The 72089-nt window shown below is 41.2% G+C and overlaps 4 protein-coding genes across 6 annotated transcripts in view; 2 read left to right on the forward strand and 2 right to left on the reverse strand.

The window, feature by feature from the left end:
• Window positions 1–10812, reverse strand: part of ehbp1 (EH domain binding protein 1) — an 81372-nt gene extending 70560 nt beyond the window's left edge. The window contains exons 1-2 of the mRNA XM_047029374.1: window positions 10371–10812; window positions 9096–9543 (exon numbers count right to left, since the gene is read on the reverse strand). Coding sequence (XP_046885330.1) covers window positions 9096–9199 — 104 coding nt within the window. The 5' untranslated portion in view covers window positions 9200–9543; window positions 10371–10812. The remainder of the gene's footprint in view (window positions 1–9095; window positions 9544–10370) is intronic.
• An 11573-nt stretch (window positions 10813–22385) lies between these two features.
• b3gnt2b (UDP-GlcNAc:betaGal beta-1,3-N-acetylglucosaminyltransferase 2b) lies at window positions 22386–38567 on the reverse strand. The gene is made up of 3 exons (XM_047029500.1): window positions 38225–38567; window positions 32491–32597; window positions 22386–26511 (listed from the first exon to the last, which is right to left on the reverse strand). Exon 3 carries the CDS (start codon window positions 26484–26486, stop codon window positions 25287–25289), a length of 1200 nt encoding a protein of 399 aa, XP_046885456.1. The 5' UTR covers window positions 26487–26511; window positions 32491–32597; window positions 38225–38567; the 3' UTR covers window positions 22386–25286.
• A 14096-nt stretch (window positions 38568–52663) lies between these two features.
• LOC124474053 (protein FAM161A-like) lies at window positions 52664–54157 on the forward strand. The gene is made up of 2 exons (XM_047029907.1): window positions 52664–52761; window positions 52986–54157. Exons 1-2 carry the CDS (start codon window positions 52754–52756, stop codon window positions 53956–53958), a joined length of 981 nt encoding a protein of 326 aa, XP_046885863.1. The 5' UTR covers window positions 52664–52753; the 3' UTR covers window positions 53959–54157.
• A 13431-nt stretch (window positions 54158–67588) lies between these two features.
• Window positions 67589–72089, forward strand: part of papolg (poly(A) polymerase gamma) — a 9571-nt gene continuing 5070 nt past the window's right edge. The window contains exons 1-14 of one of the 3 annotated variants that reach the window (XM_047029694.1): window positions 67590–67754; window positions 68382–68540; window positions 68718–68784; window positions 68979–69060; window positions 69183–69292; window positions 69395–69448; window positions 69570–69681; window positions 69778–69867; window positions 70074–70212; window positions 70480–70552; window positions 70718–70838; window positions 70919–71003; window positions 71124–71177; window positions 71860–71979. In XM_047029694.1, the coding sequence (XP_046885650.1) occupies window positions 67738–67754; window positions 68382–68540; window positions 68718–68784; window positions 68979–69060; window positions 69183–69292; window positions 69395–69448; window positions 69570–69681; window positions 69778–69867; window positions 70074–70212; window positions 70480–70552; window positions 70718–70838; window positions 70919–71003; window positions 71124–71177; window positions 71860–71979 (1283 nt within the window). In that variant the 5' untranslated portion in view covers window positions 67590–67737. Of the gene's footprint in view, window positions 67755–67884; window positions 67979–68381; window positions 68541–68717; window positions 68785–68978; window positions 69061–69182; window positions 69293–69394; window positions 69449–69569; window positions 69682–69777; window positions 69868–70073; window positions 70217–70479; window positions 70553–70717; window positions 70839–70918; window positions 71004–71123; window positions 71178–71859; window positions 71980–72089 lie in introns of those variants that run through there. The other 2 variants (XM_047029695.1, XM_047029696.1) reach the window with 2 other exon arrangements.

Consider the following 72089-nt stretch of genomic DNA (forward strand, 5'->3'; position numbering starts at 1 on the left):
CCCTACAGTTTGTAGGTGTTAAAACCGAAGCTAGCAGAAAAGCTTTGGTTAAAAGCTAATCAAGGTTTGTCATTACTGTCATTTGTGTGTATGGTGTAGGTTGTGTAGTGTGTGACAGAGAAAGATGAAGAAACGTAAGATACATGTGTGAGGAAAATAAAGTGATAGGAGTTGGGTAAGGGCATATGACTCCTCTCCAGTGCTGTTACAATGTGTCCCGATACCCTGAAGCTATTGTAGATTCGCCAAATGTGCCAATGGATCAGTTGAAGACAACTCAGACATTGCACAAACAGGAGAGAGAAGAGAGAGAAAGAGAGAGAGTGTGTGTGTCTTGGGATCTTGGGAGTTATGTGTCTTGGAGGAGGGCCTTGGGGTTGAAAGGACACAAATGAGTATGTCTGTTAAACAGAGAGACAGAAAGAAAGCAGAGAGAGTGAAGAAGAAAGAGGGAAGATAATATCAAGAGGACTGACAGGGTAAGGCAGACAGGCAAAAATGGAGGGGCGGGGGGGGGGGGGGGGGGGTTAGGGAGCGACAGAAGAGAGACACAACTGAACACTCACTGTCAGCCTGCAAGGAAAGGCCCCACACAGGGAATCTATTGTCCCAGAGCACAGAACGCATGTCATATCACACACAGTCCCCCAGGCTCTGTGCAACACACATTGTGCTATGACAAAAATGCAACCCCCCCCCCCCCCCCCCCCATCCCCATCCCTCCCAGTAGTCCAACCAAAACGCCTTGATTGCTAAATCAGTCTCAGACACATCTGTGTAGCCGCTCAGTCCCCCATTGTCAAAGTTCTGCACACGCGCACATATCTCTGTCACACACACACAAATCTCTCCCTTCCCTCTCCTGTCCCTCATCTTTCCCCCCCCCCCCCAGTCTTTTCCTCTCCTCTCACATTCCTCCCTGACGGCTCGGAGGCTGCCGTTTGACACAGGAGACACGTGGGAGTCGTAGGAAGAAACAGCAAAAGCTCCTCTTACCGAGAGGGGTGGGGACGACGAGTGTAACGTAGTACACGAGACAGATCAGACACTCAAACCGCAGAATGCGGAGAACGGGATGAAGAGGAGCAGAAAGAAAGGACAGTCCAGTGTTTCCCACAGATTAGAAAACTATATGTGGCGGGGGGGGGGGGGGGGGGGGGGGGGGTCGAAATAATTCACAAAATCAACAACAACAAACAAATAATTTCTGCATATGCAGGTAGCGACGCTGCATACAGGGTGCTAAATAACTATTTAACTGGTCGGCTCCATGACGCCGGGTAAGTAGCTAGCTCTTGAAACTTCTCACCAAAAGAACGAAGGGGAACCTTCGATTAAGACATGTCCGTCGGTACCTAGCGAAAAGTAGCCTCAACTTTCCTAGACCTTTAGCTACGGCACTAATGCTGAAGGCTCGCTGATGTAGCTGTCGGTCTCACTAGAACGGCGTATGCATTGTTGCTAACGTGTGCTGACGTAGTGACTGTGTGTGTATGTGAGAAAGACGCGTGCGTGAAAGAGACGGAGGGAGAGCAGGGAAAGGAAATGCAGCTGAACGAATACGCTGCGTGTTTTTACCTAAATAGCGATAAAAAAAATGTTTTACGTAACGCAATGTGTGGCGGCCGGTGTTGATTCTGTGGCGCACCGCCACAAATTAGTCTATGTGTGGGAAACACTGCAGTCCCATGAAAGAGAAGCCAGGCATGGCCGAACCAATTCGCAAATGCGTCCGTCTAGAACTTCTCTGTTTATTTATGATGATTTACAAAGAGCATTTTAACGGGGTTCACACCAAAAGGCCTCTCTTGGAAAGGATTGGATAGATGCAATCAATCAGAGCAACAACACATCTTGCCTGTTTACGAAAAAATGCCTCAACGTCGCTTCTCTGTATAGCATCGTATCAAACCCTTCCCATATTCGATAAACAGTTGTGATTGGCCCAGCAGTTTTAAAGACGGGTGGAAATCAGTTTGAATGGGAGGGTGGCCAGACTCATCGGCCAGAGCAAGTAAAACCATGAACTAGCAGACTTGTCTGGTTACCAGGCTACAGAAAGAGCATAGAGGATACTGATCAGAAGAGGAGCCGTGTGAATGGAACAGCAGTCTGGAGATGCAGACACGAGGAAGGAGTCGAGGGAGAGATGTTCACCCTAACTACAGAAGAGGGAGTGTGGAAGTGGGTCAGACACGGAAGGGACAGAGATGGGACCTCTCCCTGGAGCTGATCAGCAGCACCGGAGTAGTCCGTCACACACCTCGACACTGTAGTTACACATTTACACACATCCAGACCAAATGAGCGCATGCACACACACACACACACCTCCAGTGGAATCCAATAAGTCCTGCAAAGCTAAACGTGTTGGTTGTGTATCTATGTGTATCTGACCTGTTTGTGTGTGTGTGTGGGTGAGTCGAGAGAGACTGGAAGTGGAGGGCGTTTCAGGATACTGCAGCTCTCTGTTCTCACAGGAATCACTTCTGATATTATCCTACGGTATGGAGTGCCCCTGCGCAAACCACTTCCTAGAGCCTGTGACCTCGAGCTGTTATCCAGCCCTCCTCCCTGCTCTGCAGGTCTGGGATGGCCAGAAAAGTACTTTACATTAACTTATGAATGAAGTATTTTTATTTTCTCTATAGTATGTGCATATAATATATGGTGTGTGTGTGCCAAGCACCACGGAAAGGGAGGCTCAGGAAAGGGTCTGGGGTAGAGAGGGGACAAAGGAAACGGACACGGCATCAACCTGGTGAAACGTTCATGAGTCAAAAAAGGAAAAAGAGCTTCCCTCTCCACCACCACGACTGCCAGCACTCAGTCAGCATGTCTGTGCTTTCAGAACGGGAAAAACGAAAAATCGGTCTATATGGTGCCACTTGTGTTTGTGTCTTGTGACCCAAAACAAAGTCTGTGCTGTTACACTGCAGATTGGCCTTTGAACAGCGCCAGACAGTTACCAACACACAGTATGCTAGTAGGCACAGTACAATCTGTGTCTGTCATACCTCGCCTGGTGGTTTCACTGGCGAAACAATGACATAGTCGTAAGCCAAGCCCTTACTGGCATGTCCAATTTAAAGAGCTACATCCCTTAAAACGTTTTTGCGAGAACAGGGACAGTGTTTGTGTGTGCACGCGCGCTTGTATGCGTGTTGTGAGTTGAACTAACAAACCCTTGACCAGATGATCCAGTGTGTGAACAGACAGTCCCCAGAGAGGGTGAGTGACACAAAGCCAACATTGAGTGCTCCGATAAAACTGAAGAGTCTTGAGAGAGGAGTTAAGCACCTCTCTGATGAGCCTGTGTGTGAGAGTGTGCCCGCGCGCGCACATTCTTGCATGGTTAGTCTGCCGAATGGAAGTTGTCTGTGCCATTTTCTGCTGTGAATGAAACCTTCAACTTCATCTTCCATCACCCCTTAGACCACTCAGGTGTGTGTTCTCCACAACATAACAGTGTATGAGTCAAATGAACACTACACGCTGGTGTCAGTAAGATGTTTGGCTCCTGTCTCCTGAGCCTGTTCCTCCCCATTCTCTCCACGACCCAAAAGAGGCTGCGGTAATGGAAACGTTCTTTTTATTGAGTTGCTGCGATAAAACCACAGCACTTTATTGCCCCTATTATGACACAGCAGACTACTAGCTAGTCATAAGACTGCAGAGATAGGGGGGGAGGAGAGACAAGGGAAGAAAGACACTAAGAAAGCTACATGCCGTGCAGCTATACAAGTCTATACTATACAAGTCTATAGAATGTGTATTGTATTTGTGCATCATTCAATTATTTAGGAGCTGTGACAATATCAGTAATAGTAAGTATGCATCAGATGTACTAACTGTATCAAAATACTGTGACAGATAGATTGCTGGGAATGTGATGCTTAGCCTGTGGCAGAGTTAGTCAACACAGTCCATTTGTGAATAAGGACAGTATTAGTTAAGTAAATTCCCCATTTAAGCTGGCAGATCAACATTGAATACAATGTATTCATTTAAAATATGTTCCATTTCTACTAAAATTCCTCTAACAAAAGCTGTAACTGACAGTCAATCTAAAGAGTGCTAAAATAGGCAAACATGTACTTGAATGTGTACCGAAGCAACGTGACACACTGGGGAAACGCTCTGAATGTCTCCTCAAGAGTTCTGAAATTCCACCCTTATCGTTTGTGTGTAGGGGTGGTGGTCGCGGCGATTCATGATCTGAATGTGGACTGTGCCGCATAGAAAAATACTTGTGGTCAGGCAGCATCAAAGGGATGTTTTCTGCCTCAAAGCTGGTGATTATCTCATAGCATTGCTTCAGTACAGATCTACAGCTTCATCTCACTTTGTGTTGCCAAACATCACATGGGGCAGGGTGGGCAATCCGGGCCTGTTCACTGTGTTTAGAAGGCTATCCCTTTGTATCATTGGGTTTCAATATTAGGTTGTTTTCAGTTGGTTATTCCATCAAAAAACATTTACCCCAGCCCTTCCACATTGAGTAACTGCTACCTAATGTTGGCCAAAATCCAATGAAAAGACCACAAACTGAAATATTCATCCTCCAGCAAGATTCCAAATCTGTCAAGCCTTGTTGGTGCTTGTACAAACACACACACACACACACATTACAGCCAATACATTCCAGCTCTATACATGACAACACACACACCATCACCAGAACCCACATGGGGACAGAGCCTATTGCCAACGCCCCAACCTGCATTTGTAAGTTAGTGAGTCAGATAGAGGAGGGAGAGGAGGAGGGAGGGAGGGATGGTGAAGGGATACACTGAGGTAAAAGCAGCACTCAGCATACAGCCGGCAGCTAACAGTCACTAAACAATAGGATCACAGGCAGAGGAGCTGTTCCGAGAAAGACCTCACTTAAGTGTCAGAGGCCTGAGTGAGTGAGTAAGTGACTGAGACAGAGAGAGAGAGAGAGAGAGAGACAGAGAGACAGAGAGAGAGAGACAGAGAGAGAGAGACAGAGAGAGAGCTTGAGGCTCTGTGTCTAAGATTTGAGCTATAGGATGGATGGAGAGACTGCTAAATGATCAGTACTGCGTCTCCAGAGAGGGGTGGACGAGTCTACTCTCTTACAGCAGCATACAGAGACCCAGAGAAACACCACTAGCTGCTGGACTCCCCTGACATCCCCTCCAACTCACAAACATCTGAAGAAAAACTGTGATAGATGGATGGAGGAGAAAGAGGAGGCAGAGACAGGAGGTGTTCAGTACAACTGTCAGAATCTGAAAGGCTTGGGTTTTATATAACCAGAGAGTGAGGGGAACGGAATAAGAGAAGGGGAAGGAGAAAAAGGGGGGAGAGAGAGACACACACAGAGAGAGAGAGAGACACAGAGATAATGATATAGTGCCAGGAAGCTCTCTCCAGGACTACAGCAGCAGGCAAAGTGCGGGGAAACAATTACAGGATCGGAGAGAAGGAGGCATGGCATGGAAACGATGAGAGAAGGAAAGAGAGAGAGGAGACCACCACTGCACAGCAACAGCATTGGTGAAGAATCTTCCGGTAGGTGACTCCACCACGACCAGGCCTTAGAGCGAGGAACAGGGCATGAGCTGAGAGGAACAGGCCATGAGCTGAGAGGAACAGGCCGTGAGCTGAGAAGAACAGGCCATGAGCTGAGAGGAACAGGGCATGAGCTGAGAGGAACAGGGCATGAGCTGGGAGGAACAGGCCGTGAGCTGAGAGGAACAGGGCATGAGCTGAGAGGAACAGGGCATGAGCTGAGAGGAACAGGGCATGAGCTGAAAGGAACAGGCCGTGAGCTGAGAGGAACAGGGCGTGAAGGCCGAAATATGCTTCTGCGTCTCCGTTTACGGATAAGCAAGGCGCACGGATACGGTCGGATAGACTGCGTTTATGGTTCTCCGTAGGCTGTGGGTGCTGAAAACAATTAATCGCCAGAAGAGTTGGTGGCGCAACGGTTTTTTGTTTAGACGTTACAAAAAGGGCGTTCCCATGTGTCAGTTTTTCGAAAAACGCATAAGCATATATCGGCCTTAAGCTGAGAGGAACAGGGCATTAGCTGAGAGAGGTTAACAGCCCAGGGACAAACTCTGTGACACAGGATGTAACAGTGAATGATCCACTTGGCACATGGGTAAGTTAACTTCCACTCAATAGCCATCAGAAAGGGTTTAAGTTCAAACGGTAACATCTGGAAGGTGAGCAAAGGGTCAGAGGTTGACTTCGGTCAGATTGATGAAGACCAGCCCAGTAAGAACACGCACGCAAAAAACACACGTGTAAACACTTTCAAGTACACACACAAAATAGCTGCACAAATTCAAAAATGTTATCTGCCATTCAATCATGGCCAAATAACTTACACTTGCCCACACTTACACTTGTTATTTGCCCATGATTGAACAAATACCATGTTCACCTTTCCCCTATGGCTTTGAAAGAATAAGACAAGAATGGAGAGAGGGACTAGAAAACTAACTGACTGCACAATAAGCTGCTGTGTTGAGTCATGTCACAGTGCAAAATGTCAGAGCGTCGCTCCCACCTCCAGACATTCCTAGCCTGAAGATGGAGTGAGGGAAAGACAAAGGCGTGGATGATCAAGTCAAGGATGTGAGATCCACATCCAAAGACAACAGACATGTAACACAGCACACACAAACGGTGAGTGGGGGAGTGAGACGGCCTTGTCAAAGTTTCTGATTTGCGAGCTCCAAAAAAAAGATTGGGACAGCGGCCACGTGAAACACATGTTTGCCATAAGATTCATTTCAGCAAAAGCCTGAAGAAAGCCAGAGTGAATGAGTATGTGTTTATATGTGAGAAAAGGTGTGTGTGCAAGAGGCCGAAAGCTCCTAGTCATCAAGAGGTCTAAATAACTTAGTGATAATGCTCCTATCGAGACTGACCTTGTGTTTCCCAAGAGTACGTAAGTGTAACTGGAAGTGCACACAGATCTGTGATTTACCAGTTAACAATTAGGGCACTTTTTACTGATGTACATATGTGACTTGTGCAACTAGCTGTCAAAATACTGATGCTCTGCACCAGAAACAGAATGATATGGAACCAGCATTGGAGCTATTAACTATTGCTTAAGCACTATATATGTGTAACAAAAGGTTAAGAACTCATCTGGTGGTGAAAAACTGACTAATATGAATTAGTGAATCACTCAATTTGAGAAATATCATGTCAATTGGCAATTATATTATGAGGATAACCCTTGAAGGCTTACAACTTAATTGCTTTTAACAGGCACACGGCTAGAAAATCAGCATTTGTTCAAAGATCAGACGTCTCAAGAAAGTGTTGAGCTCTTGAAGTTGAGGTCAGCTAAGGTAAATAACCTTTCTTCCGGTGAGTCAGAAGATTCGGGGATTGATGGTTGAAGCCCTTTCAGGCCCATCAACGTCATCTCTGAGAAAACATTTTTGCCATAATGACGAGACTATGGCCTGGAGGTCATTTAGGAACCAGTGCAAAAAAGATGCAAAACAGTGTGCATAGTAGTAAATATATGCCCAATGGTGCTGAACTTGGTAGCTTGATCCTCTTACTGCTTTCCCCTCTATGTTACCAAATAATGTTCATGCTCACCATGTTTCTTTTTAAGGTGCCCATTTGGCAGTCAGACCATGAAAAGAGATGAAATCAATGTGTGTGTGTGTGCACTTGTCTACTTTATCACATGCAGACACTGCAGAATTAAGATGCTCTAAAGGTTTGGCACCTCTCACTTAGCTGAGGCAAGGACTTTCCAAGAATAGTCAGAAGAGGAAAAACGGATTTAAAAATTAAATAATAATAATGTCTTGATCATTCAAATCCAATTGAGATACTAAAGCTATTCATGTTCCTACAGTCCGTCGCATGACAACAGTGGAGGGTCTATAGTTCTATCAGAAGGCTGTGTGCAAACAGCAGCAGTGTTAAGTGAAAACTCACATTAATAAAGTATTATTTATAAACCTATATATGACTAAGACTCAAATCTGTACATGTTGATTAAAATGTTGAATGAGGCCCAACTATGTGCTACTGTCTCATCAGATTTGCCCAGGAAAGACAAGCATTGTATCTGAGGGCATTATTGATATTTCTGAAGTCCTCAAAGGACTGGTATACACTGAATAATTACTCCCACCAGCTTAGCCTATAGCCTGCCATCCCCACATGATTCTGGGTGTTAATATACTGATCCTACCCTACAGTAGGCATGGGAATCGCATGTGAAAAATCACACCCACGTTTTTGCTTTTTTTTTTATAAGAGGTGATCCATTTGAACACTCAAGATGAGAAGACTTCTTTGTGGTAAAGCGCAAAACAAAGAGATAAACAGCTCTTTCAAGGCAAACGTTTGCAAGTAACTCTGGCTCATATATCCACCTGGAGACATTCCTTCATCTGCCTGAGGTCGATGTGGTTTACTTGACTTTGGCCCATCTTTACAGTCCATTCACAAGCATTGGATAGCTAACATGCCTTTCTTGCGCTGTGAAGACGTACATTTTTCTCATGCCATTCCCCAACACGTTAACATCTGTCCAGTACCGCACCGCACAGTAGATGTGTTAGTCATGTCCATGTCACGCAACTCCATGGAAGCAGTATTCACTCTCCTCCTACATACTGTACAGCCATAATGCACTAGTGGACACATACCTGCAGGTCACTTTTCAAATAGCCATTCTTCTCACACATACTCACTATATACCTGTAAGCTACTCACTCATCCAATACACCCTGACACACACCCACACACACTTCTAGAAAATGATGACTGGCCTTACAGTGACACAGCTCCATAATTGTGAAACATTCTATTTAAAATATAATTCTTTCATGCTGAATATTAACAATAACAGAACATGCAATATTTGTTGCAAATAAGACATTTCTGTAGTCAGTAGTCGGCCTCTCCCAATACGCAGACATGCCCGCACACTTACGGGGATTGTAAATTATGTCCACCAAAAACGTCAGCGACCAACTCAGCATTCCAGCACAAGACAAGGAGCAAGGTGTTCAAAGCTTGTTCTATCATTAAATGCTAGTGTTAACACAACTGTTTTCGTATGTGTCTTAACTCACCATTTCTTTGTGCATTCCACCATGAGTTCTTGATAGGAAGCCACGAATTGGAATTTGGACGCATGCTTCCCCACACGTTGTAATCTTTTCCAAACCGAGGCCATGTTTCTTTAGGAGCGGATAGTTTTTTATGTAAAGCTACCTATGCCGTCCTGGATTTATGCTTTCTTTGGCTGAGTCCCCACTTAACGTTGATATTCAAATATATCCACACGGATTCAGACTGCTTACAAACACTGTTAACATTTCACCAATAGATTACAAAAGGCAGTTCGTAGCAGTTCCACACGGTTTGGCATGCCTTTAAAAACATCCCGACAAAACCAGAAGAAGGTTCATGGAATTTTAGCCGCGGTGGCTGTCAGAATGACAGCGTGCATGGTTGAGAAAGTCAGGGAAAACGACTCCACCTTAATCCCGTCTTCTATTGCGTTATAAACCAAAACACCTAAGAAAGATATAAAATAGTTTAGTAACAAAGCTGCTAAGAGGGTTACAACTGTGAGAACACGTTATTCCATAATCCACAAACATTCAACACAATTCCATAACAGGATGCTTTAAATGTCACTATGAAAAATGTCTACCCCACAAAGAACATGTTACAAGATGTAGTCAATCAGCTTCACTAACCGTATCCAGACCATTTAAATTACAAATGCTAGTTTTATGTTTCAACAGGAGAAAGACAAGGGGAGACTTAACTATATTGCTATCTTGCGAACCCAGATTGGCACAGGCTGCGTGCCAGTCCAATTAACTAGCTAGCGGGTTAGCTAACGTTAAAACCTTGCAGGGACTAGTATCCCATTGAAAGTATCAAGATTTACAGTGAGTTAGTGCTAGCAAATTTCGCTGGCATATTGGTGTGACTATTATATGGTTGTAATAATTCTTTAAATATCCGTTAAAACGCAACAGAATATGCAGAATGCAGACTTGCTGCAAACCTATCCGTCTCGAGCCAACGTTACTATGGTTGGTTCAATGTTACCACGCACGACGTCAATTACTATTCTGATCTAGTTTACGTTAACTCTGCACGTAGGTTCCAAGAATTGAACGTAAATATAACATGTCAACATGATTTCCTCCTTACCAACTAAAACGAGACTCGCTAAGGTTCTACTACAACCACGCACCCCGGCTGTTCCAATTTTGCCGCTTAGTTCTAGCCAGCGGTGCTGATACTTTCTAGCTCAGTCGCTAGCTGTCTTGCTAGCTAAATGTTTCCACACTGGTCAGAATGACACGTTGAATGAAAGAGATACTCACCATTAAAAACACATTAAACTTTCGTTTAAAAAGCGTGCTGTTGTTGATGCGATGGCTAGTCACTGGATAGGTAGTTAAGTTAGACAGCGAGCTGTCCGGTTCCTTCCATTCCCATTTTGGCTAGACTGGCTAGCTAGCAAATGATCACCTCAGCAATGCAAGCCCTACTAGTAGCCATTCGGCAAGAGCTAGCAAATGCTAGTTAGCCAGCTAAATTCGAGCAAGCTATCAAAACATTGAAGCAACGGAAATAGTTTCTCGCTGGCAAACAGTTTTTCGGCGCTATGTGAGGAATCTAACGAAATAAGATTAAGCTCGAATATCAACGATATATTTCCTTGGGACAAAAAGTACTGGCTTATTACAGTCTTTCGAATTCCGACAAGGTACGTACGTACTCTCCACCCTCATTTACCCCTCCATCATTTATCCCTACACTGGTGACTAGCTTCTGTTACGCCTGGAAGAAACGCCTTTGGGAATCTACCATTGGTCAAATCCATGTGTAATACCTGGAATGCTTACAAGCTTTTTGTAAAGCTCTCTTTTGCAAGTCTGGATAAAAGCGTCTGCTAAATGACTAAATGTAAACCTATACATCAGTCAAAATCTGTCCATCAAATTAATCAATATACGCCCAGAGACAGTAGGCTACTAGAGCTACAAATGTATTGATGCCTCATTCATTAAGGCATAAAATATAATCGGTATGGTGTGGAAGTTCAATGTAGTGGACGTGCAGTGTTTAAGTCAAAGCTGAAAAACACTGCCACTCCTGCGATTGTTAATAATATAAAGATAAACAAACATATGAATTTAATGATCACCAGATTAAATATGCTGCAAAACAGAACCCAGTGCATCACATCAGCATTAGTATATTCTCTTGAGTCTGAATCTTGTTCTGCCAAACAGAGGTTCCACTTCACATGTTAAAGGGGACATACAAACTCTGAAATCGCATGTCTGCCTCATGGCCCAAGGCTTACACCACACCACAGGGTTTAGATGTAATAAGCTTGGAAGTGCAGAGAGAGACAGACAAGAAGGCAGCCACGGTGAGAGAAAAAAACTAAAAAGGGAGGCAAGAACATTTAGACAGTTTGTTTTATTATTGTCTCACTTCTCTTTATTATCAATAATAAATAAATATATGAATGAATGAATAAATCAGTCAGATGATGGTGTCAGGCTGGGTGTCATCCTGCCCCCACCTCTCATATGCTAAAATCTGGAGTTGCTGGATGGGGTCTCAACTTGATGGCTCTCACACCCCATTCAAGATTTGGTCTGATTGGTTGTTCTTGTGGAGAAAAGGAATTGCGATGCATTGTTCTGTGGATTCTTGATCTGAGACCTTCTCCTCAGCTCTGGCTTGTCCTACTGTCCTACTCCTTCACATCTTGCTTTCTATCTCTGGTTTACAATAGTCATGGTAGCGTAGGCATGAGTTTACCTTCATTTTGTAACATGTTTGCCTTGTAATTGATTTCATTAATTTGCAATGTTTTTAAATGTTTATTTCATTTAACCTGACTTTGACCATTCTTGCTATGATTTAACCCATAGAGTCAAATAACTGTAATTCCATTGGTATTGGCATTATTTGGTTCATGCTAATACACTGTTCAGTTTCCCATCTTCCTTTAAACCATGGGGAAATTTGTTTTGGTTATTTGGCCAATATTTAACTCCCTACAATGGTCTATTGTAATATTGGTAAACGGCAATCAAAATGGCACCATGATTTGACAGCAGTGAGGCTGACAATTTAACCGCTCCATGCCCGCTGTTTTAGTATTTGTCTTGAGAGCTTACAGGCAGCTTCCCCGATGTGTCAAGGAATGCTTTGATGTGACAAACGATATGGCTCTAAACACCTCCTTGAGTCTGAAAGGGAGGGTGGTGGGGGGTGCAGGTGGAGTCTTCCTGTCTGCAGGCTCACTGTGGGTTCCCCCAGTCACCCTTATAGAGGAGATCATCCCTACTGAATGTTGTTGAGATAAGTGTCAAATTTACTTTGAACAGCTGAGAGGAATTGCTAACAAAGTGGAACCCTTAATATTAAAGCCTGTGAGTTTAAACCAATGATAGGACACAGTTAGTCAATATTATAGCAAATTACAATGTTTGCTTTTCAATTTTGGTGCTCTTACAATAGGTATATATACTGTATGTTGACTTTGGATAGTTTTAATAACCACAAGTAAGTATTTAGATCATATTTGTCCAATGACTTGTCACTTCATCATAGTTCGACTGTAGTCCTAATGTTAATCTTGACCAACTTCCCTCCTCAGTCAAACTGCCTGGAAGCCAAGGGGCATTATATTTTCCCCTTTTCACCACTTTGTTACTGTGTGTCCCCCCGTGAAAACAGAAGCCGGGGACTTGCCCCATAGATAAGAATCTTTGGACCCATGCACTGCTAAATTATTGTGACGTGGCAGAGCATCTGGCAGGCGTTGGTGTGGTACTTTAACCCTGAGTCAGACTGGTTTTCCTGATGTTTGATCTGACTAAGCTATCAGGTTGGATGAAGAGAGTAGTGTGAAGGTTTCTGCCATTATGGCAAAACCTTAGTAGAATTAGTCAACCCAATGGGAAATTTTAGGGACTACGTTGTGAATAAATAATTGTATCCAGAACTGAATATTGAATATGAGGAAAAGTTTACACCAACCAAACAGAATCTGCAAAGTAAACAATGACCAAGTGTTACTTTTCCCCAAATCAATCAATCACATGTATTTGTATAGCCCTTTTTACAGGCAAGCATGTCACAGAGGGCCCAAATAATCTTGACACATCTATGGTCATTCTGGCTGTAGTTTTAAGTTATACAGATGCTTCCTAGTCCAGTTTGAGATAAATCTCTACTGGTGAACATCACTGTTTTGCATGTATGTCTCGAGACATCTATAGGGGATCAATGTTGGAAGTCCTTTAGACTGCAGTGTGCCTGTTCACAGCACAACACAGGGTATTTGATGTTCTTCTTGATCCAATTTTCTGATTGACAATTTAGTAAGTGCTTAGGTCTTAATGTCTCATGTACTTGAATAGAGTATCTAAATTGACAAACAATGGTGAGGTTATTAGTAAGTCAGAGTGTAGTGGTACTTTGGAAGTGTTAGACCTCTTCATTGAATGATGTCTGTCAGCTACAGATACTCTGTCCCTCTCTTACCTCGGATCACAGTATCCGTATGCAGACTTAATTAGTCCCTCTGGCATGATCTCTGTAATCCATTCATGGCGACAGAGAATACGTCTGGAAACTGTCTTCTCCCTTGAGCTCCCCTGAAACACTTCCACCGTTTTTATTAGCTTATTAATTAATTTCAGGTTGTCTGAACAAGATCAGAGTAGGACGTAATTACAGGAAAGGGACCTCACACATATGTTTGCAACTTCTTCTTAGCCATCTGATCATATAAGTTCCTTTTTCTCTACCCACAATACCAATTGCCCAGCATAGACAGTCTTGTAGGACAGAAGACGGCTAAGGTCCTAAATGATGCACTCTGGGCTAAATTTTTAAGTGCTTTTCTTTTTCTGCCCAAATCTATTAGCAGGAAAGAAGGGTTTAGAGACTTGAATTTTTCAGAATTTCTACATTGACTACGTGCCATGGCTACATGTGAAAAAAACAGGGAGAGAAAGACAAAAGAGAAAAGACAGAAGGTAAAGGGAGTTTGTGAGAGTATAGAGGGCAAAAAGGAAAAGAAGGGGGATTGAAGGAAAGGGGGAAATGGACAGAACGGAAGATATAAGGAAGAGGGGCAGGCAAAATGGGGACGGGGAAAAGAAATACAGAGGGGAAGAAAGAGAAAGAAAATCTGTGTTGTGCTAAGGAAAAAAGAGGTGGAGGGTGGGCTTCTGTTTCCCTTTGCTGATCTCCAGTTTGTTGAGGACTTCATTGGCTCTCTCATTGCCTGCAGGTGTGATAACATTGATGACTCCTCCCCCCTGGAGGGGCTGTAACCAGACTCACACCTTCTTGTAGATGGGGCCCAGCTTAACCCCTTAGGTCAAAAGTACATTAAATTGACCTTTAAAGCTTAAGATTATTGTCAATGAATGATTAGCAAAAATGGCATCACATCAAGCACATCAACACAACCAAGCACAATGAACAGCAACACAACTGATTTCTCTTTCTGTCTCTGCACTAAGAGGAAAGCCTTAAACACAGGTCTAGCCTGAGGGTACAAATACTCAAAGGATCATTCTCTGTTTGTCCTTCGGTGTTGAAATGCATAGCCTGGAGGTGCTGGTATTACCCAACATATTCATCCCTGACTCATTGTCTGTCTGTGGATACATTCCACACAGTTGTCCCACCACACAACTGCTGTCCCAACACATTAAAAAGAGAAGCATGTGAATGATAAGGGAAATATCAGCACTGAGCTCAAATATATATTCAAAGTAAACACTTGACACTGTAGGCTACAGTGTTTTAATTCTGACCTAACCATGTAATATGGTACAGGACAGGTTATAATTGATCTGGTTACATTTGAAAGTGGCTGAGCTGTCAGTGAACTTTATTCCTCTTCCTGCAACCCCAGGATAGGTGTCAGCTTTTGAAAGAGATAAAATAATCTCTCCATGAAACATGTTATCGCGGTCCCTCTGAAATCTGGCGAAGCATGAAGATATGGTAGTATTATTGACTTTACAGAGATAACTGCTGTGCTTGTGATCTGTGCTAAAAAGTTAAGAATTGTGGACAAAGCAAAATAACAAGCTATCCATTACTCTGTAGGCAAGACACAGTTGGGGAGGAAAGCGAAGAGGGGAGTCAAATGGAGAGAGAGAGCCAAGGGAGGCAAGGGGGTGAAGAAAAAGTGGAGGAAGAGAAGTGTGTGGGGGGGGTTAAGGAAAAAAAAAGAAACTATTCTGTCTTGAAAATGAGCTGCTTTACGATCAAATCACAACCCTGTTTTGCTCCTTGAATACGCTTGTTACGTTTGTTATCAGTGGCTGGCCTTACTGAAGTGGTTGCCTCCCAGGCTGTGGTTCTTCCTGAACATGCATTAGACAAGGTGTTACTAATGCATGGTTGCTATTGCTAATATGAGCATGGTCACCAATCATAAATATTTACATCTACCTTTGACCTCCCCCTTCATTCCATCAGCCCACGAGGAATGTATAGAGATACATTTGACATTCTAACATGTTATGTGTAAATTCTCTATGGTAGTCAGATAAAACCTGCACTCTTAAAAAGTCCAATAAAAAGAATAACTTGGATGAAAATGGCAGGCCACTAAACCAGAAGTATTCTGTCCTGCTTGGAAAGATAACTTTGGAGTATAAGCATTACTTCACCAGACCCGATCATAATGCCTCTACGAACTGATTAGAGATAACCATAAATTCTTATTTAACACTAGTTCTAATCTCACAAAAAAGTACACTCTGTGTCAGGACAGATCTCTCCCCTGATGATTACCTGGAATTCTTAAACCACAAAATATACACAATCATGGACCAACTTCAGACTGGCCCTGGAAATGCCAAGACTAACACAGAATCTGCCCCCATACCAAGCGCTCTGCACGTTAAGGATCTAACTCAATCCTTTATCTATGGAATCATAAATCTACTAGCTGCCTTCTCGACTCCCTTGCTGCCAAACTTTGTAAAAAAAACTCCTCCCTATAATTGATCAATATTTTTTATGAATCTTGTATCTGGCCAATCTCTACTGCCTTTCGAATAAAATAGAATAAACAAACATATAGTAAGCCACTACCTAAAAAACAAAACCTGAATCCTAAAGTTCTCAGCAAGCACAGGCCCATTTCAAATCTTCTCTTTCTCTCAAAAATTGCCCAACAGCTCACTGGACATCTCAAAACAATTGTATAAACCCTTCAAACTGAATTTTGTTTTCACCAGTGCTGAACCAGCACATGCCAAGGTAGTCAATGACTTACAGATGGCCTCTGATGCTAGCTCTGTTTCTGTTCTGGTTCCCCTGGACCTGAGAGCAGCTTTTGACATAGTTGATCACCTCTAGCATATTGAGAACTATGTTGGGATCTCTGTCACGGCATTCCAATTGTTTATATTTATCGGACAAATCCCAGTTTGCATTGCGGGGCTCTGTCCTAGTCAGTTTTCTTTTTTTCTCTAAATGCTGCCTCTAGGAAACGTAATTCAACGCTTTTGAGTAAACTTTTACTACTACACAGATGACACCCAGCTATATATTTCCCTGAAGTTAGGAGAACTACCACATATCTACCAACGTGTGTCTGCGATAAGGACATGAATGACAACCAATTTCTTTCTTCGTAAATCTGATAAAACTGAGGGACCAAAGAATTATAAGCTATCCGACCCCACCTTGGAATTTGACAGCATAAAAGTCTTCCCAAGCCAACTTGTCAAAAATCTTGGAGTCACAATGGATTTGGACCTCTCATTTGAATGCCATTCTAAGAACATAACCAAAATTGCATTTTTCCATCTACTTAACATTGCCAAATTAAGATTATTTCTCTGACAGAATGATGCTGGAAAATTAATACATGCATTTGTTACTGTATATTACCGGACTATTGTAATGTACTATTTTCTGGCCTCCGGAATGCTCACATAAAAAGTCTGTAACTGGTGCAAAATGCTGTAGCAAGATTACTGACTAGAACCAGAAAATTACAACCACATTTCACCTATTCTCACTCTCTGGCTTCCAATTCAAGCCAGAGCCGAATTCAAAGTCCCACTTCTAACATACAAATTCCTCCATCTCCTTGCTTCCTATAAGGACACTATGATCCCAAGACAACAGATATCTGGTGATTCCCAACGTCAAGAAGAAAACATCAGGGGGCAGTGTTCTCATATAGAGCTCCTCTTCTCTGGAACAGACTTCCTGTCTCAATCAGGGAGGCTGACAATGTCTCTGTTTTTAAGGCTACATTAAAAACCTTTCCTTCTAGTCAGTATTATGGCTGTGGAAGTGTGTGACGGTTGTGTAGTCCGAGGGCCAGTGTGACATGACATACACTGCACTACACTTACCTACACTGTTTGTCTGTTTTGTATTGTGAAATGACAAAAAAAGTTCACTGAAACTTGTGAGTTACCGGTGTGTACTGGTGTGTTACACTGTGTCTGCATTGTACTGGGGATGGTGAAATAATGAATAAAGCAAGCTTGTGTGTGTAGAATGGTAGCTGACATGTGGAACTGTGTTTAACATGGTTGTTAAGGTGAGTTACTATGTGTGTAGTGTGGTCGTTAAGGTGTGTTACTGTGTGTTTCCAGATGAAAACGGGGGGGGGGGGGGGGGGGGGGGGGGGGTGCTTGGCAGGGTGTTATGATGTAGAGCTCCTCTCCACTGGAACAGACTTCCTGTTTCATTCCTTTATTCTATTTTCTTCTCTCTCTTCATTCCACTCCAACTCCCTGGTGTGGGGGGTTGAAATGTCAACATCTCTGAGGTCTGTGTTCTGTCAACATTTGCCCTTGATGCCAACGTGGACATGGTTCTCCTATAATGTATGACCAATATATCTTACCAACACCAACTTTTGGACCTATACAACAATGCAGACTTTGGTCTCTAATGCCCTCTAATGGACCACACAGAACCTGTGGTTCCTATCTGACACTCCAGTGATGTCATGCTAATCCTGTACTTCTCAGTCCAAACTGACACATTTTACTTTGATTTGGGGTTCAGTTTTATGGGCATCTGTGAATCCTTCTGTGACATTGTTTGTAAAAAATACTTTATGACCCAAAATATACTCAGTTATTTGACTTACAAGTTGTGATGGCGTTTGATAGAATTTATTTCTGCGATGCTGTTAACCTGGGTAGGGCAGCAGCAGGTCCAATATGTGACAGACTTGCAGGTCTTCAACCAATTAATTAAAGGACTCGACATTCTAAAAAGAAATCAGTGTTTGGGTAGTTACTCAAAAAAGTTATAGATTACACAATACTAGTTACTTTTTTTTTTTAAGTAATGCTTTACTTAAATAGATTACTCACTGCTGAAAGTAACTAGGCCTAGTTACACTACTAGTTACATTACTTTTGGATTACTCCATAACATCACCTGAGATGCACTTGCCAAATAACAATATATTTACCATATGCCCAAATCAACTCAAATTCTTCTTATAATGAGGACATAAACAAGATCTCTTTTATGCTTTTTAATACCACAAAGCTGACAAAAACATCAACCTAAAAGTTTTCAAGCATATCAAGGCTGCAAAATAAAATAATGCTTAAAACTTTAAATGGCAACATTTCCTCTACTATGTATGCTGCTACAACATAGCTGTCAACATTGAACACTGAAAATAAGGGAGTTTTCCCGGAATCCATCCCCAAAATAAGGGATTTTTCTTACACGATTATTACCCACAAAAAAAGCACTAATCATTAACAGTCTAAAGAGTTTATAACTAGACAATATATATTAAAGAATGACAGACCAATGGCCCGTTTACAAATTACAACAACACATTTTGCAGAAGGCATAATTTGGAACTACTTGCTGCTTGTCAGGTATGGAAGGTGGTCTCCCATTTAGTCAAATATCGGCATAATGTCGTCGGTTTTGGTTGGTGGGTAATTCTGTGATTTTGATTGGGCTGGAGCCCCCCCAAAAGTTTTTATTCATTTATATATTTTAAATCTAAATGTATGAATGTATCTTCCTAAAACCCACTAGAGGACACTATTTAAAATGATATATTTTTTTAATTCTTCTGGGGAAACTAAGGGGGAACCCTAGTTTTGCTGGGTCACAGGAAGAATAGGTTTTATCTAGGGGCTTAGCCCCCCCAAAAGTGTGAACCTAGATTCGCACCTGCGTCAATGTACAATGTACATTGTATAGTTCGATTCCCGGCCGGGCCAAAGGACGTTGTGTCGTTGGGCAAGGCACTTCACCCTACTTGCCTCGGGGGGAATGTCCCTGTACTTACTGTAAGTCGCTCTGGATAAGAGCGACTGCTAAATGACTAAATGTAAATGTAAATGTATAGTTACGCTTTTGTCCTTTCGCGCAAATAATACGAATTAATGTGCATACCTCCATCCCTCAAAAGATGTTCTAAGCGGCGCTGCCAAGGCCGTGATCATAATATATTTGGGGGGACACACATCCCCCCCCAATATTCAAATCTGGTAAAAATGTCCCCCCCCCCCCCCCAATATATTGATATAAAAATAGAAATTAAATATAAATGTGCTACGCTACAACAGGCAACCACGCACGCTGTCCGAAATTATCATAAGACATGTAATAACTAGCTAAACTTAAAAAAAAGAAAAGGAAATTAATTTCCCCAGCAGATTTCGTCTCCCTTAAGGAGACGAAAAAAATGTTGACTCCATGGCTACGGCCTTGGGCGCTGCCATTCTTGTTTCGCCTCTTGAACTCTGGGGCTAAGTCAAGTGACGAGTGTTACTCAAACACGCGTACTGTAAAGGGAGGTTTGATTTGTTTGTTTTTTCTCTTTCCGATATGCAGATCGCAGTAATGCAAGTAACGCAAGACATTTTTGTATCAGTAACTGTAATGCGATTACATAAGGTATCAACAAGAATAAGCGTTACATTACTGCATGCATTATAGAAAATTTTAATCTGATTACAGTAACGCGGCCTACTTTGTAACGTGTTACCCCCAACACAGAAATAAATATACCCACCTACCAAACATAAGATTTCTCCTCCTTAAACTTTCAAACCAATGAATGTAACACAAAAAAAAGAAATGCAATTTGACAGCAATATATTCTCTTCCACCACCACTCTGTGTGCATTCTCTGTGACATAGTGTTTCCTCCGCTTAGTGAATTCCAGTTGGAAAAACGGCAGCATTCCAAGGTCCTCATCTGTTCTGAGAGGCCGGGGGCAGGAAAAGCGGTGAAAGAGCAAGGAATAGGTTTGGGTTGCTCCCCTCCTGTCTCACAATACATGTCACTATACTTTGCTGGCACAGACAGGCTGCCTAACCATGGCTTCAAAGTAGGATAGTCCAAACGAATTAATCTAAAAAACTGAAATCTCTGTGGGTGCCACCGTTTGGCTTCGTATACCTTTCTATGTATGAGGCTCTTGATTCTGTGAATTGTGATACTGAGATGTGTTGTCTAATAACATATTGTTTTTAAGATTACTGTCTTTTGGAACTGAAGAAGCTAAATGCTCAGTCTCTCAAGAAATTGTGTGTTGTTGGACAACTTGTCATTCTTCTGTATAACTAACTTGTTACAGCTTGTTTGAGGTCAGAGTAGGAGTGATGATGAGGTATGGTGTGAGGGAGAGTGTGTGTGTGCTCACAGGGATGAGGCATGGCCAATGCACCAATGCTAACAATTACATGCCAACTTTGATAGATGAGCAGCACGTTTTCCTCCTGGACCATGAGTCTGTGTAAAGTAACAAGCAGCTTTGTGTGTGTGTGTGTGTATGTGTGTGTGAGAGAGAGAGAGAAAGAGAAAGAGAGAGAAAAAAATACAAAATGGGAGGAGGAAAATGTACCAAAAGAGAGAGAGAGGAGTCCATGTAACTGCAGAACTGCATCTGGACAACCTGAGAAGCTGCTTTTTTTAAACATTGCATGTTGAATCTCCTGGAAAAAAAAGATTAGCAAAAGAAGAAAATGACGAACTAGAATGACTAGTTACGCCCCTTCTCCAATTTGATGAAACAGTCCAATCTGGATCAAGTCTTTCTGCTTTCTGAAATACTCGGCGAAGTCACTGCGACTTCTAATTAAGGAGGGACATAGACATCATTGTTGATGCTCTCCTGTTTCTTTCAGATCTACCGGGCTAGGGACATGCACACACACAGTGAGGCCTATTGACGTCCTTTCTACTGAGCCAAGAGGTGTCCTTTGAGAATCTGTAGCCATGGTAACTACACTCCCTCATCACTCAGCATCACTTGATGATGAGGGTAAGGGCAGAAGAGGTAAATGAGTTTGTGTTTACAGTATGTCTGTGAAGCTTGTGTTACTATGAAGACTTTTGTTCAGCACTGCTGCCCTCTGCTGCCCTAGTCTGCTAATCACATGCAGAAGGATGAACCTGTCCAGAACAGAAGTTTGTGTACTGAGAGATGAAACCTAAGAACAATTGATATATTGTACACACAATGATGTCAGGGCACTAAAGCTATATCCCTTACACATAAATTAAGCAGAACTGCTAAATATGAAAGTCAGAAAAACTTTATATGACAGACATCACCATGCTCCCAGGTTACTTTACTCACATCTACTGTATGTAATTACCCTGGTTCAACACAACTTTTATATTTAAAAATTCTCTCTGAAGTGTGGCTGATAAGAGTTACTGATTATCAATTACAGACCTGGTTTATCATGCCATGCTGTAAACCACTCTGACTAAGACGTTTTCAATGGAGCTCTTGGTAGAATCTTTCTTACTTTAGGACTAGGTTTAATACATTTCTGGTAAACTGGGCCTAAATCAATAATGTCAAAATTGTTATTTTTATCAGTATCCCCCAAAAAACTGAAAATGTCACCTTGACCTTTGACCTTCTTGCTCAAACATCCATCACATTTTGTAGTACAAAATTTGAATATTGCTATCTTATGTTATTATTGTTTAATTGAAATGTTACTTTGGAGATAAGCCCGGAGAGCAAGACTATACCCCGGTGCTTCTGCCGGTCCAACATTTTTGATGATGCTTTACTTAACACCTTGTCATTGATGATGCTTTACTTAACACCTCGTCATTGATGATGCTTTACTTAACACCTCGTCAGTGATGATGCTTTTGATGATACTTTACTCATCAGAGACCTGTCCACAATGTAGTTCTCTGTTGCCCCATTGGCTGCTTAGGGATGGTTTTGAAAAACCCCTTCTCTATGTAACATTGTAAGGCCAAAAATAACTGTTCTTTGATGGTAGTCTGGCTCTAATAAACAAAAGAGGGAACAATTGTTCACACCATTTGGAATAAAAACAACAATTACCCAATATTTACAAAAGAAAACATTCAATTATACTTTAATGAAATGATCAAAACCATAAAATAAGAATCACCGTATTTCTTGGGATAGCCATATAAACAGAAATTGACAGAACAATGGATGTATGACTCAATTTAACTCAATTAACAACAGACACATTTTGGTATACATGTCTTTATAGTGCAGAAGAAGTCCAGGTCCAACCATACACAATTAGAACATGCTTCAAAAAGGTTTGGGCTGACTTAAGAATACAATGCAGGAGCAGTTGATGAACAGAGACCTGATACAGTAAAATTGTATCTAATGTCATCATGAGTTTTTTTTACAGAAGCAATACAGACAACAAGAGTAAACAAATGATTTAACGCAGAAAATAAAAGTATTTTTCTCACAGTGAATATGTTATGCATATCATATGTCAGTGATGCTAAAACTTGCAATTCCAATTGATAGGTTAGATATCGTGATATTGTGTTTCTCAAAGCAGCAACAACAAAAAAGAGCATTTATCTTGGAGAACTTGAGAAATCAGTTGTCACCTAAACATAATGACCTCTGAAATGTAGATACTGATACTGGAACCGTGACAGACACAAATTATTTGCATCAAACTATAATGAGCTTTGGAAAATGTTACCAGTTATACCAACTGACTCCCATTATGTATGAATGGAGATGCCCATCAGTAACTAAATGGACAGTACTTTGAACACCAAGACCTTGTCACTTCCATCTGCATGACTGAGACGTCAGTTGTGTAGCAGATACTTAAGTAATGGTTAAATAATAATGGCTAAATGGATAACAGAACATATGACAATGTATTTACACTTGTAAACATTCTCCTAGCTTCTGACCTGACAGCACCGAGTGCAACCTGCAAGGAAATGGACCGAACTGTTTGAAAACGTGTCAATGAATAGATCCCCTGCTCAGCAGATCCAGTGAGATGTGGGTAGACTCAACTGCATTACGCTGCATGTTCTAGGTACCACTATAATACTTTTCAGATGTGTCCTTTTTCTCTTCCTACTGTATCAAAGTCTTCCTCATTCCCATGAGAAGACTTCCCTCATGAAATGAGGGGTGAAGTGGAATATGGGTGAGAGAATCCTATTCACACAAGGAGGAGAGGAAGCGTTTGAACAAGACCTTTTGGGTCATTGGGGCCACTTAAAACACCAGCTCCCGTATCTAAAATGGAACTGTAGACACCTGTCCAGCAGGTGGCGCTCTAACAACATTATTAAGAAGCAGAAACACTGCATCTACTTCTTGGTAGTGTGAATGATTTTGCTCAGGCCCCCATATGAATACAAAAAAATTATTCCTTCCTTTCTCTCAAATGAGAAGTCATTTGAATCGTTAAAAGGTTTAAAGGAGAAAAGGAGGGGGGAGGACAGACCACTTTGTAAAGTGTTTCAGATCACTGACGGCAGGCCGGATATTGGTTTCATCCTCACGGCGGAAGGAGGATTTGTGGAGTTGATCTCCATTGTTGCATTTCAGAACCGTATCTTTCTTCTCTGACTTCCTCAATCAGTGTTTACAGCAGATGCGTATTTGCATGTTAAACTATATCACCATTGAAAGCTATTCATTGACTTCTTTGGTACAGCAAAAGAACAGTTCTTGTCATCATTCATTTTCAAGTCTTACGTTTTAAAAGGAACCAGAGCGCACATCGGAAGATGCACAAGAACCAACAAATTGGACTAAAATTGTGCATCATCACTCCCATACATAGCTAGCATGAGATACGTCTTTGCAATGTCACAGAACAGAGAATTTATAACAAACACAACACCCAAAACATTATAACTGTAAATCCAGCAAAGCATTATGCAGAGAATAAATACATTTAACTTAAAATAAACCCACAAATCAGTGAACAAAATGCATTTCAATAATAGGACAAGTTCCAAACAAACAAAACACATTATTAAAGGCTCATGCTTTTAACAAGGTATGGGGAAATGGAAAGCTTTGGATCGTACGCATAGGACCAATATTTTGATTCCGATGATTTTTCAAAAACGGTTTTCAGACGGCAATAAGAGCAATAACTTACAGGCATAGCTAAATGGCCAAGGAAGATGATCAAACATAACTTTTTCTCTGGGCTTTGGTCTCGATGAAAAAATATTTTTTACAATTCTGACCAGCCAAAGAGACAGAAGAAGTAAAGAGGACAGCATTTGGATTTATTTGAACACTTTTCACCTATAGAACAGAACAGCCAAACAATAGTGTCTTCAGGCTCTTTACTCAATTCCCTGAAGTGTGCACTCTCGATTCCCTTCATGAATATAAAAATATGGGATTGCTTTGAAAACAGTCTCATTCAGCTTCATTTGAAATTAGAGAGGTAGGGATGCTTTTTTTTTGTTAATCATTATATACACTTCAGGGAACAGGGTAGAGTAACTGGAACACGCCACTAGTTGAACACCTATTTGTTTCTTAATACAGTCCCTTCAGGGGACAGACACACAATCTTAAAAGCATCTTAACGGCCATTTACATACTTGGGATATAAATATGTGCACGCAAAAACTGGATAGGTTAATGTGGGGGAGGGAAGTAAAGAGGACTTTTGGTCAAAACACTGTGCACCGTTAAAGTTACACTTACACTATCGTGCCATTATGCCCTCGATCAGTGAGTTGTTAAAATGACAATGACAATCTTCGGTTCTACTTTAAGAAAGTTCCAAGAATCATCATAGTGATAAACACCAAGCTGCCGATGTCCAAAGCTTACAGGCATGGCCCCAGAAAAATAAAAACAACAGTGGACACTTAAACCCTTTATAAAAAATGAAAAAAAGTGACGACTCCTACACATTAGCCACTGAGTGGCCACTACCAGTTCACACCGAGAAAACGCCCTTGCCCACAAAGAAGGTCACTGGCAGTTCAAGTCAGGGTTGTTGAGCCAAGACCAGATCTGAATCATCTCCTGCGGTGTCCTGCTGTGCACCAACATCAGACTCTTGTAGGCGCAGGGGTTGGCCCTGTACTTCTCATCAATGTCAAAAGTCCTAAAGCCCTTATGCTTTTCGGGAGCAAGGCCCATCTTCCTGAGGCACATGCCAGTGTAGACATCGTCGATGGGGTAAAGTGCCACACGCTGGGAGACGTTGTGCAGACGGTGTGCCAGGTCCCCAGAATACAAGTACCCCCCACCCCCAGCATAAGGCGGGTAGGTCCCCACAAACATGCTCTCCGGGATGAAGTACTTCACCTTCTTGTCACGATGCGGCCCAGCGTTGGTGATCACGTCGCCCACAAACAGGTTGCGAGCCTTGGGCCCCGTCAAACCCTTGAGGAACTCCAAGATGCGGAGGGTGTTGACGAAAACGTCATCATCACCTTTGAAGATGAACTTGGCATCGGGGCACTGGGTCCGCATCCAGTCGAGGAACAGTACCTCCTTCACGGTCAGGTTGAAGAAAGAGTCCCGGTAGTCCCACTGGAGGATGTCGTGGTGCTGAGCGCTCTCGTAGCGTAGCATCCCGGAGAGGTCCGGATGGTGGTCGACTGCTGTGGCGTTGCCAAGCAGGAAGACCGTGGCGACTGTCTGATTGGCCATAAGGCCCGCACGACCCCAAGACTCGCGGATGGCCTGCCGCCGGTCAAAGTGCGGTGCGAGGGATTTGACGGCCAACAGCAAAAAAGGCTTCTCTTTGCAGATGTGTGGCTGGTCCACCACTAAGGGATAGGTACGACAGCGCATGTACAGGAGGAAGTCTTTATAGCGCTCTGGTAGGGAGTTGAAGTCTTTGACCCGAGTGGGGACTCGGAAGTCTGGCTGACAGGGGTTGAGTTTCAGGCCTGTGTCGTTGAGCCAATCTACAACCTTGACATCTAGAGCACTGTTATTGGCTGCAAAGATGGGATTGTGCTGGAGGTCCAGGATCTGCTGTTGGTGGTTCCAGTAGGCCTGGTGAGGAGTCTGTTTGGCCCAAAAGGGTTTGGATGGCACAAGTACCTTTTGCCGCTCGTTCTTGTCCTGCCCGCTGTTGCGGGACACGAGGATGAAGATAAAGAGGTTGACCATCATTACCGTCCCCAGGACCTTGAGGTTCCTCCGCAGCAAGCCCATCTCTCAGTCCTCTCCCTCTCACACCCTTTACACAACAGAGAGAAAAGAGGGATGTGAAAAAGGAACAAATTGTAGACAACACAATCACATGAACAAACACATTGTGGGGGAAACGTCTACATTTAACATTTAATTTCCACTCAGTTCAGTCGCAATGGCATTTGACGACATCGAAAAATATAAAAGAGAGCTTGGAAATGCCCAAAGAGCCTGATTTGAAGTTATTTAGGGAATAGATGTTTTTAGGCAAGACTACAGCAGTCATGTGCCACATTCCAAAGCCCCCATGATACCAATCACTACATTAATAGAAGCAAAATTATTTTTTGGTTTAGTGAAACAACATAATGTATAAAGAATAATTATAATAATTATCACCGACTAAACATCTTAAGTTTTATGATTGAGTTTATTTTAATTTTATTTTTTTGACAGCTTTCAACAGATAAAACTTCAGTCATTAGTTCTACCAGAAGGGATACAATATCGTAGGTTAAACCTGTGCCATATCTGCAACAGGTTTAACTCTCAGCATGAATTAAAATGTGATTATTTCACCATGTAACTTGTCCTTGTGTGTGTGTGTGCTACCATTCATCAGGGGCCAAGCTGCATATGGCTGTTTCTAGACAGGTTTAGATGAGACGTGAGAATCTGTGTACTTCTGCACAATTTAGTTAAGACACGATGCGTGTGGTTTTAGTCAGTGTGATATGACGTCTCTGTGGCCAAAAGGCAAAGAGAGATAGTATGCATAAATAATAACAGTTTAGTTGGTCTACAATGGTTTTTTGTTAACATATCAATTAAGCAATTGATGACAAAAATATGAACAGCTTAAGCATGGTTATTTGATTTGTTAATTTGGACCACTATGCGTAATTTACGACCAATTTGTTTAAATTGTGCTCATTATCGAAGTGCACCCAGGGAAGCTTCTAAGTTCTTGCTCTCCAGAGATAAAATTAACTCCCCGTTCAACTACGCAACTCTCAGTCACTGCTGACTTCTCGATGAGGTCTGAATATAGTAGTCTGGACTAATGACCTCAGAGCACTGTATGCAAACACTTATATATACACACAATACTTCTCGTGGTATAGGCAAAACTGGCCCTTTGTGTATAATGAATTTGTTGCATCATCGTTGTATCTTAACCATGGTAGAACTGTTCCTGTCCTGATTATCAACTGAACCATGTAGGGTAATATTCGCCACTTTTGACAATAGGTGTCTGCTAGAACTCAATACATGTCATAAATTATTAAATTGTGCAGTAAAGACAGTGTGCGAAGGTGCGATATGAACTGTCCCACTCAGGGGCGGAGCTAAACTCTCAGTACAATGGGGGCGGAGCTTCATCACGGCACGGAATCCTTAAAATTAAAACCGTCAAAAAAAACATGAATGCATGTTATAATGTGTCAATTGTTGAGCCAAGCAAGCCTATATGTAAAATAAAATAAATTATTTCATTTTTTGACAAGTTTGTATTGACGAACAAAGAAAACAGTTTGCCAGTCAAGTCAAAATGTTTCAACACCACAGACAGCGATAGCTGACCCTGCGTGTCCACACGAGCGTCAAGGCCCGGTTTAATTGAAAATGTATTGGAAGCCGACGCGCCGCCCGTTCCGCTGTAGTGGACACGCAGCCTGGTTGACAGCGATGGTACTAAACAGGCCAAATGCGCTCAATCAGATAATGAGAAGTACGATGTGAGAGGAGCACATGATGCTACCATACTTCTCTTACTATCTCGTTCTTTTCTTTTTAATGCGCCCAATTTATATATTTCTATTCTTTTTACTATTCACTTATGTAAGTGCTATATCTATGGCGCTGCCACTGTCTAAATGTACTCCCTGGATAAATATTGTCAAAATATTTGAAAAAACTACAAAGCTATTTGAGAAAGAAGCAGACAGAAGGGTTGCATAGTTGAAGGTTATACTGTCAAACTGAATGAAGAACGAAATAACGACGTGAAAAAATTGAGATAACGTGGCTAATTGGCAATTCCCGTGATGCAAGGTGGTAAATAGAGTGCAACTTCATTAATTTCGTTTTTTTATGTGTCTGCTTAGAATGTAAAGTTGTGTAGCCTGGCAATTGTTATTATTGTGCTGGTTTACCATTGTAACCATGAGTTAAGTGACTGTTCCGTTTGATAAGAAGAGCTGGATTCACAAAATGTGGTAGCGCGAGATCAGTAGCACAGTAGGCTTCTTTCAGCTGATTAGCTGCATTTTGTCAATTAGAGAGGGCTTGTGTCTCTTCAAGGTCACATAACATGAAAAATAACTTCCTAAAGTGAAGTTAACATTAATATCAGTTCCCCTAGCCTGCCTTTGGTCCCCCAGTGGCTCGAATTTTTGATAGGTGTAAACCAAGCCCTGGGTGTTCTTCTCCGCCTTTGAGAAAATGAAGGCTCAATTGCTCTGTTTAAAAATCTCCTCCGTGTGACGTCACAAAGAGGAAGGTTACCTCCCCTCACTTTGCCCGCCCTGATAATCTGGTCCGCCAACAAGAAACTGAGCTATGACCGTGCAAGGGCGAGTGCGATATCGGTTTTTCCTGGAGAGACATTATGGCGAGCAAACGAACAAAGCATAACAGTTGCTCAGTGCTTGGATGTACAAATTAAACAAAAGTATTTTTTTTTATTCCTTCATCCGAGCCTCTGCACAACCAGTATCTTAATTTTATTTTCGCTGGAAATGTGCCGACACAACCTCTCAAAGTTTTGCATGTCTGCGCCAAACATTTCAGCCACCACTGTTTCCTTAACTTGAGCCAATACAAAGTTGGCCTTGCTGACCGTCTGAAATAAAATTCTGGATCAGTACTCCTTGGTCCAGCTACAAACCTCGGACAAGTAAGTCAACTAACGCTATACCATTTTGTTGCTTACTATATGGTTACCTAGCTTGCTACCCTTAGGATCTGGCTTTAACATTAGCTCTGCAGCTATCGGCTGAGGTACTGTCGCTAATGTTAAGGTAGATAGCATCAAGTATGTGTGAATACACATTCTGTAACGCAGTGTTGTACAATCGTTGTTATGTGGATAACGTTCTGCTGTTGGTGTTATGGCGCGCGCGATATCCGCCTTTCCCCACATTGAAATGACTGAGTGTGCAGCTCTGCAAACCAGGGTTATCAGATGAGAATGGGCATATTCAAGGCATCTTACAGCAACGGGTCTATGAGCCATTGCGATACATCCACTGTAAACATTAGCTCATGGTGCCGCCTACAGCTAGAGACACAGAAACAGCGCGTTCTGAGGAAAGCTCACTGTGGGACTCATCGTAGTGGCTATAATTCTGCACCAAGCCTGAATTTTGGGAAAGAAACTTCAGATACAGTATTAGGGGACCCCTAAGGCCTATATAAAAGCATCCAAAACAGCATTTCATGTGACCTTTAAAGTAAGCCAAGTATTAAATGCAAGATCGGTGGCGTTTGGGGGCTCTTTAACTGGCACGGGCCCTGGGGCGGATGCACCCACGCTATCTCCGCTACTGCTCCCACTATTCAACTGATAAATGTTGACTACAATTGTAGATATACTCGCTTATCCATGGGAGAGAGACCACCAGAGGCAGTAAGTGTCCCAGTGTGTGGCAGTGCACTTTTTTGCCTTCTGTTTGAAGTCACACCGTTTCTTTTTCGCATAGTCAACAGTAACTTCGCACCCACAACATTTACTGTTGTCCTTATTTGTCAATATTGAAGCTGCTTGGCCTTGTTCGTGATCCCACTACTAAGGCCATCAAACAAGGTTCCTCCAACTGTATTTTGTAAATGGATGCCTCCATTTTATGTACTGTATCATTTCTCTTTTTAAAGTTATTGTCTTTGCAAGAATCACTCATCGTTCAGAATGGGTTGATGGAGACAATTATTGGGAAACCAGACTAATTAACAACCTAATTTCAACAACCATGCAAGGTCGAATATGGGAGTTAATGGGGTGTTGACAGGGAGCTTGTTTACGTGCACACAATCACAAGTAAATTGGGATCCATGAAGACAAGTGTGTGCCGTTTAGATACGCAGTTGTTTTCATATATCTCAGAAAAACATTTCCAGTTCTGAGATTTGGTATGCATTTTGAACCGATTAATTTACACTGATGTGGCTCCAGGTCATTTGTCTAGACAGAACAAATAACGTTTGCGAGAGATTCTTCACTGAGATCGTAAAATGCACAGGTGTGTGTGTCCCTGGGTTCAGATTAAACCAGGGATCACCATAAAACATGGACCTAGAGGACATTCAAAGTTTTGTGAGAGGCATTTTGGTGTACAGCACAGAACATACATGTTAAAAGTGCACCGAACAAACAAAACAACAATCCAAGGTCATCAAGATCATCTATAGCAGCCATCATAAACCTAATCCAGCAATCCAGGCCATTAAATTTATGACGGCTGGCATAGATCATCTTGATTACTTTGGAGTTTAGTTTTGTTTGATGTACTTTTAATGTGTGTTAAGACCATTAAACAATTTGAGATAACGATCCGTTTATGGGAGGAAAAAAACGTCTTTATGCAAAACTAACGCTGAATCTGAAGATAATTTGGATTTAAATAACGTCAGGTGTATTAAATGTCAGATTCTACCTGTATCCACTTCCCATCCCCCCACTCCTACCCACCCCCGCCAAATCAACGTCAAAGAGACTGGCAAACACAGAACAATACAGCCTTTCAGACCATGTGAGTTTGCCTCGAGTTTCGGGTCTTGGCAGTAACTTGCATAACTCCTGCTCTGATACCATTCAAATGAGCTCTTGGTGTGTCTTTCAATTTGTCTTCCGTGCGTTTTGGAGACCCTCTTCTAATTCAAATGCAGTCATCTACCATACACTGACATGGACTTCCAGTCACAATTCATGAATGCAAATACACACCATAAGGGTTTGGCAGTTATAAAAAATGAAATCTCACTTGACACAACTTCATGTAGGTGGCACCACTGGATTTAGGAGCATTTAACTAATGAAAGCCTGGGCTAGACTGAGTGTGCATATTTCTGTCACCACTCCAATATTTTTGCCTTCCTATTTGCGAGTGAAATAAGTGTGCATCTTGTCCTTTCCTGTTCCTCCCCTCCTTCATCACGAGCCATCTAGCTGCCTCCATTTCCATTCCCTTTGTGTCTTTACTTTCACCTGTTACCTTTCTTTCTGTATGTGTGCTAATGTCATTTGCTTCTTAGCAACACTTCTGCACCAATGCCTCAGATTTTCTCCCTCTCTAACCCCCCCCCCCTGTCTGTATGTTTATCCCTTCCTCACTCTCCTCCCAAAAAATGCAACAACATCAATTAGGATAGTGATGAAATGACATAATCATCAGAATGTTATGTTATATAATATTGATATCCTAAAAGGCTATCAAAAACAGGAAGTGAAATCTCTCCACCTCCGTCCCTAAGGAGCCTCTTCGGGCTTCTCTTCTCTTGCCAACACAAACAAGGAGACTTGTGGAAAATCACCAGGCGTGGCTTTTCAATAGGGATATAAGGATGACTTGCTGCAGGCCAGTTAAGGAATATAACTGGGTTACAATCCATGTCAGTAACAAACTGTGATCCTAGTATGGATTTGTTTTACCTACAATACAGGCAACAGTTAGATTGTAGGCTAGTTCATGATTGTTTGGACAACCTTGAACGTAAGCAGTAAAGGGAATATCTTTACATTCATAGATTCATCAAATAGCGAGGCCACAAGATGGCCGTTTACTCATTCTGCAATATCTTAACAACTAGAGGCACAACAACACATGAATACGTGAACACCCCGCCACGCCCGTTTTCAGGACTCCATTAGACAAATGGATCTAGCACCCAGGAAACAAGGGAAGGGTTTCTTCTGTTCATTGGTTTAATGGGTGGTACATTTTAACTTGTGTGGGGGCAGGGTCGAACACAGGCATAAACAATGGGGGAAGAGGGAGAGGAAGGCAATGTTTGTGTGTTGTCTTACCAGTGCTGTGAGATTGAGTGTTTTGTAGGTAGTCTCCTCCCTGTTTGTGGTCTCAGCTATTAACCCATTCTGAGCTGCACATCACTGAGGAGGGGTGGGGCAGCAAACTGTGGGGAAAGGAATAAACACACAGTTTAGACAAAACTAAGCCTCACTTCATACAAAAGTCAAGTCCAAAGTAAATTAACCTTTAAATATAGAATATCATTCTTCCTTTGGTATATAAAGATTTAAAATCAGAGGTCTGATTTGATATCCGGATTGACACCATGAATAATCATATTCCCCCATCTTGACTCTTTGAACCACTGAAAAGCACCATTTGGATACTCTTTCACTAGTATTCGTTCTGTTTCCTATGAAAAATCCAGTTTGACCACACTTAAGGTCTATAGAAAAGTACACCATTAGACAGAGCAAGCGATCGATAACACTATCATCCATCCACTATTCAACCTTGTTAGATTAGTGATTACCTTGGAGGGGAGGGAGGCATGTAGTTTGAGAGTTTTGAAGTGTGGCATTCCTCACCAAATAAATAAACCAGTGTTTGTCCGTACAATAATTCTAAATTGGTCCCATTTTGGAATGTAGTTACTATGTTTTCACCTGAATTCTCTCTGCCCTCAGGCACTGCAAGTGTGCATCTATTGGTTCCTTAACACAATAAAGACAGTTGATTCAACCAAATCAGGTTCAGTTGACCGAGTTGAGTAGAATTCTATTCTAGTATCCTGTGAAAAGAGGCTTCAATATCTAACTGACTAGTCAAGTAATGGGTCAAAGCATAACCAAAACTACACAAATATTTACACACCAGCAATAATTAACTCCAAAGCAGTCTCACAGAGTGGGCTGCCTACATCGAGGCCATGCTGACAAAAGACAAAAGTGAATTTCCAAAGGGAGAACGTGAATGCGAGAAGTACGTGAAGTATCTAGTTCTGTTTTTAGTTCTCTGTTCTTGTGTCAAAAAGCAATTTTGTGGAAATGAAAAGTGCAAAGGCTCAAAGGAGGATGAGCACCAACTCTCACAAATACTAACCTGAAGCAACACACAGGCTTTTCTTTAGTAGAGAGGTGGAAAAAGAGAGGTGGGAGAGAGACATAGAGAGAATAAAGGGGGAGGGGTCACAAAGGCATGGTGTGAAGAGAAAGCACCACAAATAGTTCATGACGCAGGGGAGTGGTGTCGCTGTCTCAGTTTGGGTGGGTACACCAAATGTCTAGCGTGTCCAACAATATTCACTCTGTACATGAGACTAGGATTCAGTATCTCTGTCACACCCACGCCACCACGCGATCATGAGACTCTCATTCTGACAGGTCATGCACCTATTAACAGTATGAATAGTGCACACACTTGCACTCCCATGTCTTGGATTCCAGGCCCACTGCCTTGCACTGAGACGTTGTTGCTCTTACTGGTAGCATTCCAACCACCCAAACCAACAACTAACACAGTGACTATGACTTGCATTCTGTTAGCCAATCAATCTACTACTGGAACCTGGATGACAACAGATGTAAGGGTAGAAACATGACCCTAAACAGCATCCACCTGCAAAGACTTGAGCAGGTTTAAACATTTACATTTTAGTCACTTTTATCCAAAGCGACTTACGAGAGCTTTACAAAAAGTGCATGGGTCAATGATCATAAACAACGAGATAGCCCCAAAAACATTGCGGGTAGCCAAAACATGAAGCATACATTGTGAAAAGAAAATATGTGCCAATAGGTGGAACCAAAAGAGCATGTAGTGAAACAAATTTCAATTAAACAACATCATCCTCAAAACTAAACACAATGACTGCAACATAATATACAGTATTTAAATAAAATACTTCTGGGGTCCTTGCCTTTAGGTTTCTTCGTAGCGTGAGCCATTACAAATAAAGTGCCTTTGCGTCTGTCAAATTGGAGTTGCTGTCAAATACATGTCTCTGTACAGACATGCTCACCGTTTCTAAATGCACAGCAACCAAAACAGGAATGGACAGAAAAATCCAGATAGTGGTTTTTAAGTTGCCCAACAAGTCATTATCTTCTCTATAGCCAAAGGAGCTGAAGGTGGAATAGATGTGTCCCAAAACATACATGTCCTTTTGTTTTACATTAGATGCCTTTAATGAAATGTTCCTGCCATTCTTTGAACCGTGTACCAAGCTTGTCATTCACCATCAAAGTGCTGGCACTACATCAATCCCACTTCAGATATGCTAGCACAAAGTGCATTCCTCCCCTCTTATTTACACATACAGTGCCCTCCAAAAGTATTGGAACAGTGAGGCGAATTCCTTTATTTTTGCTGTAGACTGAAAACATTTGGGCTTGACATCAAATAATGAACGTGAGACCAGAGATCAACGTTTCAGCTTTTATTTCCAGGTATTTACATCAGGATCTGATGCACAACTAAGAAAATATCACATTTTGTTTGAATCCACCCATTTGTCATGTGAGCAAAAGTATTGGAACAGATATACTTAAAACATATTTAAGTGAATAAGACTTAATATTTAGTTGCAAATCCTTTGCTTTCAATAACTGCAGCAAGTCTGTGACCCATTGACGTCACCAAACTTTTGCATTCTTCCTTTTTGATGCTTTCCCAGGCTTTCACTGCAGCCTCTTTCAGTTGTTGTTTGTTTTGTGGGGTTCCTCCCTTCAGTCTCCTCTTAAGCAGGTAAAATGCATGCTCTATAGGGTTTAAGTCTGGAGATTGACTTGGCCAGTCTAATACCTTCCATTTCTTGCCCCTGATGAACTCCTTTGTTGTTTTGGCAGTGTGTTTTGGGTCGTTATCTTGCTGCATGATGAAGGCTCTGCCAATCAGTTTGGTTGCATCTTTCCTTAAATTGGCAGACAAAATGTTTCTGTAGACTTCCGAGTTCATTTTGCTGCTGCCATCATGTGTTACATCCTCAATGAAGATTAATGAGCCCGTCCTAGAAGAAGCCATGCAAGCCCAAGCCATGACATTACCTCCACCGTGTTTCACAGATGAGCTTGTGTGTTTGGGATCATGAGCAGTTCCTTTCTTTCTCCAAACTTTAGCCTTTCCATCACTTTGGTAAAAGTTAATCTTTGTCTCATCAGTCCATAAAACTTTGTCCCAGAATTTTTGAGGTTCATCTCTGTACTTTTTGGCAAATTCCAGCCTGGCCTTCCTATTCTTCTTGCTAATGAGTGGTTTGCATCTTCTGGTGTAGCCCTTGTACTTTTGTTCATGAAGTCTTCTGCGAACAGTAGATAGTGATACCTTCACTCCTGCCATCTGGAGGTTGTTGCTGATCTCACTAACAGTTGTTTTAGGGTCTTTCTTTACAGCTCTCACAATGTTTCTGTCATCAACTGCTGATGTTTTCCTTGGTCTACCTGTTCGACGTCTGTTACTTAGTACACCAGTAGTTTTCTTCTTCTTCAGGACATTCCAAATGGTTGTACTGGCTATGGCCAATGTTTCTGCAATGGCTCTGATTGATTTTCCATCTTCTCTAAGACTCACAATTGCTTGTTTTTCACCCAAAGACAGCGCTCCGGTTTTCATGTTGTTTTCACCTCTGAATACAGTCTGCATAGACAAAACCTATCTTACCCAATCTGAACCTGAGTGTAGACATTCAGTGGTATTTATTGATTGAATAATGTATGTAATAGGACACACCTGGGCAACAAAACACACCTGTCAGTCATATGTTCCAATACTTTTGCTCACGTGACAAATGGGTGGGTTCGAACAAAAAGGTGATATTTTCTAATTTGTGCATGAGATCCTGATGTAAATACCTGGAAATAAAAGCTGAAACGTTGATCTCTGGTTTCACATTCATCGTTTGATGTCAAGCCCAAATGTTTTCAGTCTACAGCAAAAATAAAGGAATTGGCCTCACTGTTCCAATACTTTTGGAGGGCACTGTATATGTGCACGTGTGTGTGTGTATGTATTTCTGGACTCTAAAGTATTTCTGGAGTTGTGTGTGTATGCTTTTGTTTGGCTGTATGCTTGCATGTAGACTATAGGTGTGTGTTTACCTCAAGTATGTTTAGTTGATCTATAGTTATTGTGTGCCTTCACTCCAAAGACTAATATCCTGTTTCCCATTTGGCTGCAAGCAGTTTCAACACTCAGGAGAAGCATGTCAAACACTGACATAACCAGGGGCTTATCTGTCCAATTGTAACTATTGAATTTGGCATGGTTGTTCCAAATAAAATGGATGAAAATTAACAACCTCGGAAGGGGTTCATCTTGTTCCATATTATAGACATAAAAACAGTGTTGCAGTGCTATGAAATGTGCCTACTTACTGCCTAGTCAGTGTGACTGACCATATTTGTCACACTGAAAACTGAACTTGACCATAAGCTGAGTGGTGTGTTTAATGCCCAACATAAACTACAGAAACACAGCTACTTTACACCATGTGCCCCTTGTGTAGTCTTACTGAGAAGCATTGTCTGAGAGTTTATGCCACTATGACACCCTATTCAAATAACAGCAGAGAGAGTGATTCATCTCTCTCTCTGCCGTTCCCAGGTTACAGTGTGCGTGTACCATTAACACGATTGGTACATGGGTAAAAAACACTCACTGACTCACTTCCTCTCTGGACAATTCATCGTTTTTCTGACACATTGCTTTAACAAGACACCACATCGTTGTCACAAGTAACACATGACTTAAACACCACTTCTCTTATCCCTTTTAACACATGACTTCAACACCACTTCTCTTATCCCTTTGTATCGATTTGTTTCACGCAGACTTATGACCCATATAGCGTACCCTTTCTTGTGACTGTAAGATACATATCTCACTATAGGGAAAGCTGGAAAAGCAGAGACACAGTTTTGTTTCTTGGGAGTAAGGTGGTATTTTGACACAGCGTTTGAAAAGAATACCCTCAAGAGTTGCTACACACAGCATTCTGTCTGTTGATGATTAGATTTTGTTTTTGTTGATTTATTATTATATACCTTCTTTATTAATGTTTAAAGAGGTATAGGCTACGCCAAATGGTCAGGGATTTAATTTTTTTCTTTTTGTACTACTAATAACTTGACTGTCAATAAGGGATCACAATCCATCCTAACCTGCCTGATAGTCTCCATCTTTTCTTGCGCAAGAGAGCATTAGAAAAAGGGTGACATCCGTTCGACAAGACCTATATTAAGCCTTCCTTGATACAATTGTTGAGTCATAGACCCATTCGTGCAGTAGAAGACCCGTTAGTCTGTATTCATGCACTGTAGATATTGCAGCTTCAATCTTTTGTTATTAAATTGAATAAATGTGGTTGGACTGAATCAGTGTGGTATTCTACAACAATTATCTAACGTGTAAGGTTTAAAAAAACGGTGTGGGTGGCTGGGCAATTGCTTTTGGATGGGACGTGGAAATTTCCACAAACCTTTGAGTCTAGTGAAAAATCATTAAAGAAGATTAAGGCCCACAGCCGATATCTCACTACAAGCAATCGCATAAAACCCTCAGATCCAACTCAAAAAAGCCTCTCACTGCTTGTAACTCCTGAAGTAGGAGACACATTGAAAGTGCGCCAGCAACTACACAACTTTAATTGTGCACTTATCCTTCCGACAAAGGTTTCTTTTAAGAGGTTCATACCCGAGACATAGCCTATGCTCCTTATCACAACAAAACAACAACAACAAAGCCAAAAAGGCTACATTACAGTAGACTATAACAACCTTTCAAACTTGACTTTACCTTCACGTCACTTAGAAGAAGAAAAAGTTTTGTCGCGGATGAACTCGCCACCTACACAGACAAATCGAGATGTATCTTCAGAAAGTCTTAACTCTGTCGGTCCATATCTTCGCGGTCACGGTTGTAGAAACTAAAGGTAACAGATGTTTAAGAAAACTTTTAAACTAGTAGTCGGTCTGAACCATTTTTTTAATCCAAGTGTCTTGACGTCGCTCCCTGTTAACCGAACTTGTCAGATAACGAACACCAGTATCCATTTATCCAACCTATAACAAGAACAGTAGTTTATTTGGTTACCTTGTCCTCGTGTAATGCGCACGCACTTATCTAGCATATGATAGAGCAGAAAACAGGCCCCTCCTAAAAGGTATTACGTAGTCTTTGTTATTCACGAAAACAGGGCGGGGTAGCAGCCTACCGCGAGTTCTTAAAACCCGTTTTCGTGATGAGTTGAGGGTTGTAGCTAACTATCTACCCGTTCTAACCATATACCTATAGTAATTGACTTACAACTTATGGGCAGTCTTTTTAGTTTGTAGGCCTAGAAAATATTAGTTAATTTTTTACCACAGTTCGCAGCCACCACCACCCTCTCCACCCTCTCTCTCTCTCTGTCTCACTGTCTCACAAGGACATGCAACAATTCACAGATCTATGTGTGCAGACAAAGTGTGCCGAGGTGGCCGACCTGTTTCTCTAATTCTAAAGAGTAAGTGGATTATGTGGATATGTCCTGTTCGTTTTGGGTCCTAGGATTCTTCCATTCACTTTCAGTGACTCCTTACCCAGACAACAATGACTTGTAATGGTTATGGAAAATAGACTTAATAAGACAAAATGGTATTGGCCTCCTAAATAGTTGTAAACCACCAGTGTATTTGTTTATTCTCAAAGCCATGTGTGTACATTGTTTTATAGTGTGTCAGTGTGTAGGACTGTGTGTGTGTGTGCTATTTTTGGGAGTCTGTTTTAAGGCAGATGGATGACTCTCCCATTTATGATCAGTCCCAAATGAGTGTGTGTTGTGTGGAGTGTTATGGGTGTACTATGATGTAATCACCACAGCAAAGTGGCCTGTCTCCCCAACCTAAAGGAAGCGTGTATGTGTGTGTGTGTGTCTGTGTGTGTGTGTAAGGGAGAGGGTGGGAATCCATTTTGGTCCACACCTGTATCCTTCAATGCTTTTGAAACAATTAAAAAGTTGTGATTGTGGGGTCAATTTCACATTAGACACTTCACGGTGTTGCCACATTGGGGTGAATGCTTTTACAGTATATGCAGTTTTTGTATTTAAAATTATGTTTGTATTTACATTCAACTGACAGGATGTAAGTATGCACAAACTCAAGCCTGTATAGCATGTGATGCATGTCACCAGGGCCGGCCCAAGCCTTTATGGGGCCTTAAGCAAAATTGATTTAGGGTCCCCTCGGCGTCACTTATCGTAGCCGATAAAAAAAAAATATATAAATATTTTTACATAATACTTTAAACTGTAATTTCATTTGCTCTTGGGGACCCTCTGGTAGCCACAGGGGCCCTAAACAGCCTTTTAGTTAGCTTATGCCTTGGGCCGGCCCTGCATGTCAGAGTTAGGGCCAGGGTGCTGAACTGTTTTGTTTAAAAGAGTATCAGATACTGCATCTAACTGAGTGTAGATACCATGTTAAAAGGTAGATATAAATTCTGATTGTTATTATTATTTAAACTTAAAGACAGCTTTTAAACATATGAATGCATTATATGCTTAGGTAATCCCTTGGTGTGTAGAAACCTGCCCTGGGCACAACGGACCCTCCCTGCTGCCTCACCATGCACCATTCCACACAATAGCAACTATTTTCCAAGCTAACCGCACTAACTGGTCAGATAGACCTTGGAGCAAAACAAAGGTTGTCTGGGTGTGAAAGCACAGACAGAGAGCTAAAACTCATCTCTAGAGAGCTGTCTTCTAGTGTGCCAGGTTACCTCAGAGCGTTGCCATGGCGAGCCGACCTTCACAACAGGTAACCAAAACAGCTGATCAGCATAAGGCCTCCATGGGAACCACCTCTGCCCCAGGCAATGCTTGGAAGACAATGAGATCCACAATAAAAACAGAAACCTATCAACACTTATATGCTAAGGAGAGAGCAAGATTCCCTGCTCTTGCTGGGCTGGTTAAAACATGAATAAGCTCAATCAAGGAGCAATGGTATGTGAAGGGATGTAATGTTATGTAAAACATCAAACTGTACATATAGAATTTAAGAGACAATACCTTAAACTTAAAACCAGTTTACCTGTAATGTTTAACTTGAACTTGTTTCTTTAAATCATTACACTTGTCGTAATTACATAACATATAAAAAGGCAATAGGCAATATGCAAATATTGCCTATTTTCACATTTGCATCTCTAGGTGGCATCTCATTGATTGTAATCAACGCAGCTCATCTGAGTTTCATTCTGGTTCAAGTAGTTGTAAGGACAAGTACCTTGGATCAGCTTCTACCATCCTGTCTGTCAAACTAAACTATCAGATCATGCAGAAAAGGATGTATTGGAAGTTGGTATGGGGCAGGCACAGATATGATTTGGGTTACTTTTCAATGCCCGTAGTTCACCACAAATTATTAAATGACTATGTCATGTGTTAACCCCAAAAAGTGCATTCAGATACTCCGCACAGTAGGAGAGCTTCAAATACAGCCCCAGGGCTTGAGCATTAATTCACAGAACTGAGCTTAACAGGAAATGATGAATATTGAACTCCGGTTAACCTCATACATTTTAGAAGCAACTTCAATCTTTATATAGCAGCTATGTTAACATAAGGATGTATTGTACAAAGATTGTGTTACAGATACAAATACAAGTGTAAAAATAATAAGTCCAACAAATAAAAAGATTGAGGCAAGAGAACTAGAAAACAAAACTTACAGTTATAGACTAGTTTATTACTTAACATAAAAAAGGTATGAGGTGGATAAAGGATGCTGACGTCCAAGTAGCTCTGTTGAAAATGGATGAAGAAATGTTTTGGATGTGTCGTGTGTGTACGAGAGAGAGATAGAGGGAAGAGACGGATAGTTTTAGAGAACAATGTATTGTGTACAAAACCATATCACTCTCATGGATAAGAAATTGAAAATGTTAAACCTTGACACACTAACTACTTGCACCCAAAAAAATGGTTTCGTTGGACTGAGAGTTAACGTTTTAATCTTTTTGTGTCTGAACTTCCCACCAGCTTTTTTAAACATGATTTCATATTTTTATATTGTTACACTCACTTCTGACGTTAAGTCAGTAGAGGTCATCTGACATGAAGACTGTCAAGTCAAATTTCAACTTATTGAAACACTTATCAACTCAGTTGGGGTCTTTCAATGATTAATAGTATTTGCAAATGACCAAAAATAATGGGCTCTCACAACTTTCAGAGCATTAATCAATTGATAATGAAAGACTATATTGACTACATGACTACAAGCAAATAATTATATTCCCATCAAAAGACGTACATTACACATCCCACGGTGACTGAGATTGTAGTGGGGGAGGGGAATGTAAACTAATATGTAGGTAGCTATGATTGCTCAGTAGTGGCCACCCAGGTGCCCAGGGATCCAGAAGGGATCTGCAGAGTCCTGCTGGCTCCCCTTCAAGATTGCTGTATCCCCTTCAAGATTGCCGTATCCCGCCTTCAAGATCCCGATACAGCCACAACTTGATAGTGGGCGGAATCATAGTCACCCTACAGATGCTGGCAAAGACCTCTGCCCCCTGAGGCCGAGGTGATCCCAGAGCTGAGTGTCAGTCCTGCTCTTGCTGGGGAACAGCCCTTACCCCGCCAAGTATGCTCCATTCATATGAATTTATACTTAAATGCAACGAATCTGTGTGTGTCTGTGTGTCTGAGTGTGTTCAAGTTTTGGTGGAACAATTAGCTTGAGAACCGAGCACTGTGCAAAGATGTACTTTTGCAAGTGTCTATCTCAGGTGGTCAGTGAATGGTTATTTCTTGTGCAAACCAGACATCCAAACATTCACAAGCAAACTCCACAAAAGATTGCAAAAACTACAACAGGCCCTCCCACACTAATCAAATTAGCGACAGTGATTAGGCCAAATTCTGGAAGGTAGCCTACAACTCGGTTTAGTTTACATGTATATAGACAACATGGATTTAATTTCCATGCTTTGTTCAGAAAGTACAAGTGCAATACTATTTGTCCCTTGCTCAGAAATGCACATGTGCTGTAAGGTGTCGACCTACAATTATGACAAATGGCTTCACCATAGTGCATTAAATGACTTACATAATTTACTGAATGACTAGATGATTGTAGTGGTAAGACAGTTTAACAGAGAACCAACATATTACATATTCTTCAACATGACATAAGCAATTGATAATGTAGTTAACAGCAGACAGTTGTAGGCTACATCATTATTTGCATAAATCATTTGCAATTTGTTCAAAATAATTATAAATTGCTTTAAAGAAGCAGTAAAGCAAATTCCATGATTTGCTTCTCCGTACATTACATACGTGTTAAATGAGTTATTGAAAGCATGTGCAAAGCGCGAAAACTTTGTCGCTCTGAAATGTGGAGTTAGACCGTTGAAAAGTTTCTCACCCGTTTTCAGCTCAGGTTTGTATTGGCGGGACAAAACCCAACCTATCTACATCACAGCCACCTATCTACGTCAGATCACAGACGGTTTATATAATCTTCATTCGGTTACTCAGCTGGTACGATGCAAATACAAAGTAATGAACACAAAACACCTGCAGGTAGGTCTGTTCTGATATCTGCAATTGATTTAGCTCATTGTTACTGTTGTTGCTAAATTCAATAAATTCGAGGGGGCGGAGCTTCAGCTCCTTCAGGTGACACGCCCCCACAGTATCAAGCCTAATTTAACATACTTGTCAGTGTTACGTACGCCTCCCGAAAGAGAGAACGCAACGCCCCACTGCGCACAAGAACCCCTGGACCGGATGGTGGGATATGGAGACGTGGTGCAAAGAATGGGAAGCAAGGCCAACTCTGTCTTCAAATATTTTATTAACTGCCAAATAGACATGCAGGGGAAAAGGGGCTGGGCAAGACCAAAACAAAGAGAGCAAAACAATAGTCTCTATCCCAACCTTATCCTAACTAGCACCGTAGTTCTGGCGCTCTACCCCAAAATACAGGGGTTGGTCGGCCCAGGTCTTACCTAGTGTACATAGACAATCAGGTTCCTGCGGGTGGTGTAAGCCCTGGGACCTCTTGCCTAAAGCACGTGGCTTTCCCCTTTCCCCCCTGGAAACAAAAGCAGAAGGGTATTAACCCAAATGATAATGAACAACGTTGCCAAAGATACACCGATACAATTGTCAGAAAATAGCACACAGAACAATACAGACAGCAGTCAGCCAAGCTGTTTAGCTGGTCAACCACTGGGGCTTAAATAAGGCACATCACAGCTGCAGCCACTGATGAGGGGGGGGGCGGAGCGGAGTCCTGATCAGGGGCTTCAACCAATCAGCCACTGCAACTGGTTTTGAAGCCATCTTGCCCAAGATGACAACCCTAAAGGAAAAGAGACACCCCCCTCTCTCACACAAACCACAAACAGACATACGGACACAGAACCACACTGGAGCACTGGGGACGTAACAGTCAGTGTGTTTTTTAAATTAGAATTTGGATGGGTAGGTAACAACACATTCTTCTGTTGTGTTATTAACTTAAAACTAATTTTCAGTTCTGCTTTACAGCATCTTTAATGATGTGCATAAGTAACTAGATAATGTTGAGGTCGAACAAATACTTTTGTGAATTTCAGTTGGGATCTGAGAAATGTAGGTACCAAAGCCAATGATAAAACTGTCATCAACCGCTGCATCACAGGTACTGTACCCATTTACCTACAGTTACAGGAACCTGTGTGTGTGTGTCTCACCAACATCTTCATCACTGAGTGCATCACAAGCACTGCACACTAGTTTCTTGAATTGCAGGCTATCCCAGTGCTGGGTTTTTTGCTTTACACAGTAACTCTAGGGGGTTGTTCAGGAAATGGTTTCATGCCGGATGTTCTATGTGAATGCATTCTTCTTGGAATATGTACTGCAGCAATAGAAACAATCTCAAGTGCTCATTGGTTTCCATGTTAGTTAGTTGTAAATATTTTATGGACGGTAAACCCTTCAAATCAAAAAGTATGAGATTTGCTTTACTTTGGTTTTTGTTCATGCTTAGACTACCTTTTAGTTTTTTAAACCTGCATTATTCCTTTAGCACCAATGAAATGTGTCTAATGTTCGATAACAATAAATCACAAGTCTCTCTCTGTCCCATAATGACAAGAAAAGATATGAAGTGCCATGTGGAAATTTCCCAACAACAAAAGTCCCTTTTCTCCGGAGTGCTTGGGCTTAGAGGGTTTCTGTGGGTATATTTCCATGATGCCCTTGTTTACTCACTAAAGATAAAAAGATTAGAGTAGTGAGAGAGCAACAGAGGGAAGAGTTCTATCATTGTCAGTCATTAAATCGATTTTCCTGATTTAATGTTCCTGAGATCGGGCTAATGAGCCTCCATGCTCCCTTTTAAGACAGACTTCACTCAATGCCATGGATACTGATCCAACTCAGAAGAGAAACAGACACTGTTTATCTTCATTTTTGGTTTCTCCTCTCCCAAAAGCTTCAGCCCTGACTTACTATGTGGGCACATTTATGCTCCTTTTTACTCAGGAAATATAGAAAGACAAGTAAAAGAGAGTTAGTGAGAGAGAGACAGAGAGAGAGAGAGAGAGAGAGAGAGAGAGAGAGAGAGAGAGACAGAAGGGGGGGGAGAAGTGAAAGAGTCAACGAGTGAGCTCCTTATTGGCTTAGTTTCGTGAGGTTAACAGTCCATTTGAATTAACAAAGGCCTCACTTCACCTTAGCATATGTGTTTTTCAAGGAATTTGTGTCTGTTACATTATCTTGTGTGATGACACATTCCTCTTTAAAACACAGACCCACACACACTTCAACCCGTCTATCCCTTCTTCACCAAAATAATAATTTTAGATGCAAGACAACACACAACAAACCTTACTTTCTTCTCAAATGCTACTTTGGCAGGTTGTTCTCCATCCTGAGCTATTATAGAGAAGGTGGAAAAGAAAATCTCTCTCTTCTTAACCTTCTTCAGGCTCATCTATCACGTTTAAAACAGATTATTTAATATTTAAAGTATGGAGGTCTTCTGACAAATCAACAAGATTTCAGATTTATGTTAACATTTGACACGATGGGTTAACTTTTAAATCTGTATGTTGAAATTCCCCTGATAATGCCTCAGTAGTCACTGGCAGTGGAAGCTGCTGAAAGATGAAACCTCAAGTAAACCACAGTTCATTTGGAGACAGAATTATTCAAACCCAGGCGGAACATGGCAGCACTGCCACATGTTATTGATTCACTTATGGTTTAATAAAACAGGGCTGCATCTCAATTGTCTATTGTGGATTCCTTTTATTGTTTCATGTTGTACACAGTCGCAACAGAGACAAAGGACAGTAAGTATTTCATGTTCTTAGGAGAGAGAGCAGACCGTGGTCAATACAACGCTGTCTTGTGTGTCCGTCATAATGTATCATCATTCAAGATGACATGAACCAGCCTGAACAGATGCCTGTTAAATGAATAACTGGGCCTAAATGACAGGGCCTGTACAGAAAGACTGTCTCTGCCACAACAACTTCAAAGGGGCAAGGCAGTCTAATCAAAGCTGTAACATTTTGTGAGAGGACGAGATCAGACAGATTTGTCATTGAAGAGCAATTGTTACACTTTGGCAGCAACAAGATCAAAGCCGTTTGGAAAGAGCCAGGGACAGACAAAGGCTTCAACATACACGCACATGTTCACACACACAGACACACACAGACACACACAGACACACACAGACACACCCATGCTCTCTAAAAGACCATTTCCTTGGAGGATCCCAGTTCCATCCTGTGGTGGAACTGGTTGCAACAAACATCCTCGATCAGGATTCTGAGCGATTGTGTCTGTTGTACGGCAGGGCCGTAATCCTAACACACATAATACACATCCTCTCCCATATTCAAATCTGGTCAAAATGTCCCCCCCAATATATTGGGGGTAAAAATATAAATAAATAAAAAAATGTGCTACACTAGGACAGGCAACCACACACTCTGTCCGAAATTATCATAAAAAATGTCGTAACTAAACGTAAAAAAAGAAGGAAAGGAAATCTCCCCAGCAGAATCTCCCCAGCAGAAATCCCCCCCCCCCCCCCCAATGTTGAGTTCATGGCTACGGCCTTGCTGTACAGTGTGTGTGTGTGTGATGCAGAGGCACATCACAGAGAGGGATTTACATCCTGTGTCATCTTGTCAAGTCTTTAACTACTGGCCTGTCCATTATCTGTTAAGCTTTGGGTCAACATCAGGGAGATTACTGCTACAGATGAGACCTCCCCAGTCTGAGGGGTTTTCTAACTGGAAAATAACCATTAGTGTGAACTGTTGCTCAGAAACACAGGTTTTTTCAGTTACTTGACAATATATTTAAACAATTTTCCACATTAGTTTGGTTAGGCTGTTCTAGTGATGTATCTCATTGGCCAAATGATTGCTGGCCACTTGACAACTCCTTTGGTATGAAATGAAAATATGTAAACAAAGGCTAAGGAAACCATCAACGCTTCAGCAGTGAGTATGAACTGAGACCATGAATAACTTGATGGTACATAGTGACCTGCACATGCTCCATTGGTTGTAAGTGTGTTTGGATCCCATTCTCTCTCCTGCTCTCTGGTCTAACAATATTTATAAGGAATTATGTTTCAAGTAAATCAGGTTCTCTAGAAAAGGACATGGAGAATGACACAAAGAGAAAGAGAGAGACTGAGAGAGATATGCAGTATATATATAGAGAGAGAAATGGAAAGTGGGACTTATCTCTTCCCCACTTATACTTCCCTCTGGGTCTGGTCTAATTCAAGTATTGACCCTCCTTCCCTCCTCTGCCCAAAGGTCAAGGCTTGGCCAAGTTGAGGCCACTCAGTGCCATAGACACCGTCTGAGTCTGAGAGCGCAGTGGATTTCTACTTTTCAGTGGGGCAAAGGAAGGGAAACATACATGTCCTCTCACATAATCCCAGAGACTTGAACAACACACAACACAATTGAAACTCACAAATCTTTATTTTGACTCAATTTAAACGATATCCTAAATCCCCCTGGTTGTCTTTAGGATCCTGCTTAATGAGACTGTATACTTGATTGTATTTATTTATAGAACATGTAAGTATCTTTTTACAGGAAATTGAAACAAGGCTTCGAATTTCATTCAACTTTGCTGCCATACAGGGGAAGAAAAATAAAGGGGAAGCTGTGTATTTGCGTGTGCATGTGTTTTTTCCCCTGTATCGAACTGGTTTAACAGACCGAGGAAATATTACAAATATTTTCCTTTAAAGCAATAATTGTATGCAAAGTATCTTCAGAGGAAGCGATGAACACACGTTTCTGCCATGCTGAGTAAGATGAGGTTGTTCTTGTTGGATTGACATCCCGAGGCAACTGCATAGCTTAACTACAAACATAGAGCCCCGTCTGTCAGATCTCAAGATATTCTCTACTTGCAAAAGAAGAATGACTGTGAAAGCTTGGTGTAAGGAAATACCATTAACATCTGACCAAAGATGTTCCAACACAACAGAGCCTACTATTCTGTTTTATTAACAAGCTAATGGTCTCCCCATCTGTGAAATACTTGTTTATACAGTGACTCAAAGAAACTCTGAAATCCCACAGTAAGAAAATATTGTGGAAAGCCACTTAAGCGAAGCAAGCAAATCCCATGAAAACGAAGATACTTTGAATAGAGGTGGTGAGCCCAATTTGAAATGCATATTCTATGCAGGTTGAGAAGGCACAAACGGGGCAAGCAGCAGTGGGCCAGTTCCAAGTTTTTACCATTTTAGAATAACTCTTTACCGCCATTAGGTTCCTTTTTTGTTCTGCCTTTGAGCTGTGTGGTGTGTGTGTGTGTGTGTTTCAGACCGTTGGTTTCCGTATGTGTGTGAAATGTGTGTGTGAGAAAAGGGATTTTTTTTGTTGTGGTTGAGCTATTCTTGAGAAACAGACTTGTTTTCCAGTAATGTGTCAGTAACTTACACTCACTGACATGGAAGCCAAGCTTTAATAGTTTAGTGAACCAGTAAAGATATACAATTATTTAGAAAATCCACTCAGCTAGCAAACTGGTAGTACACTTCTTAGGCACCCCACTTTTTAGTTTTATTTGAAAAGTGTGACTAGTTGCTAGTTCATCTAGTTAAACAAACAGAATGCCCTTTCTTTTGTAAATTTCCCAAGCCAGACTACATAGCTAGATGTCTAATGTTATCAAGTTCAAGTCTTTATTTGTCAGGTACACAGAACAACACAAGGTTAGACTGGGCACTGAAGACAAGACAATGCAAGCACCTGGCATAACATAACATATAAGTACACGGAACACAATTTACAAATGCTGAGCTTAAATAAGTGAAACTTCCTAAATATACAGATAGCAATAAATATCGACTATACTGACCCTAATACTAAAACTTCCTAAATTACAGATAACAATAGATAGTACAATATACTAACCCTAAATGCACAAAAAACCTGTTTCAACCCTATAACCTATTCTAACCTAAGTGGAGTACAGTACAATAGTGCAAATTTGCAGATCAGTGACTATGTCAATGACCATACAGGAGCCTGTTGGCGAGGTACAGTGAGGTACAGTAGTGCAAAGTTACTGATAGAGCAACCAGTAGCTGAAAGTGACTAGTGTATAAGTGACTAGTGTGCAGAAAATCAATATCCATATCAGTGTCCATTCAGAAGCCTGATGGCCCTTGGGTAGAAACTGTTGTCCAGTCTGCGTGTGCGCGACCGGATGCTGCGGTAACGCCTGCCAGAAGGCAACGGGGTAAAGAGACTGAAGGATGGGTGGGAACAGTCACTTAGATGCTATGTGGTGATGGAGAGGAAGCTAACCCATGCTTTTATCTGATGCCCTATGACAAAAAACCTATCCTTGACTCTTTGCCAAAGCCAATGTGAGAATTAAAACGTTCAGTAAAGTGCAGGAACTGTACTGTAGTTCATTTCTTGAGAAATCTGTTCTGAATGCAGTTTCTGAGTATTATGTGTGTTCAACAAATGCTAATTGCAGTGCCCATGGGCGGAATGCTAGACATCAAACCCATTTATATGTTTATACTTGTTGGTTTGCTTTATATGTTTATGTTTATCACAAACAGTCAACATTACATGTCTTTGGAGCATGAGACAAGGACATGGAACTGTCCTTACACACAATGCAACGTGTATCGTAACAAAAAAGCTCATCCAAACAGCATCACACAAAGCTGTGTGCATGATAATCGAGCCACACACACACACACACACACACACAACGACACAAACGCAAACACAAAGATTCCTGGAAATATGGTTGGATAAATAGTAATTCTCTTATGCATTGGGAACTTCATGTGCAAAGTGTCAGTAACTAACCCGTGTGTATACATACCATAAAAGCAATTACATGTCAAACTATGAGTTATTTGTAGCCTATCCACCCTCACTAAAGGACTGAATGTAAACTGACAAATGCATACATTCTAATATTGATCCTTCTTCAAATGTCTTTTGTTATTTAAATACTGATTCATCAAAGTAACAGGACAGGCATCTACAGGCTTTGTTGAAGCATTACACCAATGGATGCACTAACAATGTCTTTCCAGGTGACATTGTTGCTGAGGTGACAGAACTTAAACTGTTCCCTTGGTAAAAGATATTCTGTTTACTTGATCAAGATGTTTTGAGACTTTACAAAAGGTAAAGGCAGATAAACAAATGATAGCATGCAGGGAGGCCCGGCGGCAGATAGACAGGTGACAGCATGCAGGGAGGCCCGGCGGCAGATAGACAGGTGACATCATGCAGGGAGGCCCGGCGGCAGATAGACAGGTGACGGCATGCAGGGAGGCCCGGTGGCAGATGGCCACTGTCCGGTTGAGTGAAGAGTTGTGACACTTACGCCCAACCTGGTTAAATAGACTTGGCCCTTATAATCCGCTGTGTTGGTTGGCAAAATGTCAAAAGGTGCCCAGGCTCATTTAGTGTAACAATGTTCAGTTTTCTCATTGAACATTTAAGGAGCCCTGTTTTGACTTAAGATATTTTCTGTTCATATAACAGGTGGACTTGACGGTCAAGAGCTCGATCAAGGTTATCAGCATGCCCACATAAAAATAGCTTATATACTATCACCTCATAACCTTTTTAAATTAATCATTTTAAAATGAAGGTCCTATTTCAAGGATATACTCTCACACACACACACGCACACACACAGACATCGACACAACAACTCCAGGATGTTACTTAATGTGGAAATATCAAATCAATGTGGAAAGTACTTGATCTGATCTTGTTACCGCTTGCATTTAGAGTAATAGGTGTAATCTCTTCTCTTAAGGAAACATCCACTTAATTCCAAAAATCAGCAAACTGTCAAATAAAGAATTGCACCTCTGTGTCCATCTCGCAGCATACTACATGTGTTATTTTACAAAACTGTCAGTTATATCCTGTGTCCTACGTTAGAATGTGTTTTATAGCAAAAACACACACATTTACACACAAGAATATAAGTGCATGAATAGCATTATCAATGTAACATAAACACATTTGTCCTATAGTAATTTAGCAGAAATGATCAACATATTTTTGGATTTAGCGACTAACTGACTTTTAGTTTGGACTTTTGCTTCATGAACAACTTTGCCAACAGCAGGTGTGGAGATCAACACTTTGTTGTAATTAAGACTCGTAATCTGTAAATCTGACTGGGCCATCTCACTGGGGCATAGACAACCGGTTCACTTTGAATCAAGCCTGAAGCCGTAATCCTAACAAGGCCATATGGAGAACGACTGTTCCTGTAGTCAACACTACTGATATGGGGAAAACACAACACCTGCTGGCCTTAAGAGGATAAGACGTTTCAGAGATGTGTGTGCCTTAAGACTTCATCAGTGCTCTACTCTGATTGCAGTGTGCCATTTGCTTAGGATGTGTCACGAGGAGAGAGGGACATGGTCAGTGTCTTTCTTAACTGAGTCCATTTACTGCAACCTCTGTGACTGAGACCATCAACATAACAACAGCTGAAAAGAGTTGTCAAAGTCTGCAAGATGAAGGGTTTTGAAGATTTGAATAGAAGAAATACAAGGATGGCGATGATGTACAGGTCACCTTCACTCCAAACGAGCGAGGTGCTAGCACTGTATGAGGGAAACCAGGACCCTTCCACTTCCACTGATGACCATGCCCAGGAGGTGAGAGTTGTTAGATTTACTGTATATTGATGTAGCTTTAACCTTTGCATGAATGTGGTTAATAGAGCACGAGTGGCCAGAAGTAGAATTGTCACTACAAATCCTTCCATGTACACTTCCTTGGGTCAGGTTGTGAGTACCCCAAGGAATGCTTTTTTGTGTTTTGGGTTGTTGTTTGGTAATGAGAAGTGTCCAGGCAGCAGGGCTAGCATACAGTTTCAACATGTTTCAACTACAGTATATTCATATCGCAAGTACAAAGGAATTTTTGAGTAATAGTATTTGCATTCAAGAATAGAGAATTTTCTTACAATGACACATAAACATATGTATGGCTCCGGACATATGTGACACCACCACAATAGCTCTACACGCTGGTATTTTGGGCCTGACTTCAAAAGATAAAAAAATACCCTGCATTGAAGTTCAATATCACAACACTATCAATAAATTAAATGTTGATGATGCACATTTTTCTCCTAAATGACATTATGTATTATAAAATAAACATCATTTCAAACGTAACTTGACTGAGTGCTTACCATTGTCAGGAGAATAAGCTTGCTTCAGCAGGGACACCTAGGTCCATCTCCCTTAATGACTACAGCATGGAGAGAGAGGAGCCTGGCCATGGGCTCCGTCAGGCATACTTCTCCAACCAGGAGTACTACTGGAGGCTGGAGGAGCTGAAGAAAACCCACCTCAGGAACATGGCTGAACTGGAGAGGATGTACATAGGCAGGTCAAAGGTCCCCAGTGAAGAAGGAGGGGATTCTGTTCTGAAGAGAGAAGAAGCTTACGTAGGAGATTCTCCCAGGTTTGATATGTTTAATGCATGCAAAATATGATGTGTACTCTCTTCTACATTTCTTAACGTACTTTCCTTGATTATTTCAATTAAATATCTATGCATATATGAATCTTTCTGTTTTTCAGTCTGAGGCTGGAGAGTGCTGGATCCATGCCAATCAGGACACTGCAGCAAATCGTATCCGACGAAGAGCTCGACTTCAATGACACCTCCAGTGTTTCAAACCAATCAGAGAGCAGTACAGGGGACAACCACACTGAACTGGAGTTGGTGGACAAACCCAAGGCCTCAAAAAATAACAGAAAGATGGGGTGGTAGGTGTAGCTCTTTATTCTTTTTAAAAATTAACAGTTTGATTAAAGTTAGCTCCTCTTTGGTCCAGCAGTGGAAGTTTAGAACCTGAACATGGTGCTCAAAAGGTTATTGGTCAGAATCAAATGGAGACATTCAATGTATTTGATTGGTTACATAATCACACTAATATTATAGAGTGAAGAAATAAGAGATGAATCAAGTTTGATTATATTCTCATTGACAGGGACAGACAGTCAAATCAAGCTGGGACAGTCATTACTCAAAAGCAATCAAAAAGCCAAGGCAAAGTTAGCAGCCTTAAAAGCCAGGGAAAACTGGTGCGGCAAACTCAGAGCCATGTTGGAGCCCACAGTTGCAGAGTGACCATTCCCCAACCATTCCAGATGACAGTGAGGGAGGAGGAGAAGAAACAGCGAAGGGTGCGTACACGCTCAGAGGTGGAGCTGGAGAACTCGCTGTTGCGCCGGGAGCTGGACGAGCTCAGGGAGTGCGGGAGAAAGTTCAGAGCGACGCCTGCTCCGGCGCACACCCAACGGCCCCTTTACGAGGTGGTCAGTCCCAGTCCACAACAGCAACTTGGGCACCATACCATTAACAGCTGGAATCGAGGCAGAGGGAACCGTGGTGGCACTCATGCAAATAGGGTTGCTAGTGGCATTCGTCCTACCTGCTCCACACCTCGTCCTTTCAGCTTCCTGGAAAGAGAGAGGAAGAAGAGGGAGCAGAAGATTCTAGCTGAGTTAGGGAACCTGGAGCCCAAAGAGGAGAGGAGAGTCTTCAAAGCCAGGCCTATGCCAAAATTTGTGTCCAGCTCCACCCAGAGGCCAGGGGGAAAAAAGCAGTTGAACAAGACCACAAAACCAGGCCCCAGGTCATTTATCTTCAGCACACTGTTGGATGAGGAGCCAAGAGAGGAAAGAGAGGACACATCACTGGACCCGGAACTGAGGTTCCACCACTCTCATCAGGAAGTGCAACCACAGTATAACAGCTACTGGAGGCATCCCTCAATCAAGATGGCAGCATTGGCCCTGAACCAACGAGAGCTCCTATTGGAGATGGAGCTGGAGAGGAAGCGGATAAAGGAGAGGGAGTGGTCCTACATTGACCCACTCCAGACAGCTGGCTTCAGTGTCAGTCATTGCACAAATAAAGAAAGCTCATCAGCCAACAAGAGTGACTATATAAGTGTGTGAGGAAATGCATGAATTGTGTTTAATAGAGTAAGAGTGTAAGAGAATGAGTGAAAGTGTGTGCTTATTTTGGTCTGTGTACATGTGATTGTGAGAGATACACAAACACAGACCTTCCTGTTAAGTCTAATGGTAAATAATTTTACTGATGGAGAAATGTATGCCTCTTATGTTTTGGTCTGCTACTGTAAATTTAATTAGATCAATAAGTTAGACATGATCCATGACAGATTGAAAACAGTGGTGCTACATCTCTGTGTGATACTGGTCCAGAAGCAAGAGTAAATTAACTAAGAAAAAGTGTCAGGCTTTCTGTACCGAACAGTAAACCAAAATATTTGTAACTAGGCTACTTTTAAATGGATAGCCTAATGTTAGAAAATACAATAAAGAAACATTGTTCTGGGTGTCCTATCCAGAAATATTATAACACAAAAAGACATTGCATTTACTTATTCTGTACATTCTAATAAAAGGCCTAATTGTTTCATGTTTTCTCTTCAACACATGAAGTTTGTGTGGCGATTACTTGAAGTATCGTCTTGAATGAGTCATAAACCTGCAGGTTAAGAGTGTCTGTACTCTGAACACCCAAATGGTTTAATCGTTCAATGCATCAGTTCCAAGTAAGCTGTTCCCAAAAAGATGGTGTCTTAATATGATTTCAATATCAGTACAATCCAACTTGACACAGTTATATGTTTTTTGAAATATAGCCTAACTAATGTTAGATTATTGGATAGCCTATGGTATAAACTTATGTAGGATTCTAGTATTAGAAAATAGAAAAGTGACATGGAAAGTAGAAGACTACCTGTTAAAGGCACTGGTTGACAGTAGTTGGATAAGAGCATTCAAGTTCAGATAGGGTTTGTGGTGGTTAGCTTCATTGTTACTTAGCTGAAATCGACCTGGAAACGTTAAAGATGAGCAGTGAGGCAAGGGGGTAAGACAGAGGTGGCACCACAGGTCCAAAAGTGGTGGGGCAAAATTCGTACAGGCCTGCCCCCACTGCTAACAAAACTCCTAGCGGAAACACTGCTCTATAGCCTTTATTGTACAAAAAAAATGGGAGCAGACACTGTCGACTAGAGGGGCATGGGTTTCCATATCAGATTATAGGTCTTCTTTGTCCTGCCCATCTTCTCCTCTGCCCGTCCTGCCCTGCTTTTACTAAGCATCGAATGTCTGTTAACTTATTTTCAAATAAAATGTAGTGCACTTAAGATTGTAACAGCAACAGAAATCCTTCACTCTTTGATTTGCGCGCGCTACCGCGAGGGAGTTTCGATGTAAAATGTCATGCATCGGGTGATATTCACCTTGTTCCTGGTTAGACGGTTGAAACACCGGCACTTGGTGCCCGCCCAGGACCTAAGCAGAGGGGGATCTCCACTCTCCCAAAAATTTACGCAATACAATTCTTCCTGTCCTCGAGGTTGGAATAAAATGGCAAAGATTGCATCAGGTATGGCTGCATAATAATTATTAATAATAATCTGTACATCTGTAGTTCGCATATCGAGAATTGTTCATCCGAAAACTCCTGAATTCGATCACATTTTTAAAGTTCAACAACCAAATTCTCGCTGGCTGGCCGTCGGATTGTTAAATAGGATACCAACCTACATTATGCATTAAACTGCTATGTTTACACTGGTACACATATCGTTGGAAAGCAAAGATGCGTGATGTTTTTTGAGTGGCATTTCACTCTGTACACCTCGAGACAACTGTCATCTCGGCAGAACAGAAATCTTCCCTCAGTATGCCTGCGCCTCGTCCATTTGGCTAATTGTATAGTAGCCCATTACTTCTAAGCTTGAGACATGGTTGAAATGCGTGAGAAATACAATATGTTGAGTGAGAAATGGCTGAAATGCGTGAAAGCCCTCGGTTAAACTTCACTCAAAGAAGCATTCCTCCCGTCTTCTTTGACACAAGCAACAGTGGCCCATGCGCCACTGTTCCCTCAGAACATTAGTCTAGGGCAGTGTTTCTCAAACTTTTTCAGACCAAGGAACACTTGGCCAATAAATAAAAACTCGCGGACCATTTAACTAAACAGAAGGCTATATCCCCGGAACAACAGGCCTCCATACCGGGCGCCAGGGACGGACTGGGGGGAAAAGTGGCCCGGGAGTTACAGTGCGTTCACACTGCAGCGACGCGATGCGAGCGACAACATGTTTTCCATTCATTTTCTATGGAGCCAAATTCAGTTTAGTCACATTACGTAACTTCGTTCTGTGGTAACTAGCTAGCTAGCCCGGCTGGAACTCCCTATCATATCGACAGATTAGCAGAGACTGAGGAATATAGTAAAACGTTTTTTACACATGTCAACGTGTATGTCTATTAAACAGTTTTGTATGTTGTATACAAGTTGTATTTGATCGATGTTGCAACTACGTAAACCCAAGTCTGCACACTTGGCCATGACAACTACAATAGTGACTTTAGAGAACTACATTCTACATCAGGGGTGTCAAACTCATTTCGCATCGTGGGCCACATACGGCCTAGGGAGATGTCAAGTGGGCCGGACCATTAAAATTATACCATACTCTGCTATAAATAACCAAAATATCATGTCTTTCTTCTGTGTTATCTAGTTTAATTGATATAAAGACCATATCGTATAAAGTCCGTCCAACCGCTTTAACAAGTAATGATCTCTTCGGTGGTGTAGTTGGTTAAAGCGTTGTACGACTACATATTGTTAATGCGAATCTGGGATCCCAAGTTCGCGCCCCAGTCCAGTGAATCTCGTACGATATTCTTTAATTTTTACTGTGAGAAAATGACATAATTCTAAAGGCCTACGGATGTATCACAACATTTTAATGTGTGAGCACTAATCTCAGATCAAAATGAACACATGTAGCCTTAATTAAATATTGAATAACGTAGGGTAGTCTACCGTCGGAGACAACCACTACGCCTCATTCAGCCAGTTTAAACGGCTGCTAGATGACGCTGTTCATTTTCAAAGCGCCGATAGTTCGGCTCTTTGGGCCGGCACAATCCGGAAGAAACCACCAAAGCTTCACAAGGCATCGTTCGCCCATCCCTAGTAGAGACCAAGGTATTAACAACGTCGTAACAAGCAGCAGATGGCGCATTGATACCGTCTGCTGTTTTCAGTCTGTCTCAGTGATGCGGCTTGTCTTCTACTCTGATGGAAAGAGTGCGCCCCTTAGCGGATAATCCATGAATTGCAGCGAATTAAAAATATTAATTCCATGTCTTTTATGCATTTTTTCCACTTTCAAATGATCCTGCGGGCCTGATCGAACCTCCTTGGGGGCCGGTTCCGGCCCGCGGGCCGTATGTTTGACACCCCTGTTCTACATGTATCTGTTTGAAACGCCCCCGAGCGTGGTGAACTGTGGGAAGGCAAGCGATTCGCGTCGCTGCAGTGTGAACGCACTGTTATACTGTCAGACCTGCCCACTCAGTTAACGGCGCGCGGCCCACTCAAAACACGGCGTGTTGTCCACTCAATGCATCGCTCGGATCGACCAGTCATTGGCCTACTTGGAAAGATACCTATACACTTGTCATTATTTTGGATGATTACAAAAAAATTACACCATATATGTTTAATTTCTTCCGTTAAACTTCCGAAGTCCGTAAGAACACATTTCAGAAGACACGTCAGAAAATGTTCGAAAAGGAGTCTTCGCACCATGAGTGTGAATACAGATCGCAAGGAGCAGTATAAAGCTCAGTCAGTGTTTTTACCTTAGAGGTCTTATAGCCATTTGCACATATTCAAGCTGTGACATGTGACATAGCAAACTTCATTGAAACTACGTTGAATCAACATTCCGCTGTCAACACAAATTTCGTTGAATCAACGTCAGACTCTGATGTTGATTCAACATCATTTTGCACCCTTATTTAATATTGAAACAACGTTGAAATCACAACGCAGAATCAACGCGATATCAATGGTATTTCCACCAATATTACTATTGAAACAACGTTGTAATCATAACCTAACTATAGATCAACATGACTTCAATGGTATTTCAATCGATATATCACAGAAAGCGTATAATTGGTGAAACTGTCCTGCTAACAGCCAGGATAAATGTTATGAAGGCTATCCTACACATTAGGTTTATGTGATATATAAATGAAAAAAGACAATTTTTGTTAGTAAAAATATTTATTTGTAAAAGAAAAGAAAAACAACTTTCACTCCTGCTCTGTTTGGCGTCCAGCCCCACTGTCTGGGGCATAGCGCAGTCATTTTGGTGTGGCCTGGGCAAATGCAAATTCTGAGATTCCTGTCCCCATTTGCTGAGTTGGGGCATCTGAAACAAAAAACATACAAACAAACACAAAGTTATAACTTTCAGTTGTGATTTTTTATGCTGATGAATGTTCTCTGTGTAATCAAGTCTGCAGTCAAACTTTCCAACGTTCCACCCCATTACAGTTACGACCGTTTCTTACGTTCATTTGTTAAAGATTTGCCACAGCAACTAAGAAAAGTAGCCTCCTACATTGATATATCTAAACCACTATTTCAAACTAACAACGTGTAGTTTTTCATAATTGTATTGTGCAGCGTCAAACTTGACATTTCTCTATTGAAAGTGACTGGGCTGTCGATCACGCCGGTAGACTAGCCTAGCTCTATAACACAGTCTAGGCTAGCTCTACCAAATTGAGAAAATGACGATTCCCGACATAACCATTGGATTTTTAAGCCGGAATGTTTTGAGCTTGGTATGTATCTACCTATTAAAGTACACGTTTTTTTTATATCCACATTTCTGACGAGGGACTAGAAATAGCTCTAGCCATTAGCACTAGCTAGCTACAGTACTGTACCACTGGTACTACCAGTACAGAGAGTTGGTAAATTGGCTATAGTACACATTCAATAAATACAATATTGATGGAAACTTGACTATGACTGAATTTAATATAGACAATGTAAATTAACGATAAACGTCTGCAAATATTACATTTGGTACAATTTCACATTAAATCAATATACTGCTGACCTGATGTGGATCCACAAAAGAGAAGAACAAGTTCATCTGACGTTGATTTACCAAACGATGGTCTCCCGGTCAACTATAGCTCAATGACCTTTCGATCATATTTCCCGGTCAACTATAACTCAATGACTTTTTGATCATATTTCCCGGTCAACTATAACTCAATGACCTTTCGATCATATTTCCCGGTCAACTATAATTCAATGACTTTTCAATCATTGTTCCCGGTCAACTACAAATCGATGTTTAATCAATTAATCAGGACAACTATAAATCAATGTTGTTCCAATGTATCCTGTGTTTCATCGATATTGCAATAGTGATTCAACGTTTATTTAGCATTGAAATTTCAATCTCAACTATTCTGATGATTTAGATGGAAAATCAATATTGATTCAATGTCGTCTTGCTATCTGGGTAAGTGGTCTGGTATTTTGGACCATCCCAACCCCGTCGGCCCACCGGAGATTCTCCCGGTGTTGTATCACCCGATGCATGACACTCTGGATTGTCACCCCCTCGCGGGAGCGCGCGAATCAAAGAGTGAAGGATTTCGTCTTGATATTGCAACCAAACGAAGGGGAAATAGAAGTCACACATTATAACTTCTTTGTTGTAGAATTCAAGAGAAGAATGTCGGTTATCTGTGTAAATATCAGATGCTATTTTCAACACAAAATCCTTAAAATTCGTCATTCAAACCGTATAGCAACGAACGCGAACCAGTTCTTGCTCCACGACATCGCATTATGAGGAAATATACCCAAGCATGATTACCAAAGGAAATGTATTTTGTGTTGCAGGTTCAAAGTATTTCACATGGCTCTTCATACTAACGTATAGGTTCAAAGGCATACGATTTTAATGCAGTTAGCGATGGCCAGTCCGCCCCTGCCTGGCGCCATACAATTAGTAGCGGCACATGATTTTCTAACGGATAATGTAGGCTCTTCTGCTAATTATAATTTCCGCAAAGTTTTGAGACTACTTAACGATCCGAGAGTTAAAGGTCACATGAAACATGACATGAAAACTTCACTTTAGGAGGTTATTTAACATTAATATGAGTTCCCCTAGCCTGCCTTTCGTACCCCAGTGGCTAGAATTTTCGATAGCTGTAAACCAAGCCCTGGGTGTTCTTCTCTAGCCTGACGTTGTCATACTCAGAGCCATAGAAAAAGTCTCAAAATCTTTTTCTATGGCTCTGGTCATACTCATAATTCTAGTCAGAATATGAGTCTGAGAACTCTCCGTTGGGCTTTGACTACAGGGCGTGTTTCAAACGAGCCTGGAAAACAAATGCCTCTTCGTTCAATTGGATAGATCTACAACCAATCAGAGCAACAGAGTATGTGACGTATGTTAAGCGCTGCATAGTAGTTGTCAACAGAACTAAACTGCAAGCAGACTGGAAGTATGCTTGACAACATTGTTAAACTATTGTCACTATGAAATATAAGCAATTAATAGATTATACAATTTAAACATTAGGTAGTAATTCCCCAAATAATGCAAGGAATTGTTTTTTAAACGTCTTTTTTTCCCCCAACAGTTTTTGCAGTTATCTTTATGATAACTTCCTGTGCTGCCCTGGACAATGCCTGTACATGCACTCCAAATACAAATGACACAACAACCTTCACCCTTTCAACCTCGGGATTAACCACATGTGTCAGACAGTGGATGGATGAAAATGTGAGTAAATAGCAATCCACCGAGTCTGGCATATTCTGTTGCATGCCTTAATTATCTCAATTATTGTCTCTCTTTAGCCTCATCACTCTCATTTCCATTTACTCTTGATGGAGGGTTGGAGAATGCATTCAGATTGCACATTTGCTTCGTTTTTTAACACAGTACTAGTCATCCCTCACCCCAAATGAAAAGCTACAAATAGTGCAGTGAAGAAAGTTTGTTCAAAATAAAAGTATCTGACCTAACAAATGGTAAGTAGATACATAGGTGACATACCATTAGCATGTATCTACCTATTTAGTCATGTTAGACCATTGATTACCATCAGGTGTTTCATTATATTTGTCTACCATTTAGAATAGAATCTTTATTCTTGTCATACATGTGTACACACAAACTTGTGCAGCACCTGCTCCAGTGTCCAGTGTAAAATATGCATTTCTGCATTCTATTTCTCCCATCCTGATGTCCTTCCTCCGGGGGCAGCCAGGAGCAATGGGCAGCCATTATGTGTGGTGCCTCAAGTGCTCGCCTATGTCCTGGTCAGGGACACGGGCAGGAGACCAGTCTGTACTGCATGTTTTTTGTATTGGGGTTATTAGTAGAGGAATCCCATGTGAGCATGGGGAGAACATGCAAACTCCACAGAGAAAGGCCCAGGAGATAACCCACCTCAACACCAATAGGCCTCAAGCGGGAGGTTTTTACATGGCCAGTTTGGCTAAATTGCTGTCAAATGGGGACTAGACACTGGAAACCCACCATTGCATTGTAGAAAAAGTCACTGACCTTAAGAAAAACTTCTCAACATCCCTCAGCACATCCATTACTCCTGTATGTTGATCAGCTAATGAAGAGTAACACATGAATCAGTTAACTCCAGATTCATTATTATTTATTCATATAAGATATGTTTATGCATGTTAAGTTATACCTTATACTTGTGACTCTAGGTTTGGTTAAATTTTGAATACATAGCAACTTCGGTATATTTAAACAAATATGTTTTGTTTATTTTGACAAAGACAACAAACATCCACTATAAAGTAAAGTAGTATATTGTGTGATGCAATAGAGACTCAATAATTAATAAATACTCAAACATGCATATGCTGTCTACACATAAACCCCCCAAAATATATCACAGAGAGACTGCTTGCTTATACAAGACACACACAGTAAGAGCTATTCATTTAAAATTCAGAGCAGCTACCAAGTATTTACTAAGTACAGTTCTGGTTTGATTTTAGTCAAAACTTTTGGTTTACAGTGATGTAGTGTTTAGAGAAAAGTATTTTGGTAATTTTTCCAATATCTCATAGCAAATACTGAGAAGGCTTGACAAGCCACTTTGAATTATACCCTTGTATTTTCAAGGGTATAATGCATTTTTGTAGAGCCCAGACCATTCAGGATTTTAAAGACAAGGAACAAACCTGAATAGAACTTGAATGAATAGAAACGTCTAGACTGAGTAAGCATTTTTTATGATATGATAGTGAGCACAGGTCTGGCTTAAAAATGTAATCCAAGTCCAATCCAGAGGAGCATGTCAAAGTTATGAGGCAATTATTCAAATGTGAGAAAATCATGGAATGCATATTGTTAGTTTACTTAATATAAATCATGATTATGTATAGACCAATTATCACCCTACGTCACACAACTGTCAAGCAGGCTCAACTGCGCATGTGGGTTGCAAAAGACGCACTTCTCCCCGTTCTATTACTCTTGGAGTGTCGTTCAGGTCATCATATATCTCTGGCCACTGGATTGCAGGGCTTGATATTAACTTTTTGAGGCTCTTGGCCTTTGGACAAATACATTTACGTTCACTTGTGTATGCACAAAAGTCACTTGCCCCCGATACCCTTAAATAGCCTGTCCAAGTGATCGGGCAAAACTAGCCTGGCTAACGGAGGTCGCTTTCTCAGGCAAATGACGAATGAAACAGACAGGTTAAAGAAATCCGAGATTCTGGCTATCTTCACCAGACTCGTATCCACATTAGGCAGTCCTCCCTGACGTTTCTGGTGTAGAATGGAGTACAACATTGTGCACACTGCCAGTGAGCGAGTCTGACTGAGGCTAACGTAAAAACAGTGTAACTGGGATGTAGTCTCACTCAGATTGCCAGTTTAAACAAATCAGAAAAATAATCGGACCAGCTGACTAAAAGCAGAATTCCCATATCTCTTGAAAGCTGCCCTGCTCGACTTTTTAAATGTAGAATTGACTGTAAAAGTGTAAAATTATGAACTTTGTGACATGACGTGAAGACATGGTTGCCGCTCGACTATGCGGTCTGTACCGGGCAACATTCTCACTCAAATTTCAAGACTTTCGTGACCCAAATCAAAATTCTGATGCGACAGATCATTGGGTAATCGCTTTCTCTCCTAAAGGCATGTCCTCCTCGACGCTTTTGGTCTTTTTAAATCTAACTATTTGTATTATCCGTGTGGTCCTTTTGCCATTTAAAATGCTATCATTTCCCGGTTTTCTGCAGCCACAGTGCGCGCGCATCCCGATTGTTTACAAACAAATAATTGGTCTATTGAACATCCATTAGGAGTAAGCATTGAGAGTACACAGTATGGCAGTAACACAGTACATAAAGACATTTTCCCTAATCACAGCTCATCTAGTCTTGTAGATGGAACCGTGGAGAGTAGGGTTGCAAAATTCCGGCAAAAGTTAGAAACTTTCCATGGGAATTAACAGGAGTTAACGGGAATATACGGGAATTAACAGGAATAAACTGGAAATGTTGGGGTAATTTAACTGTATTTACCTTGTCATAAGCAGACATGCATGCTAACATTTATAATACAACTTTTGTGTGGACATACATACATCCTACTCTTACTGCTGTAAAAAGCAATTTAGTGGGGGGGACATATCCTATTTTTGCCAGGATGGCGGGGGGGGGGGGGGGGGGGGGGGGTTGTGTGTCCCCTGTCCCCCCCAGGATTTCCGCCTATGAGTTTAGGTTTATGTTTCTGGCAGACAATGTTCCCAACCAGCTGCATTCAGGGTCTAGCTGAGCTAGGCCTGCATAGTCTTATTCTCAACTATATTGAAGTTCCCTGTTATATGCTTTTGCAAAAAAACTTTGGCAAAAAAATTAAAATCTTCTAAATTCCCACAATTCCTGAGCCAAAATTCCTGTGGAGACTTTCCGGAAACTTTCCGCCCCTTTGCAACCCTAGTAGAGAGTCCAGTCCACCAGAACGGCTCAAGTATATCCCACTCACTGAACCCCCATGACTCTGTATTAATTACTCATTCTTTTTCCCCAAACATCCTGTGATTTCAAACAAACCATGAACACAGAATCCTATCAGAATAAAACCACATTCATTTTATACATACAAGCATGACCACAACAATAGTTTGGCAGCTTTCAGTTGATAGTGCGGTGTGGTCATAACATCTGCTAGTCTATGAGCAGCTTGTTTTAGACAACATTTACAAGATAATTTCATCCATGTACATTTGTCAACTGTGGGAAAGTAGATTACTGATATAAATACAGAACAGAAGGGGACGTAATTTTGAGTCCAGTTTTATAAAAGAGGTTCTGTGCTACTATCATGGCTGTAGGCTTCAGTTTGTTAAATAGTAATGCATCCGACCAATGGTTTCAAAATAATGAGGGTTAAACAGCTTTGACAGAAGGACATATTATTCACTATCCAAGGCCTGCACAATCCTCCTCAATCGAGAAAAAATAGCAATTAGCTATTTCTGTAGTAGAAGATATTACTGGAATGATACTTAAGTGCCTGCACTGAAAAGAGGAAACACTTGCATCACAAAAACTTGACCATGTGAGCAATAGAATAGGAGCAATCAGAAAGCTTCTGTGCTATAGAGAAATTCTGTATCTAAACCAAATGCATCCTCTATTCCTGTATTTCTGTGGGAGTTGATAATACATTAACTTTTGTTGATGTTGTATTGTTTTTGTCTATTGGAACCAGAGCTAGTGTGTTTAGGGGCTTTCACTAATTCCCAAAATAAATTGGTAAAAGTTTTGGATACCACTGGGGTCTTGGTTTTACATCCCATAGTTAAACAACATACAATGCTAATTTCTCAGTTAAATGTGTTTTTTTAGGACACCGTTCTGACCTACAATGAGGAATTTGACAAAACAAGAGTGCTGTCTCTAACCCCTCAGTATATCATCACTAAAGGCTGCCCAGAGAAACTGAAGTACAGTGAGGACTGCATAGATCTTCAGGTATTGTTTTTTACTGCCACTGTATATTTGTTTGTTTATAAAGCTTTTTCTTACAGGAAATGCTTTGTCATTGCAATCTTTAATGTAGGAACAGGGGTAAAATCAATAATGGGTGGAGGCGTCAGGACAGTCATGTGAGAGTGTTGGCATAATGCCCAAAGACATTTCCTTCTTTTTTTAGGATCCACTTCGTAAAGTCGTCTGCCTGTGTAAGTGTAAACTTGTTTGTACTTTTCTGCATGGGAGGTGGAACAATTAAATTCGTTTTTTAGATGCTTTTGATAGCAACTTCCAGGGGCGTTGTTAGACATAAAACTGTACTGGGGCACAGGCATCTATTCATATTGTGTGCCGAGTCTGACACCTGGACTTCTGTGTGCGTGCTGCAGTGGCTATTTGGCAAGCTCAGAAGAGTGTGCTAACATGGAATTATGCGTGCATCGGTTTGTGTTTTCGGTTAAACTGTTTTGATTTTACAAGCATTAAGTGGGATACTGCGTTTATTTTTTCCGGGATTATCAATCTAAATGTATTCCCTGAATAATAAAGTAAATTGTTTAAATTCAAACGTTAGATTTTACTTGGGCACAGCAGATTTATACTGGGGCACGTGCCCCCGTAAATAGGGTCTAACGATGCCCCTGGCAACTTCCCTTCCTTTTTTGAATCATTGTGTTCCAAGACCTGCATATTTTTCAATATTTGCACTTCTCGCAATAAATAACTGTACTTTTCTTAGGTGATTGTCACGGATACAACAAACCAGGTGAGGAACGGGGGCACTTTCTGTGTGCTTTGGTTTTCCAGTTAGTTTTAAGTCTTTTCTAACATACTTTCAACTGCTTCTTTGGTCCATACACAGAAATGGGATGGTACATTTGGCTTTGTTTGCCTGGTCTTATAATACTAATATTGGTCGTGGGAGGCATACAAGTTAAGCGGAAGCTTAATTCGCGGTATGTATCTATTAAGTGGATTGTACAGTACTGTTTATCACATAAAACATGCACTTTTTTGACAGACGTGTGTGAATAATCTACTGTTTTTAGCTCTTCAATCAAGAAAGAGTTCCTCAACTCCCTGGTTTAGGATCGAGTGTGGAGTAAACAAGGATCCTGGACAAGAGGACAGGGAACACAGTGCATGTGTAACATTTAGCTAGAAAAAACACATTGAGCTTTTCCTCTCTCCCTCTCTTTCTGTCTATAATCTTGGTTAACCTACATTATAACATTACTGTAAAATATGTAGACTTGGTGAAATCATTGCTCAACATTTTCCATTGAATTCCGTTTCATATGTATGTATTGTGACATTTAAAATTGTATAATGATAGAGAATTTGCATAGACATTGATGAGCCAAAGCAATACGACCACCTGCCCAATATGTCCATGGTCCTCCATGTGCATGTTTATGGTTTGTCTCTCCTCAGACCACTACTGGCTGGGAACACACCACTAGCCTTGCTGTTTTTGAGGTGCTCTTGTATACACTCATGTGCTTTTGGCACAGTGTATACAAATATATATATAAATAGGAAACACATGGGACATATTTTAATATATCATAGAATACACTTATATACAGTTGATAGCAATATATAAATATGGATAGATAATTCAAAAGTAACTATTGAAAAATAGTTTATATCTTCAAGCTGTGGAAGCTGGGAGACTCTTTATGCTTCACCAGGGAGTGAACAGTGGGCCAAGTAGCATGCAGCATTCCCACCGCATATTTTCTGTTCTGTTTTGAATGGGGACTTATCTACTTGATCTAATATATATGAAATAAATGGATAAAGTAAATAGCTATAAATATTTCTAATGTGTGTATATATATATATATATTATGTTTGTATATTTTAAATGGAATATTCCTATATCTTAAATAACAAACGATTTTATATATGATATGCAATTTTTATTTTTACATTATGTCATTTCATAAAATGTTTCATTTGCAATGGGTCACATCTAAAGTATGTATTATGTTGAGCTTTCCTTTGGTTTTGCAGCTTGCAAGACGCTGTCATGACGCGCGATATGCGGGGGGCTGGGGGTGGGGGCTGGGGTTTCCCCAGCAGAACCTAGGGATAATCTAGGGAAAGTACACTTACAAGTTAACTACAGTAAATTCGTTTTCAGTAGTTTAATAAAGTGACTTTGAATAACGTATATTTCTTATAATTTCATTTTATATTACTTTAAAAAGCTTTAGAGTCCAAATCTATGTGAAATACATTTCTCACAATAAAGTGTGATATCTGAAAAACCTGTTACACTTGTTTTATATTTAATACATCGATTAAATTAGTCGTATTGTAGTCATCACAGTTTTGGCAAATATTGCTACGATATGTTCTTCTATAAATAGCCTAGGTTATTCCACTAATGCTGTCATGCATACCTAGGTTCTATTCAAGTCTAGTCAACACGTACAATGTAGATCACATTTCACACTTTAATTCTCATTGGCTTAGCCAGAGTCTGGTGAGGGTTGACTCGTGTTCCTCCATACATAATACATTTTTGAATACGTTGTTGTGTTGCGCCCTCTATGGATATGGATACAAATCTGGAAGGTAGGCCTACTTTAATACAAATGTAATGACTAGAGGAAGTGAAATCAGGCTGTAACAAAGTTAAAACTTCCGGTACTGCAAAGCTTGTCGGGATACTCAGAAGCTTTGGGCGCCATATTGGACTGTAGCAACTAGCTAACTATTGTCATAAATTTGGTGTTAATAGCTGCAACTGCGTGAGTTTTAATGTTATCTGCAAGTTTGCTGTAGGATAACGTGTTTCAGTGTGTCATGAAAGAAATGTCAGCGTAAGTCCACTACTGGTTTATAGACTTGGCCCAATTATCAACTTGTGCACAATGTACATAAAGCTGGAAAGAATAGGCTAGCTAGCTGACTACTAGCTGGCTAGCTACTGGAATAATAGCTTGTTGAGTACAGGGAATTTTGCAATGCGGTGATGATACTAGGGCCTGTTTTCTTTTTTAGGAAACTAGTTATTTATTAACTTCATCAGACTGCAAGCGCCGGTGTACGTTTATTGGTTGTCTCTTTACTAGTGTTTTAATGCTTAGTCCGCTAGCTAGTTATCTAGGCGTAGTAGTCTAATGCTAACCGCTGTCAGCCTTCGCTTGCTAACCACCCAACACAAGTTAGCTTGTTACGTCGTTAGCAAACTTATAAACAAGAACTAAAGCTAGCTAGTACATATTTATGCCGTTTGTTAGCTAACTAACATTAACTTGCTTTATTGCACAGCTTGTTAACGTTCATACTCAAGAGCAATATTATAGTTCACTTGCAACTATTTTTCTGTTGTTGCAGGCGACTAGCGTCATGTTTGTGTAGTGACTGTTAACATAATTTACGTCTAGTTGAAAACCAATTTCGCTAGCTTGTCATGCTCTTACGTCCTGTTTTAACCCCACGAACAGCACCATGCCTGGCGGGCAACAGCCTCAGAAACACTATGGCATAACCTCTGCCATAAGCCACGCACCCCCCCGGGACATAGATCACCAGTACACTAAAAAGCTCAGTGATGCAATGAAGCCTTTCGGAGTTTTTGAAGACGAAGATGAACTAAACCACAGGTGAGAATTGCGGCATAATCATACACACAGCACAATATTTTAAGTTGTTATATGTATATTCAGTCATGAATATCAGCCAATACAATCCAAAGCTGTAGGTGCGGTATATCTTCTTATTGGGTCTTTTTGAAAAATAACTTCACAATGGAAATCATAGTCCAATTTATTAATTTTCAGACTTGCTGTCCTTGGGAAGTTAAATGCATTTGTCAAGGAGTGGATTGCAGAGATTAGTGAAACAAAGGTTAGTGGATGAGTTGCAGTATATCCCAAGCAGATTTCATGGGTACCTGATAAACAATTAATGGGATTATTAATTCACCATACGACTTATACTTTTCCTTCAGCCTTTTCCATATTCATCTTGTAACAAGTTAATAAAAAGTGCCAAGCCATTTCAGTGAAATGTAAACTTCATAATTTTTGTCCTCCCTCAAGAACTTGCCGTTGTCTGCAGTAACTAACACAGGTGGTAAGATCTTCACCTTTGGTTCCTATCGACTTGGAGTGCACACAAAAGGTACTTCCTATTTAGGTTCTGGAGATCAGCTACTTATGAAACCTTCTAACCAGCTGATCAGAGACTTCTGATAAAGGGTGTTTTAGCCACCCCCTCTCTAAATGTGGTCTAATGTGTTGCAGGAGCGGATATTGATGCCTTGTGTGTAGCTCCACGACATGTTGAGAGGACTGACTTTTTCCAGTCTTTCTTTGAGAAACTGAAACAGCACGAAGAGATCAAAGACTTAAGGGTGAGGCTTTTAAGGCTCAGGGAAATGCTTTATTTGTAATAAATATATAAAAAATACACAGTTCCAAACCATTAATCCTGACTTGCGTGTCTCTTCATTCAGGCTGTAGAGGATGCCTTTGTACCAGTAATAAAATTCCAGTTTGACGGCATAGAGGTAAGTATTTGAGGGGTATTTGCACTTTTGTATTCTGAGTGAATTGTTGTTAAGAACTATGTGGTTCTACTATGTTGCTCTTTGACTGCGTTTGGCATTTCTCTGTGTTGTTGTCGAGCAGATTGATCTCCTCTTTGCCAGACTGGCTTTGCAGTCCATACCTGACAACCTGGACCTGAGAGGGGATTCCCTCCTGAGGAACCTTGACATCCGGTGCATCCGCAGCCTCAACGGTAGGAAGGAAATCTTCATTCTGAGCTATTCTGTACATTTCAACATTAGGATATATACAACATTACTATTACAAATCTTTTTCCTCCAACTTAAAGGTTGCAGAGTCACTGATGAGATATTATACTTGGTGCCAAACAAGGAGAACTTCAGATTGACGCTGAGGGCCATTAAGCTGTGGGCAAAACGTGAGTGTCACTTGGTGCCTCCATATACCCCCTCTTTCCATAGGCAGCACAGTGCAATGTTAAGATGTGTCATCATTGGAATTCTCATCTCATATTGTATGTAACTATATAAAAACGTGTGTGAACGTGAGCCCAACTAAGGGGGGCTGAGGTTACTTTGTAGAGGGAGTTTTGCATCTTAGGACTCTTGTGGACTTGTTTGTCAGGTCGAGGAATCTACTCAAACATGCTGGGGTTCCTGGGCGGTGTGTCGTGGGCCATGCTGGTGGCCAGGACATGTCAGCTCTACCCCAACGCTGTGGCTGCCACTCTGGTCCACAAGTTCTTTCTGGTCTTCTCCAAATGGTGAGTTCTGCATTAGAGATGTTCAGTTCCTTAATTGAAGTTTTGCCAACAAATGACACTGTAATACACTGCAGCTTTTCAGTCACATTTTGTGACTCATCAAGTTTAGGGTTTATTCTATCCGTTCCATACAGAACTGTGTTTGAAATTAAACTTCTGTTAAAAACTTCCGTACTTAGTTTGCAAACCACCTTGCAGGGGAACGAGTATTAGTTGGTTTTCATCCAGATAAAAACAAACCTTGCACCCTTTGCTTCAATCGGGTAGGGAATGGCCAAATCCTGTGCTTTTGAAACAGCCTGAAGACAGCAACCTGAACCTGCCAGTCTGGGACCCACGAGTAAGTAGCTATTGATTTTACAAGTAGCATGAATGCTTTTATAGTGTGTTTGTGTGTATCTTACATACCTAATAAAAGATTAACTGACTAACTAGGGTTAGAGTTAGTGTTATGGTGACTGACCAAGTTGCATAGTGGTCTAACAAGCCTCCACTCTGTCTTCAGGTTAATCCCTCTGACAGATATCACCTGATGCCAATCATCACACCTGCCTACCCCCAGCAGAACTCCACCTACAATGTCTCCACCTCAACACGCACCATCATGAGTGAAGAGTTCAAATTTGGTAGGTAGATCTGGTCTGTAATTTCTGACACACACACACACACACAGTTTGTGTTAAAGCTCTGTGTGTGCCCCCACCAGGTCTCAGTGTGACAGATGAGATTCTGCAGGGGAAAACGGAATGGTCCAAGCTGTTTGAGCCACCTAACTTCTTCCAAAAGTACAAGTGAGTACATGTGATAGTCAGGGTGAGTTTGTGATGTGTTTGAATGGATATATGATATTGTTTGTTGACATGTGTATAGCAATACTTATATTCTGTGCTTTTATGTTTTTGTGTGAGCAGGCATTATATAGTTCTGACGGCCAGTGCGTCCACAGAAGAAAACCATCTAGAATGGTGAGTGTTGAGCTGGGGGCTGGTATGGATGGTGTAGTAATGAGTGTGCTTCCTCACTGTGCATGGAAGCAAAATGAGCCTGGGTCTTCTTCCAGGCAAGTTTGTAACAGTTCCAGTTGGTTTGACATTTGTCAGTATTACTCTAATGGTAGATATGGGTATTTTCAAGTGAGTGGCTCTTTTTTTTTCTTTTTTTTTCTTTTCTTTTTTTTAAGCCATTCCCTGACACACTTTTCCCTCATTTGATTTGTGTGTTTTCTCATTAATACCCCTGTGAAACAGGATGTCATGGATTACTGCTTAAAAACCCCCTTAACACATGGTAAAAAAGATTTATTCTCAGAATAAATAAAGTTCAGTTTTGTTAACAAGTGTGAGTTTTTTTAATAACCCTTTTACTCATCTTTACCATGGGTAGGGATAGTTCCAAAGTTGAATGTGTATATATGATACACCTTTTGTTTTTTAACCAGGGCTGAGTGTTTCAATGGAACTTTTATTGTATAATTCCAATCACCTGCCATGCTTTGCACTATAAAATATACAGCTGTGGCCAGTAACGTAAAGAATGTTTCTCGAGTTTGCTCCTAAATGACAGTTTTACTGTCTTAATTGTGTCTGATGTATCAATCCACCCCAAAGAACCGTATCTCCTAATGTTTTTCTCTCTTTTCCCCCTCAGGATTGGGCTTGTAGAATCCAAGATCCGTGTTCTAGTGGGCAACCTGGAGAGAAACGAATACATAACCCTGGCCCACGTCAACCCCCAGTCCTTCCCTGGGTCCAAAGAGAACCGCACAGAGTAAGCCTGTTTAAACAAAAAATATATATGTTCCCCATTTTCTGTTTATACCTGGTAGTGTAATACTGTCCTGTAGTACTTGCATTACAGGCAAAACTAAAGGGCAGAAG

The sequence above is a fragment of the Hypomesus transpacificus genome, chromosome 11 (genome assembly GCF_021917145.1).
Source record: "Hypomesus transpacificus isolate Combined female chromosome 11, fHypTra1, whole genome shotgun sequence".
Classification (NCBI taxonomy): domain Eukaryota; kingdom Metazoa; phylum Chordata; class Actinopteri; order Osmeriformes; family Osmeridae; genus Hypomesus; species Hypomesus transpacificus.

Bases quoted from the DNA above. Each gene is read 5' to 3' on its own strand.
- b3gnt2b (XM_047029500.1), bottom strand. From the start codon at position 26,486: ATGGGCTTGCTGCGGAGGAACCTCAAGGTCCTGGGGACGGTAATGATG.